Here is a 72,089-nt window from a genome sequence, read left to right on the forward strand (position 1 = left end):
TTCTGCAGAATCTCACACAAATTAACTAGTGTTGTTTCTTCGAAAACATGGTTGGAGGATCAATTTACCAAAAAGTTCTTTGATTCCTCAGACAAGGGTCACCTTTTTAGGTTTCCAGATTCAGTGTCCATGACTCTGTCTCTAACAGACAAGAGTCGTTTAAAATTGGTTGCAGCCTGTCGGAACCTTCAGTCTCACAAGAAAAAACACCCAGCGCCTATTGGCATTGCCCCCTAGCTCAGATAAATTGACCCCTAGTGGTCAACAAACAAACAATCGAAATTAGAATTATATATCCAAGCGCCAGCAAAAGAGGCAGGGTCTTATCTAAAATTAATTACTTATCACTATTTATTACATAGTAACATAGTAGATAAGGTTGAAAAAAGACTGAAGTCCATCGAGTTCAACCTATACAAATCTAAAATACTTACAAAAAGCTCCAGTTAAGCTTAAATAACCCCATTAAAATGTGAAAATATTACAATGTTCATTCCATTTCTGGAAAAAAGTACATAAATTAAAAGGCAATGAAAATCAGTGACTGTTACAGTTGACTATTTCCTATTTTTTACCTTGGAGACTCCAAGTGAATACAATAATTGAATTATAACACTTGTGTGTGGATTCTCCAATCTTCTAAAATATAAAAATTCAAATAGAATATCACATATAAGTCAATATGAACCTTACATTCCCTCATGGATCCATGTTCACAATCTAAAATATGCTCACAGTTTAAAATGGAAATTGGGCTTTCCCCTATTTCCTTATTTAAATATATAGGATCTTAAGCTCACCTGCTAGTGTGATGGCAGGGATTCTTAATACCCTAGGCTTTGTCTATTACTAACAGTCTCTATTAGAAGGCTGAAAACCACTAAGACATCGGCTTATCTCTTATAGTTTGCACAATAACATACACTCCTAATATCTGAGCGAGTGCCGCTTTGTCACAGCGGGTATCGCTATTAAATATACTCGTTACTTTTGGATATAAGTGTAACCAAAGCTTAGGCTCATTGATAGAGGTTAAGCACAGATGCTGACAGATACACTTGTGTTTTCAGCGGGTGGCTACTATTCCAATCGCCGTGATGCAGGTAGTGACTGAATGACTATACAAAAATAACCAAGTGCATTCAAATTTCAAAAAATCAACAAAATCAAAAAACTTGTGCTAACCTCTAAAACTTTGTGCAAAAAATTACAGAGGAATTTGTGAATAAAGTGATTTGCTGTGATAACTCACTCCTTTAACCATGTGTTTAACATTCAAAATTGCAAACCTTCTAACTTCAAAAATACGCAAACCTTATAGCTTTAGAAAACGCTATTTCTATGAGTGAATCTTTTATCAGTACAATCCAAATGATAATAGATATTACAATACCGTGAAAAAATAATAATAAAATCCTAAAAAAAGAATATGATTGGTCTATATAAAGTGTCTCTTCAATATTGTGTGCGGCTGACCATGTTGCCTTAAAATTTCAATTTAAACCAATGTCAAATGTTTAGACCTTAGTCTTCAATAGCTTGGGTATGTCCCCAGATGATGTTAATTCCCCGGACCAGTGGAGTTGCCAATCCTCCTTTTCAGTTCGTATATGTGTGTGTCTGCAATGGTGTGCGGCACAATTCCTTAGCTTCCCAAGTGTTTATAACGCTGCACAACTGATCCCTCTGTTAAAACAGATAAAAACAATAGTGTAGATTGCAAATATCAATCCTAATGTAAGAAATACACTTACCAGCCAACACGTTTCGGTCGTAAATCGACCTTTCTCAAGACTTTCAGTCTCAGTCATTCCCTTCAGTAGCTATGTGCATGTAAGTTTTAGGTCTCATGACTGCAGCATCGGACGCGATCCCCTTTGCTCATTTTCACATGAGAGCTCTTCAGCTTTGTATGCTGAACCAATGGTGCAAGGATTATAGAAGGATATCACAATTAATATCCTTAAATACCAATGTTCGACTATCTCTGACTTGGTGGTTAGATCGCCATCGTATAATTCAAGGGGCCTCTTTTGTTCGTCCAACCTGGACTGTGATCACAACAGATGTGAGTCTTTCAGGTTGGGGAGCTGTTTGGGGATCTCAAGGGATTTGGAAATCTCAAGAGGCGAGATTACCAATCAATATTTTGGAACTCCGTGCGATTTTCAGGGTTCTTCAGATTTGGCCTCTGTTGAAGAGAGAACTGTTCATTTGTTTTCAGACAGACAATATCACTACTGTGGCATATGTCAATCATCAAGGTGGGACTCACAGTCCCCAAGCTATGAAAGAAGTATCTCGGATACTTGCTTTGGCGGAATCCAGCTCCTGTCTAATTTCTGCAGTTCATATCCCAGGTATAGACAATTGGGAGGCAGATTTTGTCAGCCATCAGACTTTACATCCGGGGGAGTGGTCCCTCCATCCAGATGTGTTTTCTCAGGTTGTTCAGATGTGGAGTCTTCCAGAAATAGATCTGATAGCTTCTCATCTAAACAAGAAACTTCCCAGGTACCTGTCCTTGTCCAGGGATCCTCAGGCGGAAGCAGTGGATGCATTCACACTTCCTTGGTTTTATCAACCTGCTTTTATTTTCCAGCCTCTAGTTCTTCTTCCAAGAGTGATCTCCAAAATCATCATGGAGCAATTGTTTGTGTTGCTGGTGGCTCCAGCATGGCCACACAGGTTTAGGTATGTGGATCTTGTTCGGATGTCCAGTTGTCAAACTTGGTCACTTCCATTAAGGCCGGACCTTCTGTCTCAAGGTCCGTTTTTCCATCAGGATCTCAAATCATTAAATTTGAAGGTATGGAAATTGAACGCCTAGTGCTTAGTCATAGAGGTTTCTCTGACTCAGTGATTAATAATACTCCAATCTGTCCTTCATACCCCACATCCAATCGCTCTCTTCATCCTGCCGCAACCACCTACGCAATATCTCCAAAATTCGTCCTTTCCTGAGTGCTGAAACTACTAAACAGCTAATCCTTTCCCTAGTAATTTCCCGGCTTGACTACTGTAACAACCTACTAACTGGCATTCCTCTAAACCCTTCAATCCATCCTAAATGCCTCTGCTAAGCTAATCCAACTCTTCCGACGCTCTGTATCTGCCGCACCCCTCTGTGAGTCCCTTCACTGGCTCCCCATTTGCAGCAGAATTAAATTAAAAAATCTCACTCTAACCTACAAAGCCCTTACCAATGCAGCCCCCCCATACCTGTCCTCACTCATCAACAAATATACTCCAGCCCGTCCCCTAAGATCCAACAATGATCTACTCCTTGCTTCTTCTACCATCACTTCATCTCATGCTAGACTACAGGACTTCTGTCGTGCAGTACCAACCCTCTGGAACGCACTTCCTCGAGCTGTCAGACATTCCCCGAATCTCTCCTCCTTTAAACGGTCCCTAAAGACCACCTTGTTCAGGGAAGCCTATAACCAAATTAGTAACTAATGAATTCCACTTGCCTAATAGTTGCCCTCATCTAACTTCACACTAACATCATTCCCACCTATGCAGTTCCCACCTCCTGTTTCTCACCCTCCTACCCATTTAGATTGTAAGTTCCCATGGGAACAGGGCTCCCAATTCCTCCTGTATTTGTATATTGTTAAATTTTGTCTGGTGTCTCACATTGTACTGTCCTTTAATCTTTGTTACATATGAACAGTGCTGCGGAATCTGTTGGCGCTTTATAAATAAAGAATAATAATAATAATAAATGTTACAAGCTTGTAAATCTGTTTCTAGAAATATTTATTATCGAGTTTGGAAGATTTATATTTCATGGTGTTCTTCTCATAAATTCTCTTGGCATTCTTTAAGAATTCCTAGAATTTTACAGTTTCTTCAGGATGGTTTGGATAAGGGTTTGTCTGCAAGTTCCTTGAAGGGACAAATCTCTGTTCTTTCTGTTTTATTTCACAGAAAGATTGCTAAACTTTCTGATATTCACTGTTTTGTACAGGCTTTGGTTCGTATCATTAAATCAATATCTCTTCCTTGGAGTCTTAATTTGGTTTTGAAGGCTTTACAGGCTCCTCCTTTTGAACCTATGCATTCTTTGGACATTAAACTACTTTCTTGGAAAGTGTTGTTCCTTTTGGCCATCTCTTCTGCTAGTAGAGTTTCTGAATTATCCGCTCTCTCTTGTGAATCTCCTTTTCTGATTTTTCATCAGGATAAGGCGGTTTTGCGGACTTCATTTAAATTCTTACCTAAAGTTGTAAATTCTTACAACATTAATAGAGAAATTGTTGTCCCTTCCTTGTGTCCTAATCCTAAGAATTATTTGGAGAGATCCTAACATTCTTTGGATGTGGTAAGAGCTTTGAAATATTATGTTGAAGCTACTAAAGATTTCAGGAAGACTTTTAGTCTATTTGTTATCTTTTCTGGTTCTAGGAAAGGTTAGAAGGCTTCTGCTGTTTCCTTGGCTTTGTGGTTAAAGCTTTTGATTCATCAAGCTTATTTGGAGTCGGGTCAAGCCCCGCCTCAGAGAATTACAGCTCATTCTACTAGATCAGTCTCTACTTCATGGGCTTTTAAGAATGAAGCTTCAGTTGATCAGATTTGCAAAGTAGCAACTTGGTCGTCTTTGCATATATTTACTAAATTCTGCCGTTTTTATGTATTTGCTTCTTCAGAAGCAGTTTTTGGTAGAAAAGTTCTTCAGGCAGCTGTTTCAGTTTGATTCTTCTGCTTATGTTTTAAGTTTTTCTTTTCATTTATGAGAATAAACTTATATTTTGGGTTGTGGATTATTTTTTTTTCAGCGGAAAATGGCTGTTTTTATTTTATCCCTCCCTCTCTAGTGACTCTTGGAGTTCCACATCTTGGGTATTGCTATCCCATACGTCACTAGCTCATGGACTCTTGCCAATTACATGAAAGAAAACATAATTTATGTAAGAACTTACTGCAGCGGTGAGAAATGGCTCAACATTGACAATGAATTGAAGTGAGCCCCTAAAGTGATCAAGCAATCACTGTGAATAATGTTGCAGGTTTATGGTTCAGAAAAATGCAGGATGCATTCATTACAAAGATTTTGGACTTTGCATAATTAAACATCATGGGTTTGATTCTAGTCTTGTCTTTCATGCTTATCTGCTGTTTTTCAGTTCACAATAAGCCTTTTATTACATAGGAGCCATTACCATTGAAATAATAACACCATTTTCATATTGGAAAATATCTGATCATATATCGAAAAATTCACCCGTATAATGCACGGGCAACACTGACTTCAGCAAGCACAATCTACCTGACTACAAGTTATCACCTAAATATTGACAATAAAATAGACACGTTGAATTCAACAGCCAAAGGCACTTTAATTTTGTACAACACAGAGCTTTTTGGTATGTTTGTGAATATTCCAAGATGATTTGGAATAATTCTGCTATGTCACACATATGTTAATGCGCTCTAAAATGGCGACTGACGATATTTTTGATGTATTTATAAATATATGGTCTATATTAATTAAACTTGTATTCATCACCGTTGTATAGTCTGTCAGTAGTGAGCGGATAGTAATTTACAAATGTATATGTATTTAAAGGATTACAGGTAGCCCTCAGTTTACGCCGGGGTTAGGTTCCAGAAGGAATGGTTGTAATTCGAAATTGTTGTAAATTGAAACCCAGTTTATAATGTAAGTCAATGGGAAGTGAGGGAGATAGGTCCCAGGCCCCTCTCAAAATTGTCATAAGTAACACCTAATACATTATTTTTAAAGCTTTGAAATGAAGACTTTAAATGCTAAACAGCATTATAAACATAATAAAATAATCACACAACACAGAATATATAATTAAACTAAGTTAAATGAACACAAACCTTTGCTAAACAGCATTATAAACCTAATAAAATAATCACACAACACAGACTTCACTTGCATTTTGCTGCAAACAGTTATTTCTATGCATTCCAAACTAGACTGATTTATAGACAGGAAGATCTTGTTCCTTTGAAATCTGCTTGATAGCTCAGGTCTGGTTAAACTGATTAATTGCAGCTTGCTTGGCTTTGCTGCAACACAAGCGGACAGCTGCACCTACTTGCTATTTTAATAAATGCACTGCTTCTCAATGCTTTTCAATAGCAGTCACATGACTGGAAAAAAAGGTTGTTATTCTGAAACGGTGTAAATTGAACCGTTGTAAAACGAGGGCCACCTGTACTTTCTGTTATAATTTTTAAGCTAAACAACTAACATATTAAAGTTAATAAACATTAATTAAAACCTACTGACCTATATTTTCTCCAAAACGAAGTTTCATAACGTTCTAAAAGTTATATCTTTTATTCGCCGATGATGTCACGTTATCCTGCCCACTATTTTCAGCACTGCATGTTAAAATATTTAAACCAATAACTTTGTGTTTAAAGCGCCATTTTGAAACCTAGGTATTGTAAACGGATTGGTACAGAGCAAAGGATACCCACGGAGTGGGTTTGGAAAACAATTAAATTTGCAGACAAGATTTCTGATATACGGTAGAGATATGTTAATGATATGCTATTGATAAAAAGCGTATTTGGGGTAGTTAGTAACAGGCATAGAAAATATTTACTTACAGTGGCCCTTTAATATCCATATCCATAATATTTTATACAACAAATTAGTTCTGTAGGATAAATCACATCCACATCATCTAGAATGGAGTTTACAAATAGTGTTCTTATATTCTTTATTTTAATTTCATACTCAGATTTTTGTGATTGTAAGTTACAGTAATTTCATCTGGGATTTCGATCGGTAATCATATCTTTGTTTTTCTTCTTGTTTATTGGCAACCAAAATCTTTTGCACACAAGTCCCATAATTTGCATAATCACAATATACAATATCTACAACCTTGTGTCATTATCTTTTTAGAGTAATAGATGATTTACAAAGACAAATCTTATTCTGTACAGTGCGGGTTTGGAACTTTTGTCAATATTTTAAAAATTGTGACTTAGCAGTTTTACAGTATAAGAGCTAATAAAATCCCATTACAGAAGATGAGATTAAGTTCAGGCCACTTTCTTCTTTTCGAAAATAATTTCTCCTAGTGTTCTTTTTGATTTTAGATGACAATCTTGTCAAATCAGAAAACAATTTATTTTTTTCAATGATGGATAAAATATTAAAATAAAATATTAAAAGTTTAACAGCAAAAATGCCCATATACAAATACCATTCAGATTTATACTCAGTTTTCTTTGCTTCCGGTTGTTACCTGTGACATTATGGGGTAATGGAGATTGTATATTGTGGGAGTTATTCACCGCTACTGTATTTAAATGCGATTGTTTTTTGTTTTTTTTAAACTGCCAGTCCCATTTTTTTTATATTCAATGAGAATTTTGGAAATATTGGAATCGACTGCCTTTTTCAGTTGGGACAGGAAACCCAAAATGTATCTTTCATCATTCAGAGAATACAATTTTAAACAACTTTCCATTTTACTTTTATTATAAATATTGCTTCATTCTCTTGGTATCCTTTATTGTAGGAGCAGCAATACACTATTGGGAGCTATCTGAACAAATCTGTAAGCCTATGACAAGAGGCAAATATGTGCAGCCACCAATCAGCAGCTAGCTCCCATCTCCTGAACCTACCTAGGTATTGTTTTCAACAAAGGATACCAACCGAACAAAGCAATATAGATAACAGAACTAAATTGGAAAGTTGTTTAACCTTGATCAGTATGATTTATTTGACTCATTACATTTTTGGGGGCTTCATGCCCCTTTAATGATCATTTAGCTGTTTCAGTACCAGCAATATAAGATGCAGTTGAATTTATGATCTAGCACTGAATGAATCATATTTGGTCTACACATTTCTGAAAGAAAAAAAATATAAAGATTATGACCAAGAGCCATAAGTATATTTATATATATATATATATATATATATATATATATATATATATATATATATATATATATATATATATATATATATATAAAACAGGAGACAGCACTCACTGGTCTTGACAATACTGGATTTATTCAGTGACGTTTCGGGGAATACACCCCTTCATCAGACCAAAGTATGTACAGTGAATCAAACATTTATACAGTTAAAGAGCCTCCCCCAGTGCAAAAAAAACGCTAAAGCTGTTGCCTAGGCAACACTCCTAACATAAACAAACAACACCAACGTGTGTAACTACTTGCAATGCAAAAAGTACAAAGTATCAATCATAAGCAAAAATAAATTATAGCAAAATGTAGCAACATCAGAACATATAGATGAGAAGATGATAATCACAGACATTGACTATCTAAGACATCCTAATCAGAGGCATATACAGTTGTAAAGGCAATAACGATATAGACGTTAGATATTTAAAAGCAGATATTTACAATCAGATATATAATGTCATATAGTGGTCAAATAGAGTTAAATATGTATTGCTTACGGAGGATAACCCCAAAGCAGATGTTAAGTGACAGGGTTATAAGTACATAGCGAGTTAAAAAGGGGCTAAAACCTCCCCTGTAGTTACGGCAGTGATTTACATGCAGGATTTCCATGTCAGTCCAGTAAGCCATAAATCCTCACAGGAATAATCATCACCCAGCAAGGGTAATACATATAACACACCTATTAGCTTGAATATCGCATGAAGAAATCATCAGCTCATCACAGTCTAATCTCCCTCACAGCGCAACAAGCGGGTCCGGTATCAAAAGATAGCGCATGCGTATCAGGCACCTGACTCCTCCCCTAACATGTTCTCCACAACGGATTATGATACGCTAACTGGGACAAGCCCCCATATGCCCATTACACTACGTACTGCCCACCAAAGGCTAACACGGGCAATAAGCGCTAGCAACGAAACTAGACATGTAATTAAATCAAGTGCAGTGTCTAAGAAATCCCAGAGACAAGTTAAATGCGTGTAAGTGCAAAGTTTATACTAGGCAGGAGGGTAGTGTAGTGCCTGTGTGGGACCGAGCCATACACACCCTAAGGGTATTAGCACAATTAATAAGGAGTTCTTGGGAGGTACCTAGTCTATAGCATAAAAGTGACCCCGTTAGCTCATACCTAATGGTGGTTCCATAATAGTGACAACATGATCAAAAATATAACAGTATGGTAAAAACCTATTTCTCAGAAACCAAAACACATTAGTGCAGAGTACACACATAGGAGGGATATACAAACATGACAGGTATATCAGTCTCTCGGTGGAGAAATAGATGTATTAATAAACACATGCAAGGATATATGTATAAACAGGGTAACCAGTGCAGCCTTCTAAATCCATTAGGTCAGAGTACACATATAGGAGGGATATACAAACTTGACAGGTGTATCAGTCCATCGATGGAGAAACAGAGGTGTAAATAAACATATGCAAGGGTATATGTGTTGGGTACCCCAAGGGCGGCCAAATGTCACATGCATAATCAATCCATAGCATCTGTGGTCTTTAATTAACATAAACATAAGCCTAGGAGAGCCCCTACTTAGGCACAGTCCCGTCCAGCATGTGGCCACAGGGTACAAAAGAAACATATAAATTAAGTCACATAGTAGAAGCAGTAGGACTAGTCAAAGAGACAAACAAAATGTCAAATAGGTGTACCTGTCTCCCCGGGTGTCACAGGAAACAATGCCAATCGATGCCCATGTTGAGACCGTGTGGGTGGACAGTATTCAGTTTATATATCCATTCCGCCTCTTTCTAGCCCCTTTTTAACTCGCTATGTAACCACTATATGACTTTCTATATCTGTAAATATCTGCTTTTAAATATCTGACGTCTATATCGTTATTGCCTTTACAACTGTATATGCCTCTGATTAGGATGTCTTAGATAGTCAATGTCTGTGATTATCATCTTCTCATCTATATGTTCTGATGTTGCTACATTTTGCTATAATGTATTTTTGCTTATGATTGATACTTTGTACTTTTTGCATTGCAAGTAGTTACACACTTTGGTGTTGTTTGTTTATGTTAGGAGTGTTGCCTAGGCAACAGCTTTGGCGGTTTTTTGCACTGGGGGAGGGTCTTCTGTAACTGTATAAATGTTTGATTCACTGTACATACTTTGGTCTGATGAAGGGGTGTATTCCCCGAAACGTCACTGAATAAATCCAGTATTGTCAAGAGTCAAGACCAGTGAGTGCTGTCTCCTGTTTTCCATAAATTGTACCCTATTCTAGCACCCTGGCATTTGAATTGAACAGTTTGTGAGAGTGCATATATATAAAAAGGCAATATTTGTGGGATAAGCACTCTCACTTCATCTACTAATGGCCAGGGTGTCAGGAACAGTGGTTATCAATAGTACAAAGTAGATCCGCACTCACTGGACTTCGAAAAACAAAACGTGGTTTGTTGTGACATTTTCGGGGATCAAACTGTCTGATGAAGGGGACGGTTTGATCCCCGAAAGGTCACAACAATAAACCACGTTTTGTTTTTCAAAGTCCAGTGAGTGCGGATCTACTTTGCACTATATATATAAAAGAAAATACTGGTAACACTGTATAATCTTAAGCCCATCTGTTTCCATTTTCCTGTCTAAAATGTTTATCATACTGAAAACTGTATGTGGATCATTATGTGGCTAATCATGGGAATTTCTGTAGGAATGTGGCCAAAGTATCAGTCTAAAAATTGTTGTTCAAATTGTCTTTAAATTATCTGATATCCTGTCCTCATTATTTCTTTAGTCTTTGTGTATAGGCAGATTTTATGTTTGATAATATTGACACTGATAGGTTTAACAGGAAACCTTTGTACTCTCATGTGATCTGACCCTTTGTTATTACATAGGTGACCTTGGTAAACCTTCATAAAATGTTCTTGGTGCTGTTTTGCTTCTTAAAGATCCAAAGCTTTAACTCTGCAGACATAATCAAAACAAAAGGGATATATCCCTGGACCACAAAACATTGTCCTAGATTACAAGTGGAGCAAAAAAATATTAGAACTATTGCATGTTAGCCTCACTCATTTGCAACTAATAGCACTTTTATTTTTGTGCTCAAATTACAAGTCTAAAGCTATTTTTTATTGCTCAAGTGATAGTCTAATTATCGTTGGATATTGCTTGAGCGCTAAGCTGAGGGTGCACTAAGTCGATAGTGTACCAGTAGTGGAGTCCCTCATGTACTTCTGGGTTATACTGTTAATAATAATGGCTTACTTCAGGTTTTAAAAAAGCACTACATTTTACAGCAGTATTTTGGATGGTGCTCAAACACTTAAAGTGCCATAAAACAGGTTAAGATCTGTGCATATCCTAAAAGGGCTATTTAAGTAAAAATAGTTTGCATAAAATATTGTTTAAAAATTGCTGGAAAGTATTTTAAAATAATTTTCAAAAATAAGGAAAATTAGTTGAAAAGCTGTGCTGTCTGGAGCAGTGTTTAGACAGAGGCATAGACGCCAATTTAACAAATGTCTGTCGAACCTGATCCGACAGTGCGGATCAGGTCCGACAGACATCGCTGAATGCGGAGAGCAATACGCTCTCCGTATTCAGCATTGCACCAGCAGCTCACAAGAGCTGCTGGTGCAACGCCGCCCCCTGCAGACTTGTGGCCAATAGGCCGCCAGCAGGGGGTGTCAATCAACCGATCGTACTCGATCGGGTTGAATTGTGGTGATTCCTGTCCGCCTGCTCAGAGCAGGAGGACAGGGTTATGGAGCAGCGGTCTTTAGACCGCTGCTCCATAACTTGTGTTTCTGGCGAGTCTGAAGAGTCGCCAGAAACACGGGCCTTCAAGCTCTGTTTGGAACTTGATATATAGGCCCCATTGTATTTCAACTGCATGCCCAGCAGATAATCCCTAATAACTTCTGCATTTTACCAAAATAAAAGTGGCTATAGCTACAGCCATAAAAGGAAATGTGTGGGGGGAGTTAGAGCTCTACAATTCAGAAACGAAAAAGAAAGGGTTAATGATGAGGCACTGCAGTATACATTTGCAGGTAAAGTAATTAAAGTACATATTATATTATTTTGTTTCTATCCCAACTTATTGTATGTCCCTTTAACTCCCCACTTGTAAAACGAGCACAATGATAATAGCACTCACTTTGCTATTCATTAAAAGAATAGGGCACGCTAAAAAAGTTTCAGCCGTGTTAAAATGCTCTGGTTAAAAGTTGTAATAATCAGATTGTGCATAATTCTTATTTTCAAAAACGCTTCAGGTAAAGTTATCCCATACACGTCAGTGCTCAGAGCATATGTGTTATGGTAACATGTTCTACTAGTAAGGAACAACAGCTCAGTAGCTTGTTCTATGGCGAGTTAACACCTAGGAGCAGCCTCTTTTAGCCCTATTGTGCTTTTCACAGAGGAGAACTTTCCTGAAGTACATCAGTCTGATCCCACCTAGTAAAGTCAGTCCAGCCCCAAAATACCAGGCAATCCTCATCTGAACAAGGAACATGGCAACCCCAGATGATTGTTACAACCTCCATTGGGCCTCATCAGTGAGGTGCAGCCACATTCCTCTAAGCACATTGGGCAAGGAGTCCATGTCTGGTTTCCCCATCACCCTTAAAGGGACAGTATACACTCATTTTTATATAACTGCATGTAATAGACACTACTATAAAGAATAAGATGCACAGATACTGATATAAAAATCCAGTGTAAAATGGTTTAAAAACTTACTTAGAAGTTCTTAGTTTAGCTCTGTTGAAAAGGTAGCAGGAAAGCCCACTGCAAGTGGGAAATAAGACACTCCCCCTCCCCCTTCATTTGCATATGAAAAGACCCTTCACACAAACAGAAGCAAGCTGGAGAAGGTAGCTGACGGTATTCACATAAAACTTTGGGGCTTGGTTAGGAGTCTGAAAATCAGAGCAATGTTATTTAAAAATAAGCAAAACTATACATTTAAAAAAAAAAAAAAACTTTATGGGCTATATAAATAGATCATCTACAAAACATTTATGCAAAGAAAAAATGAGTGTATAATGTCCCTTTAAGTAGACTTCCCCAGGATCATAATAAAAATGCATATAGAAAGAGAAGCGCTCTACTAGGAACGAACAACAGTTCCGTAGCTTGTTCTATTGTGAGTTACCACCTAGGAGCAGCATATTTTAGCCCAATTGTACTTTTAACAGAAGAGAATTATCCTAAAGTAGAATCTGAAATGAATCTGAGAGTGCGTTTCTCTCTGTGTTTATTTTGACTTCCATAATTCAGACCAGGCAATTAAATAAAACCAATGTGAACCACTGTACACAAGTAAAAATCGCAATGTATATCACTGATGCATTTTAGACAGTTCCCAAATGTCTGTCACTTTAGGGAATCTTCTTCTTTTGGAACTCCAACCCGGTATATATATGAATTAAAAAACAAACAAGCAAAATGGTGCAGGTGATTGCCTAGTAGGTGAAAATAGTATTCCTCTATTAAAGGGAAAGGAACCCCCACATTTTTCTTAAATGATTTGGATAGAATATGCAATTTTAAACAACTTTCCAGTCTACTTATTTGATCAAATTTGCTTCATTCTCTTAATATCCTTTGCTAAAGGAGCAGCATTGCACTACTAGCAGCTAGCTGAACACATTTGGTTACTCAATCACAAGAGACAAATGTGTGCAGGCACGAATCAGCAGCTAGCTCCAAATAGTGTAGAACAGTGATTTTCAACATTTTTTTTTGCCGTGGCACACTTTTTTACATTAAAAAATCCTGCGGCACACCGCCATCCCAAAATTTTACAAAATCACACATTGTAGCCTAATACAGCATATATCATAATTATTGTCTGTGAACGAATGTCAATATGTCATGGTTGTAAATGATGCCTGCCTGTCTGCCTGATGAGCCTGTCACATCAAAACAAGCAAAATTTAAAAAATATGTCTCTGTTCTCAGTCTGCCGCGGCACACCTGAGGATCTCTCACGGCACACTAGTGTGCCACGGCACACTGGTTGAAAAACACTGGTGTAGAATATGTACGTATTCATTTTCAACAAGGGATACCAAGAGAACAAAGCACATCTGAAAATAGAAGTGAATTTAAAAGTGTATTAAAATGACATGCTCTATCTGAATCCTGCAAGTTTAATTTTGACTTTCCTGTTTCTTTAATAGTCCCTGTGGCTGGCAGTAATAACATATGTGCAGACCACCTTTTATATTTTGTTCATTGGTTAAAGGGACATTATACTGCAAATGTTTCTCTCATATAATGTTGTTCCAATGCTCAATTGTACCTGCTTGCTTGAAATGTATTAAATCATTTATAAATAGCTCCTTTACCTTTTTTTTTAAAAAAAAATTGATATAGCTGCTTTTTTTCTGTTGAAATCACCACCTATAATGAAAATATGAATACTGTAGTATTCTCTATAGAAAAGCTATATAATCGATTCATGGCAACAAAAGTCAGTCTCTCAGTAGATATATACATACATACATATATATACTTACACACTATATGGCCAAAAGTATGGGGACACCTGACCATTACACCTATATGAGCTTGTTGGACATGCTGTTCCAAAACCATGGGCATTAATATGGAGTTGGGCCCACTATGCAGCTATAACCACTGGCACTCTTCTGGGAAGGCTTTCCACAAGATTTCAAAGTGTGTCTTTTGGAATTTGTGTCCATTCAGCCAAAAGAGAATTTGTGAGGCCAGACACAGATGTTGGATGAGAAGGTCTGGCTTGCAAACAGCGTTCCAATTCATCCCAAAGGTATTCAATGGGGTTGAGATAAGGTTTCCGTGTGGACAACTCAAAGTTTCTCCTCAACAAACTCATCAAACCATGTCTTCATGGGCCTCACTTGGTGCACAGTCATGCTGGAACAGAAAATGGACTACCCCAAACTGTTGACACAATGTTGGAAGCACCTAATTGTGTAAAATGTATTTATCCTGTAGCATTAAGATGACCATCCACCTTAACTATGTGGTCTAGCCCAGACCCTGAAAAACAGCCCAAGACCATTATTCCTCCTCTACCAAATTTTACAGTAGGCACTATGAACTACGTAGCATTCTCCTGAAATCCATTTCACTCAGATTCTTCCATCAAACTGCCAGATAGTAAAGCCTGATTCATCCCTCAAGTGTTCAGTGATGGCGTGTTTTACACCACACCAGCCAACGCTTGGTATTGTGCTTGCTGATGTGAGGCTTGTGTGCCACTGCTCAACTATAGGAATCCATTTCATGAAGCTCCCAGATGCAAACTTTTCTGCTGATGTTTCTTTTCTAGGCAATAAGGGATGCAACAGATGATAGACAATTTATACACGTTATGTGCTTCAGTACTCAGCAGCTACTGGGAGATAGCTGAACACATTGGGACCGAATTATCAAGCTCCGGATGGAGATAACTTGTCCGCCTGCTTTGAGGCCGCGAACAGAAATCAACCAGATCGAATACGATCAGGTTGATTGACACCCCCTGCTAGCGGTGTGAATCTGCAGGGGGCGGTATTGCCCTGCTTGTGCAATGATAAATACCGACAGTGTATGCTGTCGGCATTTATCGATGTGCAGCGGACATGATACGCTACATCGTATCATGTCCGCTCGCACTTTGATAAATATTGAGTGAACCAATGATAGAAGGAATAAATGTCCAGCCACTAATCAGCAGCTATCTCCCAGTAATGCATAGATTTCTCCTGAGCCTACCTAGGTATGTTTTTCAACAAGAGATACCAAGAGAATAAAGCAAATTAGATAATAGAAGTAAACTGAAAGTTGTTTAAATTTTGCGTTTCATGTTCATTTAAGATAACTATTAAAGTTGTCTATATTTTACATGAAAGGGGACAAAATAAATAACGAAAGTTTTTTACTGAACATAATAAAACATTACAAATGAAATACAAATTTTTAAAGCCCATAATGTCTCTTTAATGGGAAACCAATTTTACAGTATGTTGTCCTTTTTTTTTTTTTGAGGTTTATTGCAAGGCTTAAAAATGTAGGAGTGACACGATAATTACAATACAGAGATTCATCAGATAGTCCATAATAAAATACTAAAGATTCAATTTAGATTAACAAGAGATAACAAAGTTCAAAAGACAATTCACAATATAATATCTTAAAGAAAATTATATATGAAAAAATTAAAATATATGCCATTTGCACTGAGACTTTCTTAACTACTCATGAGGCCATGTTTGGACCCCAAAACTATAGGGTTACTGAGGGAACAGGAAGTACAAAAAAATAAAGGTGACCTCTCATGGGTCTTTTTTCGTAAGCCTATTTTTTTAAAAAATTTGGCTAGATTTAACATGTTAAACTCTTTTTGTGCTATTTAATTTGAGGATTCCCACATTGACAAAAATCTCTGCAACCCTGGTATACAGCTATAATATGCGGAAAAGAACAAAGAAGAAAAAAAACATAACAGGGAAATAATAACATCTCATATGAATTTTTTAGTACAAGAAAATGAATGCAATTACATTAAAAACACAGAGCTAGATTACAAGTGGAGCGCTATATTATCATGCTCCCGTTAGCAGGAGCGTGATAATTAATTAGCCATTACAAGTGGCTGGTTATTGCTACTGCAAGCTGGCGGTAGCAATTAGCGCTCACAAAATTAACCAGGGATTAGATCTCTGGTTAATTTTCTAAAATTGCCCCAAATGCCCTCAAAATAGAGGGAATTATACGGGCAGATTACAAGTTTTGCATTAGGAGCTGTGCGGTGCTAACGAGCAGTTTTTTCTCACCACTCACTTACCTACAGCGCTGGTATTACAGGTGTTTACAAACCGCCGTTAAAAGGCAAGACGTGAGCGTAGAGCAAAATTGAGCTCCATACCGCACTCCAATACCAGCGCTTCTTAAGTGAGCGGTGAGTTGGTCGTACGTGCTCGTGCATGATTTCTCCATAGACATCAATGGGGAGAGCCGGCTGAGAAAAAGTCTAACACTTGCAAAAAAGCAGCGTAAAACTCAGTAATGCAACCCCGATTGATTCCTATGGAGACACTAAAGTTATGTTTGCACCTAACACCCTAACATGAACCCCGAGTCTAAATACCCCTAATCTTACACTTATTAACCCCTAATCTGCTGCCCCCAACATCGCCGACACCTACATTACACTTATTAACCCCTAATCTGCAGCTCCGGACACCGCCGCCACCTACATTATACTTATTAACCCCTAATCTGCTGTCCCCAACATCGCCGACACCTACATTATATTTATTAACCCCTAATCTGCTGCCCCCAATGTCGCTGCAACCTACCTACACTTATTAACCCCTAATCTGCCGCCCCCAACGTCGCCACCACTATATTAAATGTATTAACCCCTAAACCTAAGTCTAACCTTAACACCCCCTAATTGAAATATAATTTAAATAAATCTCAATAAAAATAACTATCATTAACTACATTATTCCTATTTAAAACTAAATACTCTAAAAAATACTAAAAAAATCTAGCTTAAGGGTTTATTTTTATTTTACAGGCAAGTCTGTATTTATTTTAACTAGGTAGAATAGTTATTAAATAGATATTAACTATTTAATAACTACCTAGCTAAAATGAATACAAATTTACCTGTAAAATAAAACCTAACCTAAGTTACACTAACACCTAACACTACACTATAATTAAATAAATTACCTACATTAAATACAATTAAATAAATAAAATGTAATTAGCTAAATCACAAAAAACCCCACTAAATTACAGAAAATAAAAAACAAATTACAGATCTTTAAACTAATTACACCTAATGCCCTATCAAAATAAAAAAAGCCCCCCCTAAATAAAAAAACCCTAGCCTAAACTAAACTACCAATAGCCCTTAAAAGGGCCTTTTGTGGGGCATTGCCCCAAAGAAATCAGCTCTTTTTCTTGTAAAAAAAAAAATACAAATACCCCCCAACAGTAAAACCCACCACCCACACAACCAACCCCAAATAAAATACTAAAAAAACCTAAGCTCCCCATTGCCCTGAAAAGGGCATTTGGATGGGCATTGCCCTTAAAAGGGCATTTAGCTCTATTGCAGGCCCAAAGCCCTAACCTAAAAAATAAACCCACCCAATACACCCTTAAAAAAATCCTAACACTAACCCCCGAAGATTCACTTACCGGGAGAAGTCTTCATCCAAGCGGCAAGATGTCCTCAACGAAGCCGGCAGAAGTGGTCCTCCAGACGGGCAGAATTCTTCATCCAGCGTGGAGCGGGTCCATCTTCAAGACATCCAACGCGGAGCATCCTCTTCAAACGACGGCTTCTTCGTAATGAATATCTCTTTAAGTGACGTCATCCAAGATGTCGTCCCTTAGATTCCGATTGGCTGATAGAATTCTATCAGCCAATCGGAATTAAGGTAGAAAAAATCCTATTGGCTGATGCAATCAGCCAATAGATTTGAGCTGGCATTCTATTGGCTGTTCCAATCAGCCAATAGAATGCAAGCTCAATCCTTTTGGCTGATTGGGTCAGCCAATAAGATTGAAGTTCAATCCTATTGGCTGATTGCATCAGCCAATAGGATTTTTTCTACCTTAATTCCGATTGGTTGATAGAATTCTATCAGCCAATTGGAATCTAAGGGATGCCATCTTGAATGACGTCACTTAAAGAGATATTCATTACGAAAAAGCCGTCGTTTGAAGAGGATGCTCCATGTCGGATGTCTTAAAGATGGACCCGCTCCATGCCGGAAGGATGAAGATAGAAGATGCCGTCTAGATGAAGACTTCTGCCCATCTGGAGGACCACTTCTGCCTGTCTGGAGGACCACTTCTGCCGGCTTCGTTGAGGACATCTTGCCGCTTGGATGAAGACTTCTCCCGGTAAGTGAATCGTCAGGGGTTAGTGTTTTTTAAGGGTGTATTGGGTGGGTTTAGTAGATTTTTTTAAGGGTGTGTTGGGTGGGTTTATTTTTTAGGTTAGGGCTTTGGGCCTGCATTAGAGCTAAATGCCCTTTTAAGGGCAATGCCCATCCAAATGTCCTTTTCAGGGCAATGGGGAGCTTAGGTTGTTTTAGTTAGTGTTTAATTTGGGGGGTTGGTTGTGTGGGTGGTGGGTTTTACTGTTGGAGGGGTATTTGTATTTTTTCTACAGGAAAAAGAGCTGATTTCTTTGGGGCAATGCCCAGCAAAAAGCCCTTTTAAGGGCTATTGGTAGTTTAGTTTAGGCTAGGGTTTTTTATTTTGGGGGGGCTTTTTTATTTTGTTAGGGCTATTAGATTAGGTGTAATTAGTTTAAAGATCTGTAATTAGTTTTTTATTTTCTGTAATTTAGTGTGTTTTTTTGTGATTTAGATCATTTAATTTAATTTATTTAATTGTATCTAATTTATTTAATTGTATTTAATTTATGTAATTTATTTAATTGTAGTGTAGTGTTAGGAGTTAGTGTAACTTAGGTTAGGTTTTATTTTACAGGTAAATTTGTATTTATTTTAACTAGGTAGTTAGTAAATAGTTAATAACTATTTAGTAACTATTCTACCTAGTTAAAATAAATACAACCTTGCCTGTAAAATAAAAATAAACCCTAAGCTAGATACAATGTAAATATTAGTTATATTGTAGCTAGCTTAGGTTTTATTTTACAGCTAAGTATTTATAGTTTTAAATAGGAATAATGTAGTTAATGATAGTAATTTTATTTATATTTATTTAAATTATATTTCAATTAGGGAGTGTTAGGGTTAGACTTAGGTTTAGGGGTTTATAAACTTAATATAGTGGTGGCGACGTTGGGGGCGGCAGATTAGGGGTTAATAAATATAATGTAGGTAACGGCGATGTTAGGGGGCAGATTAGGGGTTAATATTATTTAACTAGTGTTTGCTAGGCGGGAGTGCGACGGTTTAGGGGTTAATATGTTTATTCTAGTGGGGGCAATGTCCGGAGCGGCAGATTAGGGGTTAATAATTTTATTTTTGCGGGAGGGCCTCGGTTTAGGGGTTAATAGGTAGTTTATGGGTGCTAGTGTACTTTTTATCACTTTAGTTATGAGTTTTATGCTACGGCGTTGTAGTGTAAAACTCATAACTATTGACTTTAGAATGCGTTATGAATCTTGGAGGTAGAGGGTGTACCACTCACTTTTTGGCCTCCCAGAACAGACTCGTAATACCGGCGTTATGCAAGTCCCATTGAAAAAAGGGTTTACAAAGTTTATGTAAGTCGGTGTGCGGTAAGGCCAAAAAAGTGTGCGGGGCCCCTAAACCTGCAAGACTCGTAATAGCAGGGGTAGTGAAAAAGCAGCGTTAGGACCTGTTACCGCTGCTTTTTTACCTTACCGCAAAACTCGTAATCTAGCCGATAGTTTTTTATAAAAAAAAAATATATAAACTGCATTTGACAGTTTGGGGCTTTAAAGTTGATGGGAGTGGGGTGTAAGAAAAAAAAAAAAGAAACGACACTGAAAAGTGCCTTTACATTGTGGCCTATGGGAACTGTGTGTTCCCAGTAAATATATATGTATATGCTTATATAATGTATATTTGTGTTGATATGTGTATATACACATATTAACACATAAATATGTATATAATCATATACATATATATTTATAAATGCTGCCCATAGCTGCACGAGGTTCTGATGCTGTCACTGCCGGCATCAGAACGAGGCTCCTATAGAAACCTATGGAAGCACGCTCTCATGAGCGCAATGTTTCCGTGCAATGCGAACGCATTAGCGTGGACTGGTATTACAAAGTGGAGCACAAATATCGCTTTCTAGAAAGTTTCCATGTGCACTAACCTGATCTAAATCGCGAGACACAATGCGAAAAACACATTTCACATCCCCATGTTCTTCACATACAAAATAATGTACTTTTTATTATTATTATTATTATTATTATTATATATATATATATATATATATATATATATATATATAAATATATATATATATGCCATACTTTTCATGTAAAATACATATCTATACCTATATACAAATATATATGTAACATATCACGTATGGCCTAGCACTCACGGTTACCATTTAGTACCGGGGTGCACATCAAAGGTATCCAAATAATGAATAATGAGGAAGGCACTGTGTGTACATATCTATTTATGTGTTTTACTGAATATTTACTGTACATATTTATCAATCCAATGATCTTCACTTACAGGAAAATGTCCTTTTTATTCTTAAATACATATATATCTGAATAAAGAATAATGAGGAAGGCACTCACCGAATTTAACCAAGGGAATTTTTAATCCTTTACCGTATTACCGTGATGTTTCTGAGTGTTACCCCCGTTTTCAAACTGAAATCAATACCCCACATTAATCAGAGACTAAAATACCCACTCACCTCAATCACCAAACTGCACTACAGAAGGCGCACAACACGGAGCACATGACATCAGGCGGCACCCGTATTGTAGCAATCTGCTGTTAACAAAAACTATATAGCCTTGTGCAGCTTATATAAACAGAATTAAAAACAAAGTTACTGTATCGACACATTCGCAACTAAATAGGCAATATACCAATTACAGATCTGGATAGTCTATTAGAATTGAGCTACAAACACTACGTATCATAATCATACCGTGTAAAGTACGGTCAAATCTTACGGAGCCTGCTCTGTTAATATCGGCTGTAACAACACATACCAGACATGAACATCTTTTTCTGTCTTCTGCGGGCAATCAGCCTTACACCATATGCAGCAATATAAGTACAAATCAATAAGCATAATACCAGAAAACAAAACAAAAGAAGAAAAGAAAAAGACAGTACAGAAATGAGAGGAACAAAAATCACTAAACTAATACCAAAAGAAACCACAAAGAAAATAATAATAATAATAATAAAGTAAAACAAAATAAAAAATAAAATAGTTTAGATAAAGAGTAAAAAAATAATACAAAATAAATAAATAATAAATAAATAAATAAAAATAAAGATAAAGATGAAAATAAATATAAAGATAAAGATAGAAATAGAGATAAAAACAAAAATAAATAATATTTTTTTTATCAATAATGAAATAATCAGAATGACGTAGACCATGGAACTCAAAAAGAAAAACAGGGAGATGGGGGAGGGGGTAAAGGGGGAGGGAGCATAAACCACAAGAGGGAAAGGGAAAACACATAGGGAAAAGAAAACAAGACTAAGGAAAGAAAATACATAAATGTTCTCGGTAGTGATGTCGCAAATAGTTTGCCGGCGAATAGTTCCCGGCGAACATAGCATGTTTGCGTTTGCCGCGGACGGCGAACATATGCGATGTTCGGTCCGCCCCCTATTCCTCATCATTGAGTAAAATTTGACCCTGTACCTCACAGTCAGAAGACACATTCCAGCCAATCAGCAGCAGACCCTCCCTCCCAGACCCTCCCACCTCCTGGACCGCATCCATTTTAGATTCATTCGGAAGCTTCATTCTTAGTGAGAGGAGGGACAGTGTAGCTGCTGCTGATTTAATAGGGAAATCGATAGCTAGGCTAGTGTATTCAGTGTCCACTACAGTCCTGAAGGACTCATCTGATCTCTGCTGTAAGGACAGCACCCCAAAAAGCCCTTTTTAGGGCTAGAACATCAGTCTGCTTTTTTTTTTTTTTTTCCTGTGTAATCTAATTGCAGTTGCCTGTCTGCCAGTGTGTGTGTTAGGCTCACAGCGTATACTGTGCCCACTTGCCCAGTGCCACCACTCATATCTGGTGTAACAGTAGTGTACATTTAAAAAAAACAACACTTTTTTGACTGTGAAATAATAGCAGACAGCTGCCAGTACCCAAGATGGCCGCCAATAAGGCAGATGGGGAGGGTTAGAGAGCTGTTTTGGGGGGGATCAGGGAGGTTGGGAGCTAAGGGGGATGCTACACCACAGCATATGTAAATATGCTAAAAAATATGGCGGGGACAATTGTGGGGTGGGGGAGGGAAGGGAGCTGTTTGGGAGGGATCAGGGGGTCTGATGTGTCAGGTGGGAGGACGATCTCTACACTAAGGCTAAAATTAACCCTGCAAGCTCCCTACAAACTACCTAATTAACCCCTTCACTGCTAGCCATAATACACGTGTGATGCGCAGCAGCATTTAGCGGCCTTCTAATTACCAGAAAGCAACGCCAAAGTCATATATGTCTGCTATTTCTGAACAAAGGGGATCCCAGAGAAGCATTTACAACCATTTGTGCCATAATTGCACAAGCTGTTTGTAAATAATTTCAGTGAGAAACCTAAAATTGCGAAAAAATTTAAGTTTTTTTTAAATTTGATCGCATTTGGCGGTGAAATGGTGGCATGAAATATACCAAAATGGGCCTAGATCAATACTTTGGGTTGTCTACTACACTACACTTAAGCTAAAATTAACTCTACAAGCTCCCTACATGCTCCCTAATTAACCCCTTCACTGCTGGGCATAAAACACGTGTGGTGCGCAGTGGCATTTAGCATCCTTCTAATTACCAAAAAGCATCGCCAAAGCCATATAAGTCTGCTATTTCCGAACAAAGGGGATCCCAGAGAAGTATTTACAACCATTTATGCCATAATTGCATAAGTTGTTTGTAAATAATTTCTGTGAGAAACCTAAAGTTTGTGAAAAAGTGAACAATTTTTTTTTATTTGATCGCATTTGGCGGTGAAATGGTGGCATTAAATATACCAAAATGGGCTTAGATCAATACTTTGGGTTGTCTACTACACTACACTTAAGCTAAAATTAACTCTACAAGCTGCCTACATGCTCCCTAATTAACCCCTTCACTGCTGGGCATAAAACACGTGTGGTGCGCAGTGGCATTTAGCAGCCTTCTAATTACCAAAAAGCAATGCCAAAGCCATATAAGTCTGCTATTTCTGAGCAAAGGAGATCCCAGAGAAGCATTTACAACCATTTATGCCATAATTGCGTAAGTTGTTTGTAAATAATTTCTGTGAGAAACCTAAAGTTTGTGAAAAAGTGAACAATTTTTTTTTATTTGATTGCATTTGGCGGTGAAATGGTGGCATTAAATATACTAAAATCTGTCTATATCAATACTTTGGGTTGTCTACTACACTACACTTAAGCTAAAATTAACTCTACAAGCAGCCTACATGCTCCCTAATTAACCCCTTCACTGCTGGGCATTAAACACGTGTGGTGCGCAGTGGCATTTAGCAGCCTTCTAATTACCAAAAAGCAACGCCAAAGCCATATAAGTCTGCTATTTCTGAACAAAGGGGATACCAGAGAAGCATTTACAACCATTTATGCCATAATTGCATAAGTTGTTTGTAAATAATTTCTGTGAGAAACCTAAAGTTTGTGAAAAAGTGAACAATTTTTTTTTATATGATCGCATTTGGCGGTGAAATGGTGGCATTAAAGATACCAAAATGGGCCTAGATCAATACTTTGGGTTGTCTACTACACTACACTTAAGCTAAAATTAACTCTACAAGCTGCCTACATGCTCCCTAATTAACCCCTTCACTGCTGGGCATAAAACACGTGTGGTGCGCAATGGCATTTAGCAGCCTTCTAATTACCAAAAAGCAATGCCAAAGCCATATAAGTCTGCTATAATGGCAGGTCTGGCACACAGTGTTGGGGCAAGGGTCCATCTGACCACTGATACCTGGTCTGCAAAGCATGGTCAGGGCAGGTATATCACCTACACTGCGCACTGTGAAGCGGACATAACCCTTACACAGGGGCGTAACTAACAGTGATGCGACGGTCGCCATTGCGACCGGGCCCAGCAGGTCTCCCACACAAAGGGGGCCCAAGGCAGGTGGACGTTTTTTGTTTTTTTTTTGTATTATTTTTTTTTTTTGCCCCCAACCTTATTATGGACTTTCGTCCGATTTACTAATATTATATTAATAAATACTATTTATAATTATAAATAACACACAGGCCCTTGTATTAATTTGCAAAACTTTATTTTTTGAAGTCCAGTCTGCCCGGGCCGGAACTGCATATTTTGGCGCGCACTAATCTCTCCCTCCGGCTCCTCTTCCCTCTTGACTGGCTGCACGCACGTGTATCTCAACAATTGTCTCATGACTGCACGTGCAGTGCAGCCTAGTCAGTAGGAGACAGGAGTGAGGAGTCGTTGTCGTCGTGGACTGTGGTCTGGGTTCTCTGAGGGTCCTTCCTGGCGTCTTCTTTTGTAGCTCGACAGAGCCAGTGACTGAGTGAGTCAGTCAGGATTCAGGACTGTGGTGGTCTGTGGAGGAGAACGGAGAGAGAGCAGAGACGTCTCGGTCCTCCTAGGCATCTGGTAAGGGCAGGCTAAGCTGAGAGGCTGAGCTCAGGCGAGTCAGAGCAGACTGAGGGGGGGCCGGGGCATGGTGACTGCTGTGAGTCCTGTCGGAGACTGAGAAAATGCAAAAAAAGCCAAAATAATGAGATTGATTTGTGTCAATTTGTCAAACTTTGTTTGTATAAAATGAGCTACCCGGCTATATTTTTGCCAAAGATACACAACGGTGACTGACGTGATGTCACTAATTAAAAAATACAGCTTGGGTGTGGGTCCCCCTAGAGCCGTACTAAAAAAGCTGCTTGCAGCTCACAGGCTGGGACACTGTTTTCTTTTATTACAAGAGCAGAGAGCACGCTACTAACAGGGGCCTGCTAGGCAGCAATCATTGGGGAAATAGGAGCTGGTGGGTGTTGTTGTGTACTCATCCAGGGAGGTTTTTACAGCCAAACATGTCTTTAATCTATCAGTCTACAAAGTAAAATACTTTTCTCTTCACTGGTTTGGCCTCCCCTTAGCCTCCAAGTACGGTGCTACCGGCACTTGAGACAGCACAGACACGAACAGCGACAGGGATAATTTACAGTCAGAAAACTGAGAAGGTAAGGGAGGCAGGGGGGCTATGTCAGTACACATTTTATTCTATAATGCTGAAATAAGTTAGGCACAGGGGAACTTATTATATAAGTAACATTTTACAAGACTCTGTAATGTAGTTATTTGAATAAATATTTCACTTCATTGAATTACTTTTCATTTAATTATTAATAAGGGGCCAAATAACAACAAAAAAATATTGGCACTGCATTGCTCTTCTTTTAGCCTGGTTTTAAATCAAGTCTTTGCAGCACCCATCTATGTTAAGGTCAATTGGGCAGAGATAACCTCTAGAAAACTCTGTAATGTCCAATTTACACTTCAAGCTCAATTACTAATACATTTGAAGAAATGTGTGTAAAATAATATAAAGAATTTAAGGAAATTATGCTAAGTTGCTAACCATTATTAACAGCACTTTGGTATTAATTATAATATTTTATTAGGGCCATAAATCATAAATTGTTTGAATGTGTAATGCTTTTATATACAGTATATATAGTGTGTATATATATATATATATAATTTCTATTTGTGTCTTTGTGTGTGTGTGTGTATATATATATATATATATATATATATATACACTCACACATGCTTATTTTAGATAAAGTTATCATAAAAATTCTGTATTTAACATCCCTATTCATGATTTCCTTGGTGTTTCACTTCCTTTGTATTTTTAACTGTTAAATATATAATTTCAGAGGGGTGGGGGTGTCATAGATGTACCTGGGCTACTGAACTGTACTTGTCACCTGGGCCAAACCTTGCCAGCCTCCACTGGTACATGTACGTTCCTGAGGTTAAAGGGACAGTTTACTCAAAAATGTTCTCACCTTTAATTTGTTCCCAATGATCCACTTTACCTGCTGAAGTGTATTAAATTGTTTACAAATAAATTAAAATATTTGTGTTTATGGGTGTTTGTAGCTGCGTGAATGTATGTGTATATGTGTGTATATATATTTGTGTTGATCGGCGCCTATGTCTGAGTGTGTGCGCATGCAATTGTATATATTTGTGTTGATTGGTGTCTGTCTCTGCATGTAAGGATATTTTGTGTATGTTTGTGCATGAGTGGATGTATGTGTGTTTATGGCTGTCTGTATCTTTGTATGTGTATTTTGTGTGTGTGTTCAGTCTATACATAGACTGGACACACACACAAAATACCCATACATGCACATGAATACAGACAGCCATAAACACACATACATCCACTCATGCACACACACAAAATATCCATCCATACAGATGTTTAAAAAAAAAAAAAATTGCCGGGGGGGGGGCCTTCTTGGATTCTTGCACCGGGGCCCTGAGATTTCTAGTTACGCCTCTGCCCTTACACTACCTGATCGATACAACATCATACCTGATGTTTTAAAGCACGTTATTCCAAACAATTTAGGAATGTTAGGTGATTTATGCCCTTTATGGATTAAAACCAGACTCTGCATCAACTATGTAATTTTCTATGGGAGTTTTGCCATGGATCCCTCTCCGGCATGCCACAGTCCAGGTGTTAGTCCCCTTGAAACAACTTTTCCATCACTATTGTGGCCAGAAAGAGTCCCTGTTGGTTTTAAAGTTCGCCTGCCTATTAAAGTCTATGGCGGTTCGCCCGGTTCGCATTAACCTAACTCGCGTTAAATTCAGTTGTGTATAAGTGAACTTGTAATACGTGCACTACTTCCAATGTGCACAAAGAGCCGCAACAGTTAGCGCTCCGCTCGTAATCTAGCCCTAAATGTGCAACTGCCCTGCAGACTAATCCCTAAGGTGCTGTTTTACAGTTGTTCAGCACTCAGAGCAATGGATTCTATTGACACTGTGAAAGGAATAAAATACTGAGATTGCTGTCATTCAAACACTGACATTAGCGCTGTGGAATCTGTTGCCGCTCTACAAATAACCAATAATAATAATCTCTGAACTCTGAAAACCACAAAAATAGATGCCAATAGCCATTTGTTTTGCTTCTGTTCCAATTACTGATCTTGTATCCTATAACACAGTGAGCCAGGCTGCTTTTGCTTTTCCCATAGCATTGAGCATTGTTCCTCCACTTATCCCAGCAATGACTAACTGAGAGTATTCACAACAGATAGCATCTAGCTTCCCTTTGTAGTTTTACAAGAGAGACAACTGTAAAGAACATAAGATGGGATCCTTATAGCTTCTATTTCCTGATTTGCTTTATTTAGCAGTAGTTCCTGTCAAATTTTTGGTTGCTACTGAAATATCTACTAGTGACCTATCACAGTCTCAGCGTGAGTCATAACTGCTATAACTACACCTTAGATTAACCACCCTCATCCCCTTACTTGCTAGCTAAGGGATTAACAAATCCAGTCTTTTGGGAATGATTCACCTTTGTTTAGAAAGGGAAATGCTAATAATTCTGGCATGTTAAAGCACTGGGGTTGAGTATCCATGTTGTAGTCTAGTCCATTGCTGCATTTTGAATAACATTGATGGAAACAACATATGTTACCCATTTATTGCTTTTTAAGTGTTCTATCACAGAATACTTTAGACTGATAATTATATATATTATAAGTCTGTAATTTTGTCTCTCACTCACAGGAGCAGCTATATATATGTATATATATATCACCTGTGTTCTGTTTGCTCTCAGTGTGTAAAAATACACATCCCCTTTCTACTTCTATTGTCAGCTGTTAAAGGAACATTAAACACAAAATACATTCTAAAAGCATAGTATTGAGGTTATTTCCCACCTTCCTCTAGTTATGGGTGCAGTCATTTCACTGCATTCCAGTGCTGAAGTGTTTGCAGATGTGCTACAACTCTCTTTCAGATACCTGCAGTTCTAAGTTTCATTATTAGTGGAGGAATCATGAAATGTATTTAGCTTTTAGTGTCCCCTTTAAGATGAAAGAAATGTGGTGAAATTGTTGATGTGGTTCAAAATGTAGTGCAAATAATATTTTTATTCTATGTCCCATTTCTGACATTATTATTATTTTATTATTCTACTTATATAGTTAATATTATTTTATTATTCTACTGTTATAGATCTTATTGATATAAGTAATTCTCATGCACAAAAAAAAGGGATATTCCAGTCAAAATAGGAAACCACATGGGTGCATTTCAGTATTGAACACAAGTAATTTTGTGATATAAATGCATTTGCAAAAATGCTTCTAATAAAAGCTATAGCTGTTTCAAAAGTGTATTTAAGTATGCACCGTGCACCAGCATTTTAAACACAGCACTTGCTCAGAGAGCCTAAGGTGCTTGTACCATCTGGTAATGACTCAATGTATTAATTGCTGACATGATACAAGCTCCACTGATGATCTAAGCCAGTGATTTTTAACCTTTTTTTTTGCCGTGGCACACTTTTTTACATTAAAAAATCATGTGGCACACCACCATCCCAAATTTTAAAAAAAAATCACACATTGTAGCCTAATACAGCATATATATATACACATACACACAAACACACACATACTGTATGTATTGTGCTGTTATGCCATGCCTCCTACAAACTACCCCTGCACTGGGAGTAAAAAACAAGCAAAGTTTAAAAAATATGTCACACTGTTGTCAGATCCGTGGCACACCTGAGGATCTCTCACGGCACACTAGTGTGCCACGGCACACTGGTTGAAAAACACTGATCTAAGCAGCTGCATTTTTTTAAATGTGGGTGCAGTGAAAATATCTAGCTATGTTTCACATGCGCATGCAGAGAAAATGTTAGCACTAAAACAGTGATAACTCTTAATAGAAGCATTTTTGCCAATACAGGTTTATTGAAAATATGTTTCTATACAAAGATGCAACAAATCTATGTGCATTTATATTTTGACTGGAACGTCCCTTTAAGGGCAGCTGACACATTTGAGATTTATTGTTGGTACAGTAATGAATTGGGGTGCTAATGTGAAACACTATTATACAGAAGCCATATTATGATTATTACTATTAATATTTATAAAAACCTTACACATTTTATAACAGTTGCTGGTGTAGTTGTGCAACACATAATTGTCAGTAATGGTTTCTGTACGATTATACTGGGGCTGCTGTAAGAATAATAAACCACATTTTTATTAATGTATATGCTGTAAGAATAATAAGCCACATTTTTATTAATGTATATGCTGTAAGAATAATAAACCACATTTTTATTAATGTATATGCTGTAAGAATAATAAACCACATTTTTATTAATGTATATGCTGTAAGAATAATAAACCACATTTTTATTAATGTATATGCTGTAAGAATAATAAACCACATTTTTATTAATGTATATGCTGTAAGAATAATAAACCGCATTACATATATATACATTAATAAAAATGTGGTTTATTATTCTTACAGCATATACATTAATAAAAATGTGGTTTATTATTCTTACAGCATATACATTAATAAAAATGTGGTTTATTATTCTTACAGCATATACATTAATAAAAATGTGGTTTATTATTCTTACAGCATATACATTAATAAAAATGTGGTTTATTATTCTTACAGCATATACATTAATAAAAATGTGGTTTATTATTCTTACAGCAGCCCCAGTATAATTGTACAGCAATTCTTTTCTACATTATCTCTACAAGGAAGCTGTTAACAATATGTGCACTAGAGGAACAGAGAACAAGGAATGTAAGGGGTTAAAGGGACAGTCTACTCCAGAATTGTTATTGTTTATATAGATTGAAAATCCCTTTATTACCCATTCCCCAGTTTTGCATAACCAACACGGTTATATTAATATACTTTTTACCTCTGTGATCACCTTGTATCTAAGCCTCTACAGACAGCCCCCTTATTTCAGTTCTTTTGACAGACTTGAATTTTAGCCAATCAGTGCTGACTCATAAATAACTCCAGGGGAATGAGCACAATGTTATCTATATGGCACACATTAAACTAACTGTGAAAAACTGTCAAAATGAGATAAAAAGTGGTTTCAATGTCTTAGAAATCAGTTTATGAGCCTACATAGGTTAACCTTTCAACAAGAACACCAAGAGAACAAAGAAAATTAAATTAGAAAGTTGTTTAAAATTGCATGCCCTCTCTGCTTTCCCAGTAGAAATATGTGCACTGGTGGAACAAGGATTGTAAGGGGTTAAGGAGCTGCATAATTTGCTTATCTAGTAGCATTATACATGGCATGCACTTCTGAGCCTGAGGATATGCCTGACTTAGTGCGAAGATTTGTTTTAAAATAGCCCTTTTCCTCTAATCAGCATCCAGCATAGTTAAAGCTATAAACAATTTGAGCTATATGCTGTGTTTATTCACCAGAGCAAACAGACTTAATTTCTTTATATAGGAAAACTCATCTGATTTAAAACATAGAACTGACTTCCTGAGGATTACATGGACTTTGCAATACAAACAACACATCATTATTTCCTTGCTATGGTTAAATCAGTCATTTTACCTTTTAAAATATCTATTGTGTGCAATTAATACTATATACCGTATATAATACTACTATACAATGTTTTAGTTTAGATTTGTTCTACTTAGAGTGCATCTGAAACAAACAATACAGACCCATAAAACAGATAAGAACAAGAGAGGAACGAAACATATATAAATATTAATAGCAGCAAAGTCCACAATAAAGTAATTGTTTAAAGGGACACTGAACCCAAATTTTTTCTTTCGTAATTCAGATAGAGCATGCAATTTTAAGCAACTTTCTAATTTACTCCTATTATCAACTTTTCTTCATTCTCTTGCTATCTTTATTTGAAAAAAGAATGCATCTAAGCTTTTTTTGGCTCAGTACTCTGGACAGCACTTTTTTATTGGTGGATGAATTTATCCACCAATCAGCAGGAACAACCCAGGTTGCTCACTAAAAATGGGCCGGCATCTACACTTACATTCTTGCATTTCAAATAAAGATACCAAGAGAATGAATACAATTTGATAATAGGAGTAAATTAAAAAGTTGCTTAAAATTTTATGCTCTATCTAAATCACGAAAGAAAAAAATTGGGTTCAGTGTCCCTTTAAATAAGTGTTTAAACAGTTCCCTAATAAATAGGGTAAATACCGGGTGAGACATAAAAATGTATGATTATTTATATGCTGTTCATGAATATCTGTAAAGTGATGGGGCCTATCTATCAAGCTCCGAAAGGAGCTTGACGGCCCGTGTTTCTGGCGAGTCTTCAGACTCGCCAGAAACAGCAGTTATGAAGCAGCAATCACAAAGACCGCTGCTCCATAACCCTGTCCGTCTGCTCTGAGCAGGCGGACAGGAATCGCCACAATTCAACACGATCGAGTACGATCGGGTTGATTGACACCCCCTGCTTTCGGCCGATTGGCCGTGAGTCTACAGGGAGCGGCGTTGCACCAGCAGCTCTTGTGAGCTGCTGGTGCAATGCTGAATACGGAGAGTGTATTGATCTCCGCATTCAGCGAGGTCTTGCGGACCTGATCCGCAGTGTCGGATCAGGTCAGCAAGACGTTTCATAAATAGAGGCCATGGTATGATGTTAAAATAACAAGTTATACTTTTACAGGTAGTTGTTCTAAATAGTTATTAAATACATGTATAAATTTTGAATTTGATATAATATAGATTTTTTTAAAATCATGTATATAAGGGTCTAAATGTGAATGATTAAACTATGGGTTGTTAGTTCCACACCCACTACCAGATATCAGTAGTGTTCTATGTTGTTTGAATACATAGGGTTAATTTTCATAGCACTTTTCTTTTAGCTTAATCAGGAGATGCTGCTAATCATTTAAATAGATGCTCCATATGTTAGGCATTAGTCTATGATTACGGTCAGGGAGACAGAAACTGGTCAGACTATGTTCTGCCTTGAATTTTAACTGCATATCCTGTTGTTTTAACCTGGAATAATGCTCCGTTTTTGACTTTCCAAGGCTTTCTGTTGGAACTCTTCATTAATACAGACCCATACTGCACCCAAACACACACACATTTAAAGCTGACTACACTTATGCTACACTCACAGTAGACAGACACAATCTACACATGCATTATATTTGTTGATGTGTGCTGCCCCCTTCAGTTGTAATATGGAAGGATTAGAAGTACTGTGTATATATATATATATATATATATATATATATATATATATATATATATATATATATATACATACATAGTGCACATTCGTTCTGAAAAGAAAGCAAAAAATATTAATTTTGCTATTTGTTGCATTCTATATGCCTGCTCAGAGGGTAGTCTATTTAAAAAAAAAAATACAAACCCCAAACCTAAAATTACACAAAATAAAAAAAATGTAAAATTACAGAAAAAAATAAACAAAGCTATCCAAAATAAAGAATGTAAACCTAAACTAATACCCTATATAACCCCATAATACCCCATAATCTAATACTAAACTACCAATTGCATTGCCCTAAGTTAAACAGCTCTTTTACCTAAGCAAATTACCAATTACCCCCTAATAGTAAACCCCCCACCCACCAAACCCCCCAAAATAAAAAAAAATAACACTAAAAAAAACCCTAAACTACTCATTGCCCCATAAGGGGCATTTGTGTGGGCATTGCTCTTAAAAGGGCATTCAGCTCTTTAACTGCCCTAAAAAGGGCAATCAGCTCTTTTCCAGCCCCAAAAAAACCCTAATCTTAAAAAAAGCCACCCCAAAACAAAAAAAAAACCGTAAGACTAAGCCCCAAATAGGTACTTCCAGGTAGCTCTATCATCTTTTATCTTCATCCAGGAACGAAGGCAGCGTTGAGCGGCAGTGCAGAGCTGTCTTCCCCGGTGCGTGGATCCTCAGCGGCGGTCCTCAGTGGCGGTGGTACTCGGCGGCATGGAGACTCCTCTTTATCCGATGTCCGTCGTACACTGATGATTGAATGCAAGGTACCGCAATCAATTTTGGGGTACCTTGTATTCCTATTAGCTGAAATCTTATAATCAGCCAATAGGATTAGAGCTACTGAAATATTATTGGCTGTTCAAATCAGCCAATAAGATTTCAGTAGTTCTCATCCTATTGGCTGATTTACAAATTTCAGCCAATAGGAATGCCAGGTACCCCAATAAATATGGGGTACCTTGCATTCAATCTTCAGTGTGAGACGGATGATCACATGAAGAGGAGCCTCCATGCTGTTGAGGACTGCCGCCGTTGAGGACCACCGCTGAGTATCCTCGTATCAGGGAAGCCAGCTCCGCACCTCCGCACCTCCGCACCTTTACTCCATGCTGCCTTTGCTCCGGATGAAGATAGAAGATGATGGAGCCGCCTGGAAGAAAACCTTCTCCGCTGGACTTCAGGAACGGTGAGTACCTATTGGGGGCTTAGTGTTAGGATTTAATTTTTTATTTTTGGGGGTTTTATTATTTTTAAGATTAGGAATTTAATGGGCCAGAAAAGAGATGATTGCCCTTTTAAGGGCAATGCCCATACAAATGCCCCTTTAGGGGCAATGGGTTGTTTAGGTTTTTTTAGTGTTAGTTTTTTTAATTTAGGTGGTTTGGTGGGTGGGGTTAGGGGGGATTTAGTAATTTTTAAATGTAAAAGAGCTTTTAACTTAGGGCATGCCCTACAAATGGCCCTTTAAAGGGCTTTTGGTACTTTAGTTTAGGGGCTGTTTTTATTTTGGGGGGCTTTTTTATTTTCATAGGGATTAGGGTTAAAAAAATATTTTTGATAATTTTGTTTATTTTTTTCTGTAATTTTAGAGTTTTTTATTTTTTGTAATTTTAGAGGTTTTTTTGTAATTTAATGTTAGGTTTTATTTATGTGTAACTTAGTATTGGGGTTAATTAAGGGGGTGTTAAGTTAGGGGGCTTAGTAATTAAATTAGTTATTGCATTGTGGGGGGTTGGCGGTTTAGAAGTTAATAGGTTAATTAGGTTTATTGTGATGTGGGGGTTTGGTGGTTTAGGGGTTAATAGGTTAATTAGGTTTATTGTGATGTGGTGGGTTAGCGGTTTAGGGGTTAATAGGTTAATTAGGTTTATTGCGATGTGGGGGGTTGGCAGATAAGGGGTTATTATTTTAATTATGTTATTTGCGGATTAGGGGTTAATTACTTTATTATTTTGCGATGTGGGGGTTGGCGGTTTTGGTGTTTGTTAATACTTCATGCGAGAGGATATTTTTTTTGTTATACTTCATGCGGGCGGGAACATGTTTTTTATTTATTTCTTGTGGGCGGTTACATGTTTTTTCGGTAATTCATGCGGTTGCATATTTTTTTTAAGGCTTCAGGTTTGCCTACGCTGCATCCAGATGGATTCCGAAAACGACAAGGTGTTTTTTTTTTACTTCGTGCTGGCGGTTACGTGTTTTTTTATCTATTTCTTGCGGGTGGTTAAATGTTTTTTCGTTATTTCGTGCGGGCTATTGCGTGCTTTTTTTTTTTTAAGGCTTTGGGTTTGCCTACGCTGCATCCAGGTGGATTCCGAAAATGTCAGGTGTTTTTTTTTTTGTTACACTTCGTGCGGGCAGGTACATGTTTTTTTAATCTATTTCTTGCGGGCAGTTACATGTTTTTTCGTTATTTTGAGCGGGCAGTTGCGTGTTTTTCTTTAAGGCTTTGGGTTTGCCTACGCTGCATCCCGGTGGATTCCGAAAATGGCAGGGTGGTGAAAGAATCCACACCCTGCCATTTTCACAATCCACCAGTATGCAGCTTCGCATCATTCTTTTGGCTTCTGGCACAGCCAACATTCCTTTGAGGATGCATGTGCAACTAGCGATGGCGACGGATGCGTTACAAATGCAATTATAGTATAGATGAAGGAATCACGATATGAATTAATAAATGAATTTATGAACAAACAAATTTCGTTCATACATTCGTTCATATGAGAAGTACAATCGGGAGAAAAGCCAATCACAAGAGCCCAGAATTGATTGATAAGTTAAGCATCCTGTCAGTGTAAAACCTGACAGTAAGAGTGATGTGTGTAATTTCTCAGCCAATCCTGACTTCCCATTTGTTGGGCTTAAAACACACATTTACACCCCTGCGTGAGCTAGCTCTGATCAGAACAATTTTTAGATTTAGTTTGTGAGCTTGGTTAATATATTTACGCCTATGACCCAAGACTGAGAGTGACTCTTGTCATCTTGACTCTGAGGGGCCGAATTTATGAAGCTCTCTGGGCTGCTGAGATTCTATAAGAATGCTCGCTAGTACTTCTATTTCCCTGGTGAAAATATCTAAAGCCCCTCGCTAAGGGGCGTATACTGCATTTTCGTATCGGGAGGAGATGTATATATTTCAAAAGTGCACAATAAAATTTGTAATCTAAAAATAATACAAAAATAATAATTTAACTATTCACATACAAATATGCAGGGAAAAATTGTATTGTGAAGGTGAATCAAAAATCGTAAAAAAATTCTTCAATTAAAAATCGTATTTCATCAAAAATGTAAAATTTGTATGTAAATTGCACAGGAATAAATCGTATTAAATATGCACAGCGTATATCGTAATTTAAGTACACTGGATGTGCAAAAAAAAAAAAAAATACCATAGAAATTCACACTTACTAGTACAAAATACAAATCACAATTGTTGTTTTTGCGAAAAATGGGTTGAACAAATCCCAGTGTAATTCTGTAAAGTTTTTTTCACTGCAGATCTCACAGTTTTTTCTTGCCAGTTAGAAGGTGGCCAGCTTTACTCAAAACACTCAAAATACTTAATACCAGGGGTGGGCAGACTTTTGTAAGGCAAGGGCTACCTCAAATATTATTCCAAGTGACGTGATCACCTAACTAAAAAAACACACACCAGTCTTGATAATAATACTGACAATAATGTATTTATTAAAAAACACAAAGAATAGTACATCACACACTGTGTAAAGCTGTTCCCGGGTACTACACAAACCCTGAAATAGTAATCCTAAGGTGAAAAGAAACAGCAGCACTCCAAACTGTAACTATAACATAATCTTTCACAGATTTATTTGCAGTATCAGCAAAAACAGCAACTTTGTGGGCTATGCTACATGCCCCTACTTACTCATGCTAATATAATGTATTTATTGTTAGAACATTTCAAAATGCAACAAAAACTCAATAAGTCAGATATTTTAATGTGAAAACATGAAAGTTCCTTATAAAGTTGTTGAAGAAGAAGACTTGCACTGCATACTGTCTGCTAATTTGGAGTATATCGGTGTATAATTGCTAACCGCTACTCTTGCACAGGATTCTAAGTGGTCATCTGTGAGCCGGGAACGATAGTTTGATTTACTCATATTCATAGTTGAAAATGTAGACTTGGACAGGTAGGTAGAGCCAAAAAATAATGTTAAATTAAATGCAACTTTTTTTTAAATTGGGATACTTTTCTTTGTCCATTAGATTCCAAAAGTGAGGTTCCGAACTGTGTGCTTTTAAAATTATGTCATTTTGAAGGAAAACTTAATTTTCATCGATAGATAAAGAAAACATATTATTCACACTTGTAGTGATGTCTTCTACATCAACATTGCCAAACGGGTAACACATGAAAGAAACAATTGGTTCTAGTCTGGTATATTCTTGAAAACGTTTCTTGAATTCAGAATAAAGAGTCATTATTTCCTTATGATGTTTATCTTTGTTTAATGATCTTCCATTTTTTGACAATTCATCAGACATATTTTTGATATGTTTCAGTTCATCCTTCATCAACTGGGAAGATATCAGCTTTAACTTGTTTTTGAAAGTATGAACATATCCAATCATTTCAGCTATTGTTTTGTTTCTTCCTTGCAATTGTAAGTTTAATTTGTTCAGATGGTGAGTTATGTCGTCAACGAAAGCTAAATCCATCAACCAAGCATCGTCACTAAGTTCAACGTATGTTTCACCTTTTGATTCTAAGAAAACTTTTACCTCTTGTAATAGCTCCCTGAATCTTTATAAAAATATGCTCTGACTTAACCAACGTACATCTGCATGATATAACAATTCTCCATATTCAGATTCGTTTTCTTCTAGTTGAGCACAAAACATTCTCCTCTGCAGACTGTTTCCTCGAATGGAGTTTACAATTTTCATGCAGATCCCCATAATATGACGCATATTCAAAATTTTACAACAGAGGGCCTGCTGATGAATGATGCAATGAAATACAAAAGGAAATCCGGAAAGTCATCGTCTCTGGTACACATAGCCCAAAAACCATTGACTGACCCAGTCATTGATCGTGCTTCATCAGTTGTCATGGATGCAAGTTTATAAATTGGAATATTTTTCTCCTCTATATATTGTTTGAGAGTGCAGTAAACATCTTCACCTCGTGTTTTCTTCTTTAGAGGTAATATTGTTAATAAATCTTCTTTTGCACTCATATCATTAAAGACTATTCTTAGAAAAATACAGAGCTGAGAAATATCAATTATGTCAGTAGATTCATCAAATAACAGGGAAAAACAATTGCAGTTAGTGATTTTTTCTGTCAGTTGTTCAACCAGATCAGAATTCATAAGTTCTGTATGACGCGTGACAGTTCTACGTGAAAGTTACACATCTTTAATTGTGGAAATCATTTCTGTTTTGTTTTTGAATTAATTAAATAACGAATCGCTGGCTTCCAGGAATGCTTCATTTATTATTTCTCCATCTGCGAAAGGTTTCTTATGCTTTACCAGCACATTACTCACACAAAACAATTCAACTGTTACAGCCTTAGATATAATATTGGGATTAATGAAAAATGATTGTTGGGCAGTTAATTTGGACTTAAACTGCCTTACCTTTTGTTTGCGTAATTCGCTGTTTAATGGATAATCTTTATCAAAACTTTCATGCATGCTTTTAAAATGTCTTTCAACATTTCCTTTTTTTGGAAGTGCCACACTTGCATGGCATAAAAGACATGAACATTTTGCATTCACCATTGTGAAGAAAAACTCTTCTTCCCCATTTTATATTAAAATTGTATGTCTTTCGTTTCTTTGCACTTGTTTTTGACATTGCACTCTTTTAAAATGTACCGTACTCCTCAGTGTACTACTGTACTGGCAAGATAGCTTTGAGGTGCGCAGACGGGGAACAAAGTAAATTTTCAAAACATAGACAAGGACCTGCTGGCTGAAAATTGTATTTTTAATAACAATAGGACCTGCTGGCTGAAAATTGTATTTCAGTGGACATAGACATAAAATAGGGGACTTGTGATGTGCTCGATTATTACTCAATGCTGGTCCTCCAATAGAGATCACACTCAACACACAGACCCAGATCAAAGCAGTTCAGTGGACACACAATTCAATAGGGGACTCGTTATGTGCAGAGTCACTAAACAACCACCATTCCGGCTCTCATCTGATCCACTCTGTCATTTAAAGCAAAGTTTTACTTATTTTTTTTCTACATCACATGATTCCCCATCATTGGTCAGCTTGTATGTCATTCATTTTGCATTCACTGCACTTGTAGCAGCCTTCAGTCCCTCCCTTTCCTTTCATGCTTCCCTTTACTCCACATTACATAAATACTCTTATTAAAACTATTTTATCATTTTAGCACTATGACACTTTGCCCAAACTTGAGGAGAAGGTAAGGCACAAAACTAATACAGACATTGAGGTCTTTTATGGCTCACCTACAATACCAGCAGTGAACAAGCAGCTAAACCGGGAGTGGGTGTGGACACTGACTGGAATTCTATCTGAGGAGTGTGTGGTCTGACAGTGTAAATCTGACAGTGCTGTATAGCAGACGAACGTAAGCAGATTCAACTTTACATAGAATCTGCTTATGTCCATCTGCTATACAGCACTGTCAGATTCAAGCACTGCAGGCCAAACACTCCGTCCTCAGATTCCAAGTCAGTGTCCACACCCACTCCCGCTGTAACCCTTTGCCTCCCAGAGCTCTGTTTACAAGGGGTTACTGTTACTAAGATCGTTATTGTTCATGTTACTTTGAACGTTGGAGTTTCCTACCTTCTGCATAACTTATCCCTGACTACAGGCTCTGGGATGATTGTGCCCTCCAGCATGCGGCAATACCTTCCTTACTCCTTTTGCAATACAGCTCCTCTAACTTATGACCAATCCGTGGTATATGTTCCGCTTACTTTTCTGCAAGCTACCACACTCATTCCGCTTACCCCTCTGCAGGGTATCATTATTATTTGGCTCATTCCTCTGTGAATTTCCGTTATCCCCTAATCCAGTGTTGCGCTACCGGCTCCTTTTGCTTCCATGTAAGGCGCTGCTGGGTGTAAGCTCGAGTGGGCAGCCAATCAGCCCATAGCAGTAGAAAAATATACCAGCAGTCAGAGACAAGCCCATAATGAAGGTGGGGGTCTGTTCTCTGCCAATCAGAAACTTCTTGTCTCTATCTATTGAAGATATGAGTCCTGCGTGCTGATAGGCCACATGTCTGCATAAGTAAGAGATAGATTTCTCACACATCTACGGTGGTGAAATCTTTCTCTTACTATGCAGGCTTTGAAAATCAAGGCGGTCACCTCCAAATTCACCTACGGTCCACGTTTTGCCCACCCCTGCTTAATACCCTAATAGAAAAACACATGCAGGCGAAAATAGAAGCGATTGTAAGATGCTATACGCAGAAAGCAGCGTAATGTGATTTATATATTGGCTGCAGGATTTTTACACCCCTGCTAACTTTGCTTTATGGAGCTGTGTCCCGTTCCAGCAAGATCCCTTACTTTGTATAGGAGCCACCTCGCAACTCACAGGGACTGGACTCTTTTTTACAATAACCGCCTCACGGCAGCCCCACGTCTGATCTGGTGAGGCTTAGAGAATTACTTTATTACATGCAGGGCTTGTTTCGTGCTTGCAAACTGATAAATATGCTGTTTTAAGCAATTTTGTTTATTGACTGCTTCCAATGGCTCGTTATACCTCAATATCGGCAGCCGGACTCCGTTAATCGATAAATTATACCAGGTTTCCAATGAAAGTGCAAACCATTAATACACTGTACACTGTAGTAGGCTGTCAATACATTGAGAAATATTACACCCAGCTCAGCTAGGTGTAAATGTGGAAAAATGAGCTTTTTGAGGCCTGTTTCTCATTGAAATTGCAAATCCTGCAAACATTTATGAGTGTTTCAATGTAGAAATAAGATTATATATGCAACATTTATTGGTCCTATGTATATCAATATTTGCATCTATGTTTTCATTGAAATATCAATATGTACGTATGTACATTAGTGATGTCGTGAATTGTTCACCGGCGAATAGTTCCCGGCGAACATAGCTTGTTCGCGTTTGCCGTGGCGGGCGAACATATGCGATGTTCGATCCGCCCCATATTCGTCATCATTGAGTAAACTTTGACCTTGTATCTCACAGTCTGCAGACACATTCCAGCCAATCAGCAGCAGACACTCCCTCCCAGACCCTCCCAGCTCCTGGACAGCAGCCATTTTAGATTCATTCGGAAGCTGCATTGTTAGTGAGAGGATGGACAGTGTAGCTGCTGGTGATTTTATAGGGAAATTGATAGCTAGGCTAGTGTATTCAGTGTCCATTACAGTCCTGAAGGACTCATCTGATCTCTGCTTTAAGGAAAGCACCCCAAAAAGCCCTTTTTTCCTGTGTAATCTAATTGCAGTTGCTTGCCTGCCAAGCCCACTTGCCCAGTGCCACCACTCATATCTGGTGTAACAGTAGTGTAAATAATTTAAAAAAAAAAAACTTTTTTGACTGTGAAACATCAGTCTGCTAGTGTAATCTAACTGCAGTTGCCTGCCTGCTAGCGTGTGTGCCAGGCCCACTTGCCCAGGGCCACCACTCATATCTGGTGTAACAGTAGTGTAAATAATTTTTAAAACATTTTTTTGTTGTCTGTGAAACATCAGTCTGCTAGTGTAATCTAATTGCAGTTGCCTGCCTGCCAGCGTGTGTGCCAGGCCCACTTGCCCAGTGCCACCACTCATATCTGGTGTAACAGTAGTGTAAATAATTTTAAAAAACCCCACTTTTTTGATTGTGAAACATCAGTCTGCTAGTGTAATCTAATTGCAGTTGCCTGCCAGCGTGTGTACCAGGCCCACTTGCCCATTGCCACCACTCATATCTGGTGTAACAGTAGTGTAAATAATTTAAAAACAAAAAACTTTTTTGACTGTGAAACATCAGTCTGCTAGTGTAACTTTTTTGACTGTGAAACATCAGTCTGCTAGTGTAATCTAATTGCAGTTGCCTGCCTGCTTGCGTGTGTGCCAGGCCCACTTGCCCAGTGCCACCACTCATATCTGGTGTAACAGTAGTGTAAATAATTAAAAAAAAAAACTTTTTTTGACTGTGAAACATCAGTCTGCTTGTGTAATCTAATTGCAGTTGCCAGTCTGCCAGCGTGTGTGCCAGGCTCACAGCGTATACTGTGCCCACTTGCCCATTGCCACCAAACAATATCTGGTGTAACAGTAGTGTAAATTTAAAAAAAAACGACCCAGCATCTTTTTCCATCTCCCGGTTCCTAAAATCCATGCCATATACACGTCCCCTGGCGCCGCAACTGCCTCTGGGAACCTTACCATGGGTCCCAGCCCGCACGTCTTGTAATTCTCTGTCTGGGAAATTATCTATCTATCTATCAAATTTATCTATTTATCTATCAAATCTATCTATATATCTATCGTATCTATCAAATGTATATTGCATCTATTGATCTATCTATCTATCTAATCTATGTATCTATGTATCTATCAAATCTATCTATCTCGTGGTTGTGCAAATGGACTGTTTGTGGTTGTTTGCGGTGCGTTAAACGGGGAGTTTGGTCTGTCACTGTGAACCTTACACTACCTGATCAATACAACATCATAACTGATGTTTTAAGGCACGTTATTCCAAACAATTTAGGAATGTTAGGTAATTTATGCCCTTTATGGATTAAAACCAGACTCTGCATCAACTATGTAATTTTCCGTGGGAGTTTTGCCATGGATCCCACTCCGGCATGCCACAGTCCAGGTGTTTGTCCCCTTGAAACAACTTTTCCATCACTATTGTGGCCAGAAAGAGTCCCTGTGGGTTTTAAAATTCGCCTGCCTATTGAGGTCAATGGCGGTTCGCCCAGTTCACCCGTCCGCAAACAGTTGCAGATGTTCGCGTTCGCTGTTCGCGAATGGAAAAAAATTTCAGTTTGCGACATCACTAATGTACATAGAAAAACAGATGCAAGCATATATCTACCTATTCCAAATGCAACCTTAGCCCAGGGATGCTATATATATTGTCAATACATATATAAATATAATTATATCTAATAATAATCTTCGCCTACATGTATATATGTATGATAATTATATATATATCTTTGACCTATATAAATCATATAATTACAATAATTACTTTTAAATGTTATGATAAAGGCTGATATATTTAAATTGAAAAATATTCTAACTACATTCAGTGTCTTTGAATTTCCGATATGTAACTACATATATGTTGAAACTATATTATATCAAAAATAAAAGTCATGAGTAAGTATATACAGGGAGTGCAGAATTATTAGGCAAGTTGTATTTTTGAGGATTAATTTTATTATTGAACAACAACCATGTTCTCAATGAACCCAAAAAACTCATTAATATCAAAGCTGAATATTTTTGGAAGTAGTTTTTAGTTTGTTTTTAGTTTTAGCTATTTTAGGGGGATATCTGTGTGTGCAGGTGACTATTACTGTGCATAATTATTAGGCAACTTAACAAAAAACAAATATATACCCATTTCAATTATTTATTTTTACCAGTGAAACCAATATAACATCTCAACATTCACAAATATACATTTCTGACATTCAAAAACAAAACAAAAACAAATCAGTGACCAATATAGCCACCTTTCTTTGCAAGGACACTCAAAAGCCTGCCATCCATGGATTCTGTCAGTGTTTTGATCTGTTCACCATCAACATTGCGTGCAGCAGCAACCACAGCCTCCCAGACACTGTTCAGAGAGGTGTACTGTTTTCCCTCCTTGTAAATCTCACATTTGATGATGGACCACAGGTTCTCAATGGGGTTCAGATTAGGTGAACAAGGAGGCCATGTCATTAGATTTTCTTCTTTTATACCCTTTCTTGCCAGCCACGCTGTGGAGTACTTGGACGCGTGTGATGGAGCATTGTCCTGCATGAAAATCATGTTTTTCTTGAAGGATGCAGACTTCTTCCTGTACCACTGCTTGAAGAAGGTGTCTTCCAGAAACTGGCAGTAGGACTGGGAGTTGAGCTTGACTCCATCCTTAACCCGAAAAGGCCCCACAAGCTCATCTTTGATGATACCAGCCCAAACCAGTACTCCACCTCCACCTTGCTGGCGTCTGAGTCGGACTGGAGCTCTCTGCCCTTTACCAATCCAGCCACGGGCCCATCCATCTGGCCCATCAAGACTCACTCTCATTTCATCAGTCCATAAAACCTTAGAAAAATCAGTCTTGAGATATTTCTTGGCCCAGTCTTGACGTTTCAGCTTGTGTGTCTTGTTCAGTGGTCGTCTTTCAGCCTTTCTTACCTTGGCCATGTCTCTGAGTATTGCACACCTTGTGCTTTTGGGCACTCCAGTGATGTTGCAGCTCTGAAATATGGCCAAACTGGTGGCAAGTGGCATCTTGGCAGCTGCACGCTTGACTTTTCTCAGCTCATGGGCAGTTATTTTGCGCCTTGGTTTTTCCACACGCTTCTTGCGACCCTGTTGACTATTTTGAATGAAACGCTTGATTGTTCGATGATCACGCTTCAGAAGCTTTGCAATTTTAAGAGTGCTGCATCCCTCTGCAAGATATCTCACTATTTTTGACTTTTCTGAGCCTGTCAAGTCCTTCTTTTGACCCATTTTGCCACAGGAAAGGAAGTTGCCTAATAATTATGCACACCTGATATAGGGTGTTGATGTCATTAGACCACACCCCTTCTCATTACAGAGATGCACATCACCAAATATGCTTAATTGGTAGTAGGCTTTCGAGCCTATACAGCTTGGAGTAAGACAACATGCATAAAGAGGATGATGTGGTCAAAATACTAATTTGCCTAATAATTCTGCACTCCCTGTACTTACAAACTGCTCATTAAATTAAGTATTAGATGAGTTGAAGATAAGCCCACCCCCCACATGTTATTCATTGCAATCACCAGTTTCACATATGTTAACTAGCCTAACCTCAGAACAGATATTTCAAAATGAAGGATGAGAGAGAAGCTGAGAATGGTGAAGGTAGACAGCGTAGGCCTGACATCCCTAGAGTGAGGCTGGATATAGAATCCCTGAATGAGCAGCAGGTGTTTGAAAGTTTCAGGCTCACCAGGGAGCAAAAATATCAGTTATATGCCCTGTTGCAAGACAGGCTGCAAAGCCAGGGCTATTCAAGCAGGACTGTCCCTGGAATGACCAAATTACTAGAGGAAATACATTTTTTGGCTTCTGGATCATTTCAGGTGACAGAGGGCATTGTAACTGGGGTGCATAAGTCCACCTTTTCCAAACATTTGTCACAAGTGCTTGATGGACTTTAAGACAAATGCAGGAATTTAATCCCCCCCCCCCCACTTCACCCAGAGGTTGGCATGATGTTAAGAGGGACTTTTTTCTTTTAGGTGACAAACCCAATGTCTTTGTGGTCATTGATTGCACTCACATTGGCCTGAGGAATCGCAAGCACTTTCACTCATTAAATGTGCAGCTTATATGCAATGCAAACATGCGTATATTAAATGTTGTGGCAGGGTTCCCAGGAGGTAGCCATGATGCCTATATCCTGAGGAATTCTGGTGTGTGCAGATTGTTTGAGACAAATCAAATGCCTTCATGTGTCCAATGTTTGTCATTTTTCCGTTTCATTGCTTTATTATCCTTTATGTATGTTTCTAAAGGGGTGTAATTGTTTAAATAAAATGTTAATGATTTCAAAAGATCAATATTAACTATGTCATAGTAAGACATATGCATAAAATTATTTTATGTTGTATATTGCTTTATTTAAAAATGTGTGTTTATATATATATATATATATATATATATGCATTCATATTTCAGCTGATTCTGCATATCCCCTTAAAAAATGGATTTGGACACCATTGAAGGAGAACTAGGTTGCTTGATATGCTCCTGTGTGTGTGTGTGTGTGTGTGTGTATATATATATATATATATATATATATATATATATATATATATATATATATATATATATATATATATATATATATATATATATGTTGTATGCAAAAGTTTAGGCACCTCTGACAATTTCCATGATTTTCATTTATAGTTAATTGAGTGTTTGGATCAGCAACTTTGATCTATCAAATAACTGAAGGACAAAGTAATATTTCAGTAGTGAAATGAGGTTTATTGGTTTAATGAAATTAGACAGGTGCATACATTTGGGCACCCTTGTCATTTTGTTGATTTGAATACATGTAACTACCTAACACTGATTAATTGGAACACACAATTGGTTTGGTGAGCCCATTAAGCCTTGAACTTCATAGCCAGGTACATTCAATCATGAGAAACGGTATTTAAGGTGGCCAATTGCAAGTTGTTGTTCTCTTATATCTCTTCTGAAGAGTTGCAACATGGGGGCCTCAAAACAACTCTCAAATGACCTGAAAACAAAGATCGTTCAACATTATGGTTTAGGGGAAGGCTACAAAAGCTATAGTAGAGATTAAAGCTGACAGTGTCCACTGTGAGGAAATGCAAGACCACAGGCACAGTTCTTGTTAAGGCCAGAAGCAGCAGGCCAAGTAAAATATCGGAGAGGCAAAGGCAAAGGATTGTGAGAACGGTCAAAAACAGCCCACAGTCCCCCTCCAAAGACCTACAACATCATCTTGCTGTATATGGTGTCACTATGCATCGTTCAACAATTCAGTGCACTTTGCACAAGGAGAAGCTGTATGGGAAAGTGATGCGGAAGAAGCCTTTTTTCCACACACGCCATGAACAGAGTCGCTTGAGGTAAGCAAATGCACATTTGGACAAGCCAGCTTCATTTTAGAAGAAGGTGCTGTGGACTGATGAAACAAAGATTGAGTTATGCATGGCGGGAAAACAACACAGCATTCCAAGACAAACATTTGCTACCCACAGTAAAATTTGGTGGAGGTTCCATCATGCTATGGGGCTGTGTGGCCAGTGCCGGTACTGGGAATCTTGTTAAAGTTGACGGTCGCATGGATTCCACTCAATATCTGTAATGCTCGTGGCATACTCCTCTATCAGACCAAACTCAACCAGTAGTCTTGTTATCCCGACGTCGAACCGAAATGATAGGGTAACCGGCACTCACCACAGGCAGGACAGTCCTCCATGGTAACAGACAGGAAACCAGAGAAGGGTAGTTAAGGGGCAAACCACCAGAAAGGTCAGATAGGCAGGACCTGGCAACAGCAAGGCAGGCCAGAGGCAAACCACTAGGACTGTTCATGCAGGCTGGGTTTGGCAATAGTAAGGCAGTACAGAGGTAAACCACTAGGATGGTCAGACAGGCAGGGTTTGGCAATAGTAAGGCAGTCCATACGTAAACAACTAGGATGGTCAGGCAGGGTTTGGCAACAGTAAGGCAATCCAGGGCAATAGGGGTTAACAGGCAGAGTGGTCAGACAAGCAGAGTTCAGCAGCGGTATATCAATCCAGCAGTTAAACGGTTAACAGGCAGAGTGGTCAAACAAGCAGAGTTCAGCAGCAGTATATCAATCCAGCAGTTAAAGGGTAAACATGCAGAGTGGTCAGACAAGCAAGGGTCTGCAACAATATAACAGTCCAGCATAAAAATCAATAACACCCAGGAGAACAGTAAGTAACACCTATACTTGGGCAGTGATAGGTAGGACTGAAGTTTCTTACAAAGGCGCCGGATTCGCGCCACAGGAGATCCTGACTGGTTCTGAATGGGGAAGCATGTGGCGATGACATCACTGCCACACGCAGAGAAGAGCCGATTCCCCCTAGGCAACGAGCAGAAAGCAGCCGCGTCCCTAGCAACAGTTAGAGCAGCACAGCGCAACATAACCCCCTCTCAAGGGTTCCCTCCGGGAACCAGAGTCAGCCTCAAAGGATGAGCAGCATGGAATCTCGAGACCAAAGATGGAACATGCACATCACGGGCAGGAACCCAGGAACGATCTGCCACAGAATAACCCTTCCAATGTGCCAGATACTGCATTTGTCTGCGCCTGTATCTGGAGTCCAGGATCTTAGCAACCTCATATTCAGGGTCACCAAGGACCAGGAGCAGAGGAGGAGGAGCTTGTAACCGAGTATATCTATTCTTGATGTGAGGTTGAGTAGTGAGATGTGGGAGACTGGGTGTATGCGCAGGGTTTTGGGCAAGGCCACTCTGTAGGCAACAGGAGACAGTCTTTTCAGGACTTTGTAAGAACCAATAAACCTAGACCCCAATTTGTGACAGGGTTGACATAGACGAATATGTAGAGTAGAGACCCAAACACGTTCACCTACTGAAAAGGCACGTACAGAAGCTCTATGTCGATCAGCAAACTTTTTATATCTAGAGATAGCTGAACGTAGCTGAGAGCAAATACATTGCAAATGATTGGCGAGTTCAGTAACATGTTGGTCTGCAGCAGGAACCCCAGTGGAATAAGCAGAAAGAGGGAAGACACGAGGTTGATACTCTGCTGCGGCTTGAAATGGAGAACATCGAAGAGAAGAGTGCCAATGAGTGTTTCTTTCCAGCTCCGCTAGGGGTAACAACTCAGACCAGTTGATATGAAGAGCGTTGAAAAAGGCTCTAAGATAAGCCTCAAGATCCTGGTTTACTCTCTCAGTTAGTCCATTGGTCTGAGGATGGTAGCCAGAAGATAAGGAAACAGTGGTTCCAATCAATTTGCAAAAGGCTCTCCAAAAGGTAGAGATGAATTGTGGACCTCTGTTGGAAACAATATTCACAGGAATGCCATGAAGTCGTACCACATGTAGGAGAAAAAGAGACGATAATTCTTGGGTAGAAGGTCATTTTGTTAGGGGTACAAAATAAGCCAGTCTGGAAAAGCGATCCACCACAACCCAGATAACTGTATGGTGTTCAAAAGGAGAAAGGTCCACAATGAAATCCATTGTTATGTGTGTTCATGGTCATTTGGGAATGGACAATGGTTGGAGCAAGCTGGGAGGCAAGGATCAGGGAGTTTTGTTGGCAGCACAAGTTGTGCAGGCTTTTACATAATCCTGAGCATCAGACTTCATAGTAGGCCACCATATGTGTTGGGAAAGATGCTTAACAGTCCTTGTCAAATCAGGATGTCCTGAGAGCTTACTGCCATGAGCCCAGCACAGTACAGGAGTGCATAGGTTCAGAGGTACAAAAAAGATATTCGATGCCACTAGGGCTTCAGGAAGTTTACTAGACTGGGCACATTGCAGTCTGTGAAGAAGGGCGGTATTCAATTGAGCAACCACACAGGAAGGATGTATGATGTGTTCAATAGGAGCTTCAGAAGAATCACTTGAGTGAGGAAACTGACGGTAAAGGGCATCCACCTTCTTGTTTTTGGTCCCAGGAAGATAAGAGACCACAAAGTTAAAACGGGAAATGAACAAGGCCCACCTGACCTGTAGAGGATTGAGTCGATGAGCAGTCTCTAGGTAAGTCAGATTCTTGTGGTTGGTGAGAATTTAAATGGGATCAACGGTGGCTTCTAACCAATGATACCATTCAGTCAAGGCCATCTTAATGGCTAAGAGTTCATGATTACCTACATGGTAATTCCTCTCTGCAGGAGTAAAGCATTTGGAAAAAAAGGCTACAGGGTGCGACTTGGAGGTTAAAGGTTCCCTTTGGGTTAGATCTGCTCCAACCCCTCTCTCGGAGGCATCAACCTCTAAAGTGAACTGTAGGTCAGGATCAGGATGGCATTGCACAGGGACAGGACAGAAAGCCTTTTTTAGATGAGAGAAGGCATATATGGCCTCAGGGGGCCAGTGTTTACAGTCTTTGTTCCGTTTTGTCAATTTCGTGAGAGGAGCGACTGTTTGAGAAAAGTTCTTTATAAACTTGCAGTAATAATTGGAGAACCCCAAGAATCTCTGCAATTCTTTTAATGAAGTAGGTTGAGGTCACTATAAAACTGCAGTGAGTTTAGCAGGATCCATGGCAAAACTTTCTTGCGAGATGACATAACCAAGGAACTGGATCTAAACTTTGTCAAACTCACATTTTTTTAATTTGGCTACCAAAGAATTGTCTCTGAGACGTTGAAGTACTTGTCTCATGTGCTTATGATGCTCCTCCAGAGTGGAAGAGAAAATAAGGATGTCATCCAGGTAGACGATGACAGTGCAATTGAGGAGGTCACGGAAGACATCGTTGACAAATGCCTGGAATCCTGCAGGGCGTTACACAGCCCAAGGGGCATTATGAGGTATTCATAATGCCCTGATCTCATGTTGAAGGCAGTCTTCCATTCGTCATTGGGGGGTGATTTGAAGCGGGCTGTCCATGCTCGGCAACCATCAAACCTAACTGAACTGGAGATGTTTTGCAAGGAGGAATGGTCCAAAATACCTTCATCCAGAATCCAGACACTCATTACAGACTATAGGAAGCATCTAGAGGCTGTCATTTCTGCTAAAGGAGGCTCTACTAAATATTGATGCAATATTTCTGTTGGGGTGCCCAAATTTATGCACCTGTCTAATTTCGTTTGGATACATATTGCACATTTTCTGTTAATCCAATAAACCTAATTTCACTACTGAAATATTACTTTGTCCTTCAGTTATTTGATAGATCAAAATGAAATTTCTGATCCCAATTATTTATAAATGAAAATCATGGAAATTATCAGGGGTGCCTAAACGTTTGCATACGATTGTATATATATATATATATATATATATATATATATATCACAGACATAACAATGTTGTACTGAGTGCCTTTAAAGGGACAGTCCAAATCCAAATAATCTATTATCAGTGCAGCTGTTATAAATCTCTCTGCTTGAATATAAATATATTTATATACACGTATGTAAAAAGGTTTAAACAATGATAAGATCAGACCAGGAATGTAGTTAGCTTATTTGTAGTTAGCTCATTACGATTTGATTTGTCATCACATTATATATTATAATCATATTTCTTGTTGTTTTAGTACAGATATAATGAAGCACATATCAGAACACGTACTGTAATAGAAAGATGTTTTGGTGTTCTAAAAATGTACTTTCGCTGCCTGGATAGATCAGGGGGGGATCTACAATACAGTCCTGGAAAAAGCAATAAAAATCATAATAGCATGTTGCTGTCTACACAACATGGCACAGGAGCATGGGATGTTAAATTATTTAATTCCACCACCACGGCCCCCAGGTGACATGGATGAGCCTGATGTAATTAATCATCCCCAACCACTTAATGCCCATTTGGAGAGAACTGCAACTATTCAAGATTTCTTTTCAGGTACTTTTGTAGTATTGTAATGAGACCTTTTAGTTATTTATTAATATGTTTTTTAATAATAAACATTTCTTTTCTTTCAATGTTTTGCAGATTGAAGATTGTCATTGTTACAGATTCTCAGAAATGGAATATCACTCCCCTCCCTCCCACACACCCCTCTTACACCCTCTCTCCTCATTCCCATATTTACCAAATTTTCCAAAATAAATGTGTACTTTACTCAAATATAGTCATGATGAATGTTTCTTTATTTCCAGCTATGTACTAATCAATGCATTCATCTTTAAAGGAACCTAAAAATATTTCTTCTCTTATGATTTATGTATAACATATGATTATCTAAAATCTCATTTTACTTCTATTCCAAATATTACTTTGTTCTCTTGGAATCATTTGTTTAAAGAGCAGCAATGCACTCCTAGTTACTAAAAATGAGCACATTGGTGAGCCATGAGAACCAGGATATATATGTTGCCAACAATAAACAGCTCCAACCTAGGTTCTATGCTGCTCCTGATCTAACCTATATAAATCTATCATCAAAGGATACAAATGGCTAGATTACGAGATGTGCGTTATGGTAAAAAAATAGTGTTAAGAGGTCCTAACGCTGCTTTTTTACACCCGCTGCTATTAAGAGTCTTGCAGGTATAGCTGTACCGCACACTTCTTTGGCCTTACCGCAAAACGACTTACGTAAACTTCATAAAGTCTTTCTTCTATGGGACTTCCATAGCGCCGGTATTACGAGTCTGTCCTGGGAAGCCAAAACGTGAGCGGTACACCCTACCCCGTCAAGAGTCCTAATGCATTTAAAAGTCAGTAGTTTTATGATACAACACCGTAACATAAAACTCATAACTAAAGTGCTAAAAAGTACATTAACACCCATAAACTACCTATTAACCCCATAAACCGAGGCTCTCCCGCATCGCAAACACTAAAAGAAATCTTTTAACCCCTAATCTGCCGCTCCGGACACCGCCGCCACCTACATTATATTTATGAACCCCTAATCTGCTGCCCCCAACATTGCCGACATCTACATTATATTTATTAACCCCTAATCTGCTGCCACCAATGTCGCTGCAACCTACCTACACTTATTAACCCCTAATCTGCTGCCCCCAACGTTGCCGCCACTATAATAAACATATTAACCCCTAAACCGCCACACTCCTGCCTTGCAAACATTAGTTAAATATTATTAACCCCTAATCTGCCGTCCCTAACATCGCCGCCACTATACTAAATGTATTAACCCATAAACCTAAGTCTAACTCTAACTCCCCCTAATTGAAATATAATTTAAATAAATCTAACTAAAAATTCCTATCATTACCTAAATAATTCCTATTTAAAACTAAATACTTACCTTTAAAATAACCCCTAAGCTAGCTACAATATAACTAATAGTTACATTGTAGCTAGCTTAGGGTTTATTTTTATTTTACAGGCAAGTTTGTATTTATTTTAACTAGGTAGAATAGTTATTAAATAGTTATTAACTATTTAATAATTACCTAGCCAAAATAAAACCTAACCTAAGTTACAATAACACCTGACACTACACTATAATTAAATAAATTAACTAAATTAACAACAATTAAATAAATTAAATACAATTAGCTAAAGTACAAAAACAAACAAACACTAAATTACAGAAAATAATAAACAAATTACAAGATATTTAAACTAATTACACCTAATCTAATAGCCCTATCAAAATAAAAAAAGCCCCCCCAAAATAAAAAAAACCTAGCCTAAACTAAACTATCAATAGCCCTTAAAAGGGCCTTTTGCGGGGCATTGCCCCAAAGTAATCAGCTCTTTTGCCTGTAAAAAAAAATACAAACACCCCCCAACAGTAAAACCCACCACCCACACAACCAACCCCCCAAATAAAATTCTATCTATAAAAACATAAGCTAACCATTGCCCTGAAAAAGGCATTTGAATGTGCATTGCCCTTAAAAATGCAGTTAGCTCTTTTGCGGCCCAAACCCTAACCTAAAAATAAAACCCACCCAATACACCCTTAAAAAAACTAACACTAACCCCCTGAAGATCGACTTACAATTTTGAAGACAGGACATCCATCCTCAAGGAAGCAGCAGAAGTCTTCATCCAACCGGGCGGAAGTCCTCAACCAAGCCGGGAGAAGTCTTCATCCAAGCCGGGCGAAGTGGTCCTCCAGACGGGCAGAAGTCTTCATCCAGACGGCATCTTCTATCTTCATCCATCCGATGCGGAGCGGCTCCATCTTCAAGATATCTGAAACGGAGCATCCTCTTCTTCCGACGACTACCCGACGAACAAAGGTTCCTTTAAGTGACGACATCCAAGATGGCATCCCTTAGATTCCAATTGGCTGATAGAATTCTATCAGCCAATCGGAATTAAGGTAGAAAAAATCCTATTGGCTGATGCTATTTTTAGGTTAGGGTTTCGGCCGCAAAAGAGCTAACTGCCCTTTTAAGGGCAATGCCCAGCCAAATGCCCTTTTCAGGGCAGTGGTTAGCTTAGGTTTTTTTTTTAGATAGTATTTTATTTGGGGGGTTGGTTGTGTGGGTGGTGGGTTTTACTGTTGGGGGGTTGTTTGTATTTTTTTTTTACTGGTATAAGAGCTGATTACTTTGGGCCACAAAGGGCCCTTTTAAGGGCTATTGATAGTTTAGTTTAGGCTAGGTTTTTTTTTTATTGGGGGGGGCTTTTTTTTATTTTGATAGGGCTATTAGATTAGGTGTAATTAGTTTAAATATCTTGTAATTTGTTTATTATTTTCTGTAATTTAGTGTTTGTTTTTTGTAATTTAGCTAATTGTATTTAATTTATTTAATTGTTGTTAATTTAGTTAATTTATTTAATTATAGTATAGTGTTAGGTGTTATTGTAATTTAGGTTAGTTTTTATTTTACAGGTACTTTTGTATTTATTTTAGCTAGGTAGTTATTAAATAGGTAATAACTATTTAAAGTGAATGTCAAGTCACGTTCACCACTCTTCCTCATCTTGTTAATTAACTTAAATAAACGTTAGTTTAATTCATAATTTTTTAATAATTAAAGACTAAAACCATAATCGAAGGATTTAAAACCCTACTTCGCTTACTTTCTTCCTCCGCCCGCCATCTTGTCCCTCTTATCTAATTTGATTGACATTGTCCTTAACGAATTATAGCTCATACCCCGTGGCGTCCAGCCCCTTTTTTGCACATGTAACGCGATCAAACTGCGCATGCGTTCCTTAACAAATCGTCATTGACAATCCATGCTCGTTCACATGTAGCGCATGCGCAAACAATTCTGAACACCTAACGCATGCGCAATGTCTATCTACCTGTCAACCGAGGTTCGCGATCCCTAATAAAGTGTTTAACCCCTAAACCGCCGCTCCCGGACCCCGCCGCTACCTAATAAAGTTATTAACCCCTAAACCGGCACCATCTACCTTAGCTACCCCGCCGCCATCTACCCCTGCGCCATCTACCCCATCCACCCTGCCGACATCTACCCTGCCGAAATCTACCCTGCCTACCCCGCTGACATCTACCCCGCCGACATCTACCCCGCCAACATCTACCCCATCTACCCCGCTGAAATCTACCCCGCCGACATCTACCCCATCTACCCCGCTGACATCTACCCCGCCGACATCTACCCCATCTACCCTGCCGACATCTACCCCATCTACCCCACCGATATCTACCCCACCGACATCTACCTCATCTACCCCGCCGACATCTACCCCATCTACCCCGCCGACATCTACCCCATCTACCCCGCTGACATCTACCCCGCCGACAATTACCCCATCTACCCCGCCGACATCTACCCCGCCAACATCTACCCCATCTACCCCGCTGACATCTACCCCGCCGACAATTAACCCATCTACCCCGCTGACATCTACCCCACCGACATCTACCCTATCTACCCCGCCGACATCTACCCCATCTACCCCGCTGACATCTACCCCGCCGACAATTACCCCATCTACCCTGCTGACATCTACCCCGCCGACATCTACCCCAACTACCCCCCGCCGACATCTACCCCATCTACCCCGCCGACATCTACCCCATCTACCCCGCTGACATCTACCCCGCCAACATCTACCCCATCTACCCCTCCAACATCTACCCCGCCGACATCTACCCCATCTACCCCGCTGACATCTACCCCATCTACCCCGCCGACATCTACCTTAGCTACCCCGCCGCCATCTATTTTAAAAATATTAACCCCTAATTTAATCCCCCTACAGCGCCGCCAGCTATAACTATATTAACCCTAATTATATTAGGGTTAATATAGTTATTATATTATATATATATTAAGTATAATAACCCTATCTAACTCTAACATCCCTAACTAAATTCTTATTAAAATAGATCTAATTAATATTAATATTATTAATTAAAATATTCCTATTTAAATCTAAATACTTACCTATAAAATAAGCCCTAAGATAGCTACAATGTAATTAATTATTACATTGTAGCAATTTTAGGGTTTATATTTATTTTACAGGCAACTTTGTATTTATTTTAACTAGGTACAATAGTTATTAAATAGTTATTAACTATTTAATAACTACCTAGTTAAAATAATTACCAATGTACCTGTAAAATAAATCCTAACCTAAGTTACAAATACACCTACGCTATCAATAAATTAAATAAACTACAAATATCTAAACTAAAATACAATAAATTAAACTAAACTAAATTACCAAAAAAAAAATAATTACAAGATTTTTAAGCTAATTACACCTATTCTAAGCCCCCTAATAAAATAATAAAGCCCCCCAAAATAAAAAAATTTCCCTGCCCTATTCTAAATTAAAAAAGTTCAAAGCTCTTTTACCTTATCAGCCCTTAAAAGGGCCTTTAGCGGGGCATGCCCCAAAGAAAACTGCTCTTTTGCCTGTAAAGATAAACACAATACCACCCCCCAACATTACAACCCACCACCCACATACCCCTATTCTAAACCCACCCAAACCCCCCTTAAATAAACCTAACACTACCCCCCTGAAGATCTCCCTACCTTGTATTCAAACAGCCGGGCAGAACTCTTCATCCGATCCGGGCGATGTCCAATCAAGCGGCAGTGAACTCTTCTTCCATCCGGCAATGTCTTCAAGCAAAGCGGCATCTTCAATCTTCTTTCTTCGCTCCTCCGCCGCGGAGCATCCATCCGGCACGAAGACTAAACGAGGAATGAGGTTAATTTAAATGACGTCATCAAAGATGGCGTCCGTCGAATTCCAATTGACTGATAGGATTCTATCAGCCAATCGGAATTAAGGTAGAAAAATCTGATTGGCTGATTGAATCAGCCAATCAGATTCAAGTTCAATCCGATTGGCTGATTCAATCAGCCAATCAGATTTCTCTACTTTAATTCCGATTGGCTGATAGAATCCTATCAGCCAATCGGAATTCGACGGACCCCATCTTGGATGACGTCATTTAAAGGAACCTCATTCGTCGGGAAGTCGTTGTGCCGGATGGATGCTCCGCGGCGGGGGAGCGAAGAAAGAAGATTGAAGATGCCGCTTTGCTTCAAGACATCACCGGATGGAAGAAGACTCTCTGCCGCTTGCTTGAAGACATCGCCGGATGGAAGAAGACTTCTCTGCAGCTTGATTGAAGACATCTCCCGGATCGGATGAAGAGTTCTGCCCGGCTGGGTGAATACAAGGTAGGGAGATCTTCAGGGGGGTAGTGTTAGGTTTATTTAAGGGGGGTTTGGGTGGGTTTAGAATAGGGGTATGTGGGTGGTGGGTTGTAATGTTGGGGGGTGGTATTGTATTTATCTTTACAGGCAAAAGAGCAGTTTTCTTTGGGGCATGCCCCGCTAAAGGCCCTTTTAAGGGCTGGTAAGGTAAAAGAGCTTTGAACTTTTTTAATTTAGAATAGGGCAGGGAAATTTTTTTATTTTGGGGGGCTTTATTATTTTATTAGGGGGCTTAGAATAGGTGTTATTAGCTTAAAAATCTTGTAATATTTTTTTTTATTTTTTTGTAAATTAGTGTTTGTTTTTTTGTGTAATTTAGTTTAGATTATTTTATTGTATTTTAGTTTATATATTTGTAGTTTATTTAATTTATTGATAGTGTAGGTGTATTTGTAACTTAGGTTAGGATTTATTTTACAGGTAAATTGGTAATTATTTTAACTATGTAGCTATTAAATAGTAATTAACTATTTAATAGCTATTGTAACTAGTTAAAATAAATACCAAGTTACCTTTAAAATAAATATAAACCCTAAAATAGCTACAATGTAATTATTAATTACATTGTATCTATCTTAGGGTTTATTTTATAGGTAAGTATTTAGATTTAAATAGGAATATTTTCATTAATAATATTAGATTTATTTTAATAAGAGTTTAGTTAGGGATGTTAGAGTTAGATAGGGTTATTATAATTAATATATAGATAATATTATAACGATATAAACTATATTAACCCTAATATAATTAGGGTTAATATCGTTAATATATATAATAACTATATTAACCCTAATATAATTAGGGTTAATATAGTTAATATAGCTGGCGGCGGTGTAGGGTGATTAGATTAGGGGTTAATGTGTTTAATATAGGCGGTGGCAGTGTAGGGGGATTAAATTAGTGGTTAATACATTTATTATAGGTAGGGCCGGTGTAGGGGGGATTAGATTAGGGGGTAATACATTTATTATAGGTGGCCGCGGTGTAGGGGGATTTAGATTAGATGCAAAAGAGCAGTTTACTTTGTGACAAAGCCCCGCCAAAAGCCCTTTTAAGGGCTGGTAAAAGAGCTGAATTCTTTGGAGCAAAGCCCCGCAGAAAGCCCTTTTAAGGGCTGGCAATAGAGCTGTTACTTTGGGGTAATGCCACGCAAAAAGCCCTTTTCAGGGCTATTTTTAGGGTTAGACTTAGGTTTAGTGGTAGGGATAGTTTAGTAATTTAGGGGTTAAATAATTTAATATAGCTGGCGGCGGGGTAGGGGGATTAGATTAGGGGTTAATTAATTTAATATAGGTGGCGGCGGGGTAGGGGGATTAAATTAGGGGTTAATAATTTTAAAATAGATGGCGGCGGGATAGGAGCTCACATTAGGGGGTAGGTAAGGTAGGTGGCGGCGGTGTAAGGGGCTCACTTTAGTGGGTAGGTAAGGTAGATGGCGGCGGTGTAAGGGGCTCACTTTAGGGGGTAGTTTAATATTGTTGGCGACGGTGTAGGGGGATCACATTAGGGGGTAGTTAATGTAGGTGGCGGCGGGGTCCGGGAGTGGCGGTTTAGGGGTTAAATATTTTATTAGGGATTGCGGCGGGGGATTGCGGTTGACAGCTAGATAGACATTGCGCATGCGTTAGGTGTTAGGTTTATTTTGTAGCTAGTTTAGGGAGTTACGGGGCTCCAATAGACAGCGTAAGGCTTACTACAGCTGCTTTTTGTGGCGAGGTGAAAATGGAGTAAGATTTCTCCATTTTCGCCACGTAAGTCCTTACGCTGTATATTGGATACCAAACTGCGCTGGTTTGGTATACCTGCCTATGGCCCAAAAAAACTACGGGCGACGGCAGAAATATACGAGCGTAACATCTAGGTTACGCCGTATATGTGATACCAAACCATCGTAAATTTCAGCGTCGCCGGCATTTGCGGGCGACGCTGCATATCGGATCGGGCCCTTGCAGCATTCACAATTCGCTTACAACATAGTAATGAATGAATAGCTAGTCATTGAATACTATGTTGTAACGATTGACGCCTGTGCTTTAGGCATAACATTTTTTGGGTCACGCAGGCGCAAATCAATTGTATGGGGAATGGTGCGCATGCGCAATTGTTCCGGCAATCGGGAACGCGCATTTGAAGTAAGCACGGCAATTATCTGGAAATACATGGAGGGCGGAGCTAGGAACGGCCGGGAATGTAAATATAAAGTGTATTTATAACTATAATGTACGAGAAAAAAGATGATCCAAGGCTTTGTCCAGGAAAAGGGAAAAACGTTGCACTCAAGTTCAAAACGTAAAAAAGCCTTTATTAGACAAACATAGGATAAAAACAGGTCACAAAATTATCTCTGCATAGAGATATAGTACAAAAGGTCTGACCGGTTTCGGCTCAGAGTGGCCGTAGTCATAGACTGATAACAGGTGTTCAACACAGAGCACCTGATATACCTGTTAACCACTCCCCCAGTGGGAGTGGTGAAAAAATAAAACCAGGTTAAAAACAAACTAGTATCCCAAAGCAGTGCAGATGAAGGAGTTAACATATATATATATAATACATCATATATGTGCATGGGTATAAATAGAACAATTATATAGGGAAATAAGTTAAACACATAAGTAACAAGAGCAATATGCTAAAATGTTACTACGAATATCGGCAGAGTTATCCTATACAGATATTTATATACAAGTGGGAATACACATACATAGTGTGATAGAGAAAATAAATTTTGTCAGATATATAACTAAATAATCAAATAATGAGACTTCCATAAAAATAAAGTACAAAAGTAATAAAAATACATATTTTAAATTACTAAAGCACTATATGAAATAGGTGGTTACTTATAAATTAAATACATAATATAACCTGAAGAAATATTTCCACATAATCTAAAGCTAACAGTAGCACCCACAGTAGACTGATATAGGCAACTCTATGCAAGTTAAATAACTAAATAAGATAGTAATGCATAGCCACTATCTATGCCAAAAATTGATGATGTCAAATTCGGAATTGAAACCCTCAGGCAACAGGCTACCAAGCCTATGTATCCAATAAATCTCCTGTCTAGAGAGAATATGGAACAAATTGCCCCCTCTTGGTGGTCTGGACACTTGTTCTATAGCCTGCCACCTGAGGGTTCCAACATCTCCCGAATGAACTTCCAAAAAATGCTTAGATAACGCAGAGACAGCCCTTTCCTGTGAGACATAAGAGAGATGCTCCCTAATTCGCTTGCCCACAGGTCTAGTGGTTCTGCCCACGTATTGCTTGTTACACTCAGTGCACTCAATGAGGTATATGACATATTTGCTGCCACACTTAATGCAACCTCTAGTGTCAAACACTTCTGACGTTCGGGCTGAGGTAAATGTTTTGGAAACATACATGTGGTCACATGATTTACATGTTCTTTTACCACACTTGTAAGTTCCTTTTACCTTCAGCCAGGAGCTGCCACTATCTTTCTGTGGCAGCATACTGGGAGACAAGATGTTACCCAAGGTTAGATTCCTTTTGTAAACAAAGTTACAACCATCATCCATAATTTTCCTTAGAACCGTGTCACCACGGAGAATGGGCAGGTTCTTCTCAATTACCTTGCAAACTTTATTGAACTGATTAGAAAAGGCCGTAACCAGGGTAGGTTTGAACCCAGAAGAAGAATGATGCATCGATTTGTTTTCTTTTTGCCGACCATGGACACTTTTTCTGTCCATAGCCGATACCTCAGAGAAAGCCCTGTGTATCAAATTCTTAGGGTACCCCCTGTCCTTCAATCTAGATTTTTTTTTTTAATAACTTTATTTTTGCAAAAATTTTTAACAGGTAAGCTTAAACACTACCACATAGCATTGTACAATATCTTGTCATCATAAGGCAATAACAATATGAGGTGTAACATGATCTTTTCATGGAATCTGAGTCTGAATTATGTCCATCGGATTATCCTGAGCCATGTGGAGCGGTCAAGTTCCCCGTATAATTAGAACTTTTAAGAGAACAAAAACTATACAAAACAATACAAAACAAAACCATAAATAGATATTGGCTAACTGCATCAATGAGCCTAGAGGATGTTACAGGGTGATATCATACCAAATATGGGAAGAAATATGTTCCGGGGTATTAACTGCACTATATTGGTGTCTACTTTCACACTCTGTTAGAATTATTTTGCATTTATAGTAGTAGTGCAAAGTCAGGCCTTCCATAATAGGTATTGATGTCTGAAGATTCTAGTTATGTCAATGGGCCGATGCAGTCATGCCAACTAATAACATAAAACATACAACATGAACTCATGACAACTGAAGTACCTTTGAGCTGTAGATAAAAGAGTGATCAAGTTGCTGCGTTGCTGCGTCGTCGGCGGATGGATGTGCCCAAGTCCCTGGGTCCCCACATGTAGTCACCAAGACTTCCAATGAGGTAGTGACTGTGTCAGTCTAGGTTAGCAGTATGTTAGTTAGGAGTCAGGGTCTGAGTTCGACTCTGGTATGCACCAGCGTCCTCGCAGATTCTCATTTAGCATGAATATGGAATTTTGGAAGGGGCGCAGGAGTTTCCTCCTCAGTCCTACTGGTAGATGCAATAAGTACGGGTCCCACTTAGTCATGAATGATTTAACTCTAGCATCTCGGTCACTTTGTGTGTCTGCGTGTTCTGCCAGAAACTGTTGTTGATGTATAGCATGGGTTAGTTTTTTAAAAGGAGGCTCTCTATTCTTGGCCCAATATTGCAGAATTAATTTCCTAGCTACCAGCACCACCATATTAGCGAATTTACGGTGTTTTAGTAGTAATGAGATGTCTTGAAAGAAAAATATGACGGCTGCATTTAGAGTTATGTGAGCTGTGAGTACCTTAGATAGCCAAAATCTGACCTTGCCCCAAAACCTCTGCAGCTTAGGGCAGTCCCAAACTAGGTGTGTCCAGTCCGGGGCAGACAGTGAACATTTGGGGCAATCACTCGCCACATCTTTTACCCATTTAGCTCTGATTGTCGGTTTTATGTATGCGTGATGTAAGAATTTTACTTGTGTTTCTCTCAAGCTCGCGGACAAAGTCGTTTGTCTGACTGTAGCTATGCTACCCATGATGTGTTCTGTTGTGACCTCAGGCACCCTTTGCCCCTGCCACTTAGCAATGATGCCCTGCAGTGTTTGCGTTTCATGGTGTGTGGCTATTGCCTTATAAATGGGAGAGATTGAGTGGCTACCCTGGGAGGCCAAATTACATAGAGCGACAATTTTGTTAGAGGTTGGCGAGGTCAGTCCCTCAGTCAGAAGAGTTTGTGTGTAATGTCTACTCTGGAAATAGGCAAATCTGTGTGAGGCTGGGAGGGTGTATTGTGTTTGAAGGTCTGAAAAGGGGAGTGTCTGTTGTGTCGTAGGATTGATCAGTTGTGCTACCATAGTCAGTCCTTGGCGTTCCCAATGTTTAAAGGCAGTGGTGGTGTATCCCGGGAGAAAGTTAGGATTCCCTTGAAGTGGTAAGTATTTGCTAAATTTGAATTCCATCCCCCACGTTTTGCAAAGTTTGGTCCAGGCTCTCAAGGTGTCCCTAAATAGTATATTGTGTTTTACGTGTGGGGGGAGCAAGGCTACAGTGGTGTGTGGCAAGAAGGCCGGATGTGTAGGTGCTAGGAGTTCCTTCTCTACGGGGGGTGAAAAATAATCAGATTGTGTTAGCCATCCTACGACTATTTTTGTTAGGGATGCCCAGTTGTACCACCTAAGATTGGGAAGACTGAGTCCACCAGAGTCAACTGACATTGCGAGGTGGAGCCTGTTAATTCTTGGTTTCTTGTGCTGCCAGACAAAGTTACCAAACATAGTCGTCAAGGCATTTAAATCACGCTTAGTCAGTAGTAGAGGAAGCATTTGGAGGGGGTAGAGTAGTTTTGGTAAGATAATCATTTTCAAAAGATGAATTCTCCCCGTAAGGGATAGTGGCAAGTTTCTCCAACCTGCCAGCTGGTTTTTAACAAGGGTTAGGGTTCTACTTATATTTAGATGGTACAACCTGTTCATGTCAGTGTGTAGCTGTATCCCCAAGTATGTGAAAGTGCCAGAGGTCACCTTTAGGCCTGTGTCCTGCAGTTGTGTTTTCTTAGTGTTCCGTAACCATGTAAGTTCAGATTTATCTAAGTTGATTTTGTAACCAGAAATCGCACTGAATGTATCTAAGATACATAGGAGTTTGGGTATATTAATATGTGGGTTAGAGACATACAGAAGTAGGTTGTCCGCATATAAAGACAGGTGTACTGTCTGCTTATGAATTTTTAGACCTGCACTATGTTGGCGGATGTAACATGCGAGCGGTTCCATTGCCAAGTTGAAGAGCAGCGGGGAAAGAGGGCATCCCTGCCTGGTTCCCCTTTCCAATAGGAATGAGGGAGACACCTGACCATTGATAATAATGGAGGCTGAGGGTGAAGCATAGAGTTGTTGGAGTGTATTGAGAAAATTCCCTGAGATGCCAAATCTATCTAGTGAGGTATAGAGGTGGTCCCACTCTATTCGATCGAACGCTTTTTCAGCGTCGATGGCGAGTAGGCATGCGTCTACATTGGGTTTCTGGTGTTACGAATAGTGTGTGTTATTGTAGTGAGATATGACTGCCAGTGTTTTTCTGATATTGATCACTGAGGTTCGTCTTTTAATAAAGCCTGTCTGATCTGGATGGACCAGATCGGGCAGTATCTCAGCTAGCCTTTCCGCCAGTATCTTAGTATATAACTTATAGTCCCTGTTAAGCAGCGAGATTGGTCTATATGAGGAGGGCATTGTATGGTCCTTATTCAGCTTTTGGAGAACGCATATGTTGGCGTCAGTGAATCTCGTATCTGGGGTAGAAGTCCCTAGAAGGTAGTTGGTGTATGTGGAAGCTAGCGTTGGGGCTATGTCAGTGCTAAGAATCTTGTAGTACTCAATAGGAAGGAAGTCTGGGCCTGCGGCTTTCCCTATTTTTGAGCTGCTAATGGCTCTCAGCACTTCCTGCACTTGTATGGGGGAGTTTAAGCTCTCTCTCTGGGGTTCAGACAGTCGAGGTAACAGTATGTTGTTCCAGAACGCATGCTTGTCCGTTTCTGCAATGTTCTGACTAGTGTATAATGTTTTATAATAAGTTATGAACTCCTTCATTATGTCCTTTGTATCAGTCCTAAGGTGTGTCCCAGATTTGATTGCAGATATGAAGGATTTAGGTGTATGAATTTTGACCAGATTTGCTAGGAGTCTACCTGCCTTGTTACCGTGCCGGTAAAATCTGCCTTGTCTATGTATGTTAAATATATGGTCTAAAATTTGTAGGTGTGAGTCCCGTTCTTGTTTGGCATCATAATATTTCTGGCGATTCTGTGCTGTGGGGTTATTTAAGTAGGTGTTGTAGGTAGAGGTCAGGTTAGAAAGTAGTTGTGTGGCGGTTTTTTTTCTGCGACTTAGAATGATGTGCTGTGTAGGCTGTAATTCTGCCTCTAATAACTGTTTTGGATGCATGCCAAAATAGATCAGTGTTAGTTCTATGGCTGTCGTTGTCAAAGGTGTATTCCAGCCAGAAGGCCTTCAGTTGTTGTCGAAATTCTGCGTTAGTGTACAGATATGAGGGGAACTTCCAAGACTTTTTAAAAGGTGATGTTTTGAATAGTTGTAATGTTAGTTTTATGGGAGCATGGTCTGAAATTGTAATTGGGAGAATGGAGGTGTTTAGTATGTTAGGAGTGAGTTGAGAGGATGTGAGGAAGTAGTCGATGCGTGAGAAAGTGTGGTGCGTTTTCGAGACACAGGTATAGTCTTTGTGGTCAGGGTGTTGTAGCCTCCAAAGATTGTGTAGTCCCAACCCCTCTCTAAATGCTGATATGATCTGTGTTTCTTGTTTGTGTTTGGGGTGCAGTCTTTGTTTTGAAGAGGAGCAAGTTTGGTCATAGAACCTGTCTAATGGGCACACTTGCGCCATATTAAAGTCTCCCCCCACTATAACCTGGGAGTCTGAGTGTTGGGCGATGAGTGACTGCATAGATGCCCAGAACTTCACATCGGAGTGATTGGGCCCGTACACATTACATAATTGGAGTTTGTAGTCTTTGGAGTGTATGGAGGTGAAGATGTAACGTCCCTCATCATCTATTTTTATGTTGGAGAAGGTTATAGGTAGATTTTTCCTTACTAAGATTGCCACTCCACGTCTCCTTCCCCCTGAAGGTGAGTAGAGGATGTGCCCCACCCACCGTATTTTAAGTTTTTCATGTTCCTCAGCAGTGAGGTGCGTCTCTTGCAACATAGCTATGTCTGCATGTATGGAGTTGAGGTATTGTATAATTCTGCTCCTCTTGGCCGGGGAGGTAATTCCTCCCACATTCCAAGAGACTATATTAAGGTTTACGGCCATGTGTGGGGTCAATGAGGGAATGTTGGCACCAAGCACGATCTAGGATGAAAGTGGGAGGTGTCACAGAGAGTAGTGAGTCCAACCTGAGTTTGTATGTTGTCGGGGGAGGAGGAGTGCATATGTGCAGTAGTATTGCTGTCATGACTTGGAGTGGGGAGTATTGTGAAAGGAGACTTACTGGCATTATAAATGAGGGACAGTCAGGTAGGGAGTTCATCTGTGGTCCAGTTGTCTGTGTGCAGCCAATCCATCCGCCGACCGCAGCCCCTGGGTATTCTGTTATGAGGGAAAGAAAAAGGAGGTTAAGGCACATCCGGCATTTGAAAGTATCTGCTAGGGGCAGTTGCTGCAAGGTGTACCCTGCGTATATGCATGTACATAGTAACTGAAAAATGGGGGATAAGCCTATAACGTTAAACAAGTCGGTTAAGGGGACATTGTATGCGGTACTAAGAGAAATAAGGTAACATACAGGAGAGAACAGTGAAAAAAGATAAATACATTCAAACAACAAAATAATAACTAGCAGGAACTGTCTCCCTAGGGAGTCTGGAGTCTCTGTAGTGAAGAGAGTGGCAGGCCGCCAGGGCCACTCCCGCTCCTTGTCAGTGTCCTGCAGAGTGGCTTTCCCAAGAGCAACCAGTTCAGCAATGGGAATGTCCACGGCCATGGGGGTTTCCTGTGTCCAGCGACACATGTAACCACAATCCAGCATCTGGAGGAAAAGAACGGATCACCTGTGGTATGGAGCATGATCCAATCTATTGGTCAGGTTGCAGTTTTTTCAGCATCTAGGAAGGCTTTCAGTTCCTTAGGAGAGCGAAAGAATCTGGCACCTCTTGGGGTCTGTAATCTGAGTTTGGCCGGGTAGAGGAGCGCCACCTGTCTGCCCTCTTCATAGAGCTGTGAGCAGTAGGGGGCAAATTCTTTACGAAGTTTGGTAACTTCTGCCGAAAAGTCTTGAAATAGCAGAAGTTTTTTTCCCTCAAAGAGGACCTCCCCATCGTGAGATCTGTAAGCCCTTAACAGTGCCAGTTTTTCTTGGTAATTCAGGCATTTAAATATAACCTGACGAGGTCTAGCAGCTGTGGTGGTAGAAAGGCCAGTGTCTGGGCCAATGCGGTGGGCTCTTTCCACATCTAGCGGAAGTTGGTCTGGATCCATGCCCAAAATCTTAGGGAATGTGAGGGCTGTGAACTCCAATAAATCTTTGTTTTTGATGCTTTCTGGGATCCCTATTATACGTAGGTTGTTTCGCCTACTACGATTCTCAAGGTCGTCAACCTTGTCCTGAAGCGCCTGATTCTGACATAGCAGTTGTCTGAGAGAGGTGGAGGTGTTATTCTGACGGTCTTCCATGTCTGAAATCCTCTGTTCCGCCTGATTCATTCTCGTTGAAAATTGGCGTACTTCACTAGTTAAAGTGTCCATACCTGCTTGCAGTGATTCCATTTTGGGCAGAAAGAAAGACTTCAGCTCCTGCAGGAGATTTGCTGAATCAGTAATCGCTAGATGAGCGGAGCTTGGTGAAGGAGGATTTTCAATCTGTGTTTCTGTAGCATGTCGTTGCCTCCTGTCAGTCTGCTTTGATTTGGACGTCATCTTGCCCTCTAGTGTGCTGGTAAGGGGTTTAAAGTACTTATCAACCTTCATGTGAGATGTAGGAAACTCTGATAATGCAGCAGCACAGTTCAGATAGGGTTGTAGTGGAAAGTGATTATGCCACTAGGTGTCCCTGTTGATTAAAGATGAGGGAGCACTGGAAGAATGTGTAAAAGACTTGCAGGGAGCACTCCTGTTTATCCTTTGTCAAAGGAAAAAAGCGTTTTTAACAGGGCCCAGTTTGAATCATGCAGTAAATTTGCAGCTTCTTAGAGCGTGGTGTAGCCACATCAGCAGGGCCTGGAGAAAGTATGCTGCGGCTTTTATGATGTGTAAATGACTCTAATATTGTGGTACTCAAAATTTAAGGCTTAAGTGGCATGGGCAAGTGTGTCAAGATTAAATAAAAAAGAAAACAAGCAGTCTGTGTGATTGTGCTGTTTTTCGCCCAGCCTATGATGTCATTTGGGGCCTTCCCTTGGTGTGTGCCTGTATCCCAGTACCTTGAGTGTGTCACCTTCCCTTGGCTTTCCTTTTAAATACAATTGTATGCTGCAGGGCTCTTTTCTACCTTCAATCTAGATTTTAGTTCATCACTCTCCCTAAGGAAATCCTCTTCCCGGGAACAATTTCTTTTGATCCGCATGAATTGGCCTTTAGCAATGCCTTTGAAGACATGCCGAGGATGACTGCTTCTGGCATGCAACAGCGTGTTCCCAGAAATAGGCTTCCTATAAAGAGATGAGGACACCCCCCTGGTTAGAGCATCAGAACTGAGGGTCACATCCAAATAGTTGACACTGGTCTGATTCCACTCAAAGGTGAAACTCAGGCCCACATTATTAGTGTTGAACGTGTCAACCAACGATTTTACTTGATCTTTATTGCCTGACCAGATGACCAACAGGTCATCTATGTAGCGAAGATATTTAACAATATACAGAGTATTGTCTCTATTACCTCCAAAGACATGGAACCGCTCCCACCAACCCATAAATAGGTTGGCATAGGATGGGGCAAACTTGGCCCCCATAGCGGTTCCACGTCTCTGGAGGTAAAATTTTCCTTCGAACATAAAAAAGTTATGCTGGAGTAGAAAATGAACCGCTCTCAGCACGAACTCCCTATGCTCCAAGGAGAGGTCAGTCTCCATTCTCAAAAAGTAAGATACTGCTTTTAGGCCACATTCGTGAGGAATAGAGGAGTACAAGGACACAGCGTCGATAGTAATCCAGCTGTATCCTGACTCCCAAATCACGTCTTCAAGTTTAGAGAGCACATGAGTTGTGTCTTTAACAAAACTGGGCAACTTTTGAACTAGGGGTTGAAGGAATTGGTCCACCCATTTGGATAGAGGTTCCAGAGGTTCTTATGGACCTTTGGAAAGAGGTGGAAGATGGGCACCACAGGACTATCGACCATTAGACAGTCATATGTCTGTTCATCGAAAATGCCCATCTCCACCCCATCATCCAAAAGGTCCCTAAGAATAGCTCTATACTGCATTGTGGGATCCCTGGCTAGTTCCATATAGGCCTCAGGATCTTCAAGTTGTCTTAAGGCCTCCTTAATGTACATGTCTTTATCCAGCAAAACCACACTGCCCCCTTTGTCAGACTGATGTATGACCACCTCCTTATTATTCTGTAGGGTCGCTACTGCCTCTCTTTCTAGTCTTGACAAATTAGAGTACCGGTCTGATTTGCTGGATTTATCCAGTGCAGTGAGATCTTCAATGACTCTTTTGTGAAAAACTTCCAGGCCTTTACCCCTAGTTTGCAATGGATAAAAGTTTGACCTAGATTTCAAATTGTATTGATGGTAGTTGGTTTGCGAGGTGGTTAATCTCGCCTCCTGTGTACCACCCAAATCTTCTAGGTCTGTCAGAGCACAGGCATCACTGAACGATAAGTCAGCTTGACTCCTCTCTTGATCATGTGTATATGAAGTATCAGATGCGCTATCAGTAGATGTTGAGAAGAACTTCCTCAGGGTAAGGTCCCTTACCATTTTATTTACATCTAATATAGTCTGGAATAGATCAAAGTCCCTGGAAGGGACAAAGTTAAGACCATATCCTAGGACTTTTCTCTCAACATCGGTTATCTGATAGGAGGATAAATTAATTACCGAAAAGTCATTCACTGATACCTGTGCCCCCTGGTATTCCTGTTCTCTCTCACTGGGTACCTCTGAAACTGTACATCTGTTTCCTCTTTCCTCTGTGAATAGCCTCTCCCTCCCCCTCTGGGTTGTTTCTGTGCCCACTGAAAAACCTGTGTATTGGGTCCCATTTCACTGGTCATAGACTCCCTAGTAATACTAGGTTGGGAATAATGAGACCGACCTCTTCTCTGCCTACTTCTCCCACCCCTTTTAGGGATGGTTCCCATATCAGCCCCCTTAGGCTCTTTCAGAATGCTTTTAGGCAAAGAATTTTGTACAGTATTCTCCAATAATTCAGATATCTCTCCCTCAGAGGCTGAGCCTGTCTCATCATCAAAACTGGATGCAAATCTATCTTCATCGGTATGCTCAGGCTCTGAGTCAGAGAATACAACCTGTTTAGATCCAATCACTCTGTTGGATTTCTTATTCACCTTATTAGGTTTATAAGATGGAGTAGCCTGTCCCCCACTCTGCGCCATAGATTTATTAGTAGTTTGTGACCAAGCTCTACCTCTCTGCCTTTTACGCCAGATGTAAACCGTACCATTGCTATAATCTTTTTGGTCACGTATGTATTTAGAATGCTTAATATGGATAATTAATTTCTTAGATTCTTCCATAACATTCTTAAGTATAGCATCATATTCTGGATAGACATTACACAATTTATATTTATTCATATCACCCTGTAAAGCAGTTATCTTATTCTTAACCTCTGCCAATAATAAATCCTTGTATTCAATTAATAAGGATATAAGTTTAAGTGAGCAGTCTGTTAAAGCTTGGTTCCATCTTTCTATAAAACCAGGTCTTTTACATCGTATGTAGGAAATTTGTTAATCCTTAGACCTCTTGGAATCATTTTCATGTTAATATATTTAGATAGAATCCATTTGTCCCACTTGAGTTTTTGTTCTTTTTTCTTTAGATTCTCTATATCATAGAAGAAATCTCCCAAAACAGTGTTAGGTGTATCACTTTCAAACACATCTTTCAATTCCAATGAATCCCAATTCTCTTCATCTGTCTCATTAAGAGAAAAAAATAAATCTGATTGTGACACGTTGTCCATAAATCAGGAAAAAGTGCCAACAGCTACTTTAACTGGTTAATGCTTTAATAATGTAAATATTAGAAAAAATGAGTGCAATCCCACACGAAGTAGCTTATATAGGTTAAGACCCTCTGACTCTCATAGAGGAAGTGAGCTGAATTTATACCCATGCACATATATGATGTATTATATATATATGTTAACTCCTTCATCTGCACTGCTTTGGGATACTAGTTTGTTTTTAACCTGGTTTTATTTTTTCACCACTCCCACTGGGGGAGTGGTTAACAGGTATATCAGGTGCTCTGTGTTGAACACCTGTTATCAGTCTATGACTACGGCCACTCTGAGCCGAAACCGGTCAGACCTTTTGTACTAGATCTCTATGCAGAGATAATTTTGTGACCTGTTTTTATCCTATGTTTGTCTAATAAAGGCTTTTTTACGTTTTGAACTTGAGTGCAACGTTTTTCCCTTTTCCTGGACAAACCCGGCGTTGAGGACTACAACCTGAAATTACACTCTCCAGATCCCCGGTATTGTGAGTACAAATCTACAGTATTGGCTCTGTTGTTTTTTGCCCCAGGACTGTTGTCTTATTTGGCTTTTTGGAGCTTGGGACCCGGCAGTATCCTATCCGCTTACCGCTAACAGTTTTACAGCACACATAATAGCTGACAGGATGTTTTAATATATATATCTACCTTCCTGTTGATATCTTACGGTAGCGGTTAACTTTGGAGGTTTTACTGCATGTGATTTCTTTATACTCTCACCCCTACGCTATCGATTGCTGAAGTGGGAAGCTGACAGTGAGTGAAAAAGTAACTGACATAGAGATCTCTGTTTTGGGACATGCAGTTACCAATCGACTTCACACAATGAGCGCTGCTTTAACAGTTATCAGAATATGTCTCTTTGCCTATGAGCTCTAAGTCTGTGCAAATTATACAGAAAGCATCTCTATCCTGGGTCTATTTGGGGACTATCTTGGATGTGTTTTATACATTGAGGATCCTATAACACTGCATGCCGCGAAGGTGGCAGCCTCCCTTAGCACACTACACACACCTGAACTCTTTATTTGTGAGCACAGTCAGTTGCTCAATTCCTCCTTTTGTTATAACTATAATATATATAAAAAAAAAAAAAAAAAAGTTGCGATCATACTATATATTAGATGAGGAATAGAATACAGGCTGCAAAAACGAAAAACTTTACCTTCACTTTAATACCTATTCTACCTAGTTAAAATAAATACAAACTTGCCTGTAAAATAAAAATAAACCCTAAGATAGCTACAATGTAACTATTAGTTATATTGTAGCTAGCTTAGGGTTTATTTTATAGGTAAGTATTTAGTTTTAAATAGGAATAATTTAGTTAATGATAGTAATTTTTAGTTAGATTTATTGTAATTATATTTAAGTTAGGGGGTGTTAGGCTTAGGTTTAGGGGTTAATACATTTAGTATAGTGACGGCGACGTTGGAGGCGGCAGATTAGGGGTTAATAAATGTAGGTAGGTGGCGGTGATGTTAGGGACTGCAGATTAGTGGTTAATAATATTTAACTAATGTTTGTGAGGCGGGATTGCGGCGGTTTAGGGGTTAATATGTTTTTTATAGTGGCGGCGACGTTGGGGCAGCAGATTAGTGGTTAATAAGTGTAGGTAGGTTGCGGCGACATTGAGGGTGGCAGATTAGGGGTTAATAAATATAATGTAGGTGTCGGTGATGTTGGGGGCAGCAGATTAGGGGTTCATAAGTATAATGTAGGTGGCGGCAGTGTCCGGAGCGGCAGATTAGGGGTTAATAAGAATAATTTAGTTGTCGCCGATGTCGGGGGGCGGCCTATTAGGGGTTAATAAGTATAAGATTAGGGGTGTTTAGACTCA

General features: G+C 39.0%; 1 long non-coding RNA gene across 1 annotated transcript; it reads left to right on the top strand.

The window, feature by feature from the left end:
- Nucleotides 1-25,768: 25,768 nt before the first annotated feature.
- On the top strand, nucleotides 25,769-51,457 carry LOC128659558 (uncharacterized). Its single transcript, XR_008402425.1, has 3 exons — nucleotides 25,769-25,819; nucleotides 50,921-51,228; nucleotides 51,319-51,457. It is a non-coding gene; the product is annotated as an uncharacterized LOC128659558 (long non-coding RNA).
- The last annotated feature ends 20,632 nt before the right edge of the window (nucleotides 51,458-72,089 follow it).

The sequence above is a fragment of the Bombina bombina genome, chromosome 5 (genome assembly GCF_027579735.1).
Source record: "Bombina bombina isolate aBomBom1 chromosome 5, aBomBom1.pri, whole genome shotgun sequence".
Lineage (NCBI taxonomy): Eukaryota > Metazoa > Chordata > Amphibia > Anura > Bombinatoridae > Bombina > Bombina bombina.